At 42.4% G+C, this 72,089-nt stretch overlaps 3 protein-coding genes and 2 pseudogenes across 3 annotated transcripts; 2 read left to right on the top strand and 3 right to left on the bottom strand.

The window, feature by feature from the left end:
• Positions 1-27,516: 27,516 nt before the first annotated feature.
• Positions 27,517-29,381, top strand: LOC147450827 (uncharacterized; annotated as a pseudogene).
• Positions 29,382-29,383: 2 nt separating this feature from the next.
• LOC147450828 (uncharacterized) lies at positions 29,384-30,567 on the bottom strand (the record flags this gene model as incomplete). Its single annotated transcript, XM_086520534.1, has 1 exon — positions 29,384-30,567. A coding segment is annotated over exon 1 (1,182 nt), but the record flags the coding sequence as incomplete, so codon positions are not given.
• A 130-nt stretch (positions 30,568-30,697) lies between these two features.
• On the bottom strand, positions 30,698-33,161 carry LOC147450829 (uncharacterized; annotated as a pseudogene).
• Positions 33,162-33,175: 14 nt separating this feature from the next.
• Positions 33,176-33,756, bottom strand: LOC147450830 (uncharacterized). The gene has a single exon (XM_086520535.1). It carries the CDS (start codon positions 33,638-33,640, stop codon positions 33,176-33,178), a length of 465 nt encoding a protein of 154 aa, XP_086376661.1. The 5' UTR covers positions 33,641-33,756.
• Positions 33,757-36,172: 2,416 nt separating this feature from the next.
• Positions 36,173-36,538, top strand: LOC147450831 (pentatricopeptide repeat-containing protein At1g77170, mitochondrial-like). Its single transcript, XM_086520536.1, has one exon. It carries the CDS (start codon positions 36,173-36,175, stop codon positions 36,536-36,538), a length of 366 nt encoding a protein of 121 aa, XP_086376662.1.
• The last annotated feature ends 35,551 nt before the right edge of the window (positions 36,539-72,089 follow it).

Genomic DNA, 72,089 nt, shown 5'->3' on the forward strand with positions numbered 1-72,089 from the left:
CTACTAAAAGCCTATGTGATGAAAGTAGATCAACGTTCTCAATGAGAGAAGTAACTACCTCTTATAGAGTATGCGTACAATGACATTGTACATATTTCCATGGGAAAAGAACCTTTCGAGGTTAAAGAGGGAAGATCCAAAAGTCCCTTATTACTTAAAGTACATGGGAAGATATTTGCTAAGATGATATAGCCGAGAGTCACAAGAATATTTTCCAAAGATTAAAGAGGTTATATCTATCACAAAGGAAAGACAAAAAGGGTTGCTGCTAATAAGCATAGAAGAGCCTTAACCTTTAAGGATGATTGGGTTTGCTAAAGTTTCTCAAGGATCGTCTAAGGCATACTACAGGCCACCAAGAGTATTATGTTAAACTAGCAAAAAGATACTATGGTCCTTTTTCAATTCTTAACCCAATCAATGAGATAGCTTATCAATTAAGTTGCCCAATCATTGGCTCATGCACAATGTTTTCCATGAGAGCCTACGTAAGCCTTACAAAGGAGTGCCACCAAAAGAGGCAATGGTTGCAGACCCTCCAAAAATCAAAGATCAAGAAGAACTATTTCAATCTGAGTTCATCCTATGACATGAAGACAAGGTATTAAGAAACAGTAAGAAAATCTGACGATATCTTATTAAGTTAAAGAATTATCCATTTAAAGATGCTAAATGGATGCAAGGTACCTAGTTTAAGGATAAAATGAACCTTGTCAATGCTTACAATGATGCCTTAAAGTAAGCATATATAAATGCATTCTAAATGAATAATGTATTTGTCTTATAAGACTAGTTCTCTTTTTATTGTGCACAAATTTAAATAGTATGCATGCTTAGGATCATGTTTGTGGTGACGACGTCTCCCAAATACCAAGTAGAACTTGTCACTCTACTATGGAATAATGATATGGACTAAAGAGCACACATGCTTGCAGCAGCTAAGTCTCCCAAGAACCAAATGGATTAGTCATCCATTTTGGAATGATGTTGTAGGGTTAAAAGGGATCCTCTATCCGCTAAAAAAACATGGACTAATGACTAAGCTTTATCTTCTCTAACTCATAGTCAAGGAAGGCTATGATTTCAAGAGAGAGGTAATGTCATAAAATCTAATATTTAGCTAACTCTAATGATTTTCTCATATTAAACTGATCAATTAATGTGGGAGAATAAAAGGAAACAAGAGTTAGAATAGGGACATGTGCTTCTAGAACTATCTCAACAAGGGATCAAAAGGAGAGATGGTTGCATCTCAATAGGGGTCCAAAAGGAGATTGTCTACCAAAGAGCAATGTGTCATAAGTGCTTCTAGACTTATCTCAGCACGAGACCAAGAGGAGAGATGGTTACATCTCAATAGGGGTCCAAAAGGAGATTTTCTACCATATAAGTGCTTCTAGACTTATCTCAGCACGGGACCAAGAGGAGAGATGGATACATCACAATAGGGGTCCAAAAGGAGATTGTCTACCAAAGAGCAATGTGTAATAAGTGATTCTAGACTTATCTCTGCAGGGGACCAAGAGGGGAGATGGTTACGTATCAATAGGGGTCCAAAAGGAGATAGTCTATCAAAGAGAAACGTGCATCTAATGGAGCTTAAAAGACCTTAGCATTAAAGACCTCCAAAGGTTAGTGTTAAAAGTCCTTATACCCTAGGCAAGCTAGGGCTGTGCTTGAGGTGGGAACCCGGCCCAATCTTGAGGTGCTTGTCATGCTTGGTGACTAAGGTGCTTGTCATGCTTGATGAGTAAGGTGCTTGAGGTGCTTGTCGTGCTTGCTGACTAAGGTGCTTGAGGTGCTTGTGGTGCTAGCTAACTAAGAGGCTTGAGGTGCTTGCCATGCTTGATGAGAAAGGTGATTGAGAAGCTTCCCATGCATGGGGGGTAAGGTGCTTGAGTAAAAAAGAGACCCTACAAAGGAGGGGGGAAGCCCCAAAGTTAGGGGAATCTTTGACTTAACCTCCCACTCACATAAAGGGCACACCCTTTTTCAAGGGGTACATGGACACATGTCAAGCTCTCCCTATGCTTAGCCACATGGTGTGCTTGAATCCTATTGCCTTAGCTAAAGAGGGATCCAATGAGCTTCTAGTTCAATCAACAAATATCTAGATATTTTCAAGTTCTCTCTCTCAAAGAGGTAAGGAGGACACTTTTCCTAATGATACCCATGTTTCTTGAAATGCATTATGCATGTGATTGACTAGGCTTAGAGGGGTACAATGAGCTTCAAGCTTGAGCTATAAGGAGTGGTCGACCAAAGCAAGCAAGGTGTGCACTTGGGGGTATACACTCTCTCACACAGTAATTTTTCACACATTCTCACTTGATGAAAGTGGAAGAACTCCATCTCCTTCTCCAAGCTTGTTGAGAAGTTGAGAGCCTACACCAACACTTGGCTATGGAATGCAAATCCAATGAAGAGCCATGCTTCAATGCTTAAGATTGCAATCTTTTCCATCTTCATTACTATGCTATTATGCTATGCTAAGCAAGAAGAGTAATTATAAGTGAGGAACTATTTCTTTCTCCTATGAATGATTCTTCTTCCTCTTCCCTACCCTCATTCCCCGCTAGCTCTCTCCACCTTCAAAGTGTTTGAGGCCTTGGGTCTAAGACCCGGGATGATTAATGCTTTTACAAAGTTTATGTTATGCTTGTGATGTATGAAGCTTTCCATATTCATAGCATGAACAAGGTCACAAGGAACACAAAGATTGTAATTACCAAGTCTCTCTTTATGGGAGAATCTATAATACAAAATCCTATTGGAGGGGGTACGGGCTCCATATGAATCCGATCCTCAACTGTTTTTGAGTTTTCTAATTCTCTCTCTCTCTCTCTCTCTCTCTCTCTCTCTCTCTCTCTCAAAAGTATTGTTCATGCCAAGTTAATTAAGTATAATGGTTATGTTACTACCTCTAATTAAGTTTACCCTCCATGTCTCAAAGTAGTCTCACAAAAATGCTCTCTTTATTTCTCCTATTTCCGATATTCTCAAAGTTCATGGCCATTTCCATTACATGTGCAATCCATATAGAGTGCATATACAATATCTCACGGTGTGTCGAAGCTAGAATTTAGCAAATCAATGAAAGTGAAATTTTCATCAAAGACTTCATTAGCATTGTGTGGGAAAGTATGGAGCTCATATTTCATGAAGAAATCCACCATGAGTTATTGGTGCATTTAGCTATCAAAGAACTTCATCCCCATCACAGGGTTAGGACACTGTTGGGCTACATGAAAATTTGGTCCCAAGATTTAAACAAATACATTCCTCCCATGTGCGACATGGCAAAGATGGAGGTATGGGATAGAGAATGGCATGAACAAAAAGTAAAGACGAAAGAGAGTTGAATTCCATGATCAGTCCACTTTGCCAAAGCGAGTAAAGATTGCACAACATGCGTAGACAAACATTGGTAAGAGGTTAGATGCCACGGCACTAGTACAATTATGTGCATGGCATTGAATTATAGGTGTGTGTATCTTAATGGCATTCCCCATGAAGCTCTAGTGGGTGGCCTGAGAATCGATGCTAAATTGTTTGGTGTATGCATACTATACAATATCAAAAGTTTTTTTTTTTTTTCTAGAGCATATCATTTACGTTGGAAAATGCTACAAAGGAAAAGTAGATGCCAAATTTGAGAGCTTCTATATAGAGCAAGGTACGCAAACCTTGCATCCCTTCATTATGAGATGCATTGGGTTTACCACAAAAGCCCCACGGATCTCTCCATTCCCATACTACAATGGAGGCTCTCTCGGAGACCTAACGTGTTTGCTGCCATTTTCACAAGGTGCAATTTGACGCCATATGGAGAGGCTCTAAGATGGTGGTTGGCGATCACTACCTTCAACAAATTTAGATCCATGAGAGATAGAGCATGCACTCTTCAGTCACTTGAAGCATTTAAATTCTCGTTGTAATCCAAATGAGTGCTTCAATAATAATCAATTGCTTGATAGATTCATTAGTGGACTATGACATGAGGATATCTACAATGGCCTAGTCATTAGAGGTATCACCACTTGGGAAGCGGTCACCACCAATGCGATCCAATTGGAGGACAATTTAATGATTCAAGGATCAAGAGTGTCTGTTGAGCCTAAATCTACTAGTTCGCAAGCATCGAGGCATGATCCAATGACCATAAAGCCTATTGCTAAAGAGCAAAAGATATCTGATATGACCTTAGCAGATCTCACCAAGGACATTCGAGAAAGTCTTAGAGACAATTGTGCTCCACAAAACAATCATATGTATCCAAGAAGGGAGCAACAATGGTGGTTCAACACATACCAAGAATTTTGTATGCATTTGTAGACAACGCCTCAACCATCCACTCAACCAGCATCGTGCATTATAATTTGCACCCATCTAATGTGATGCTACATATTGTACAAATAAATCAACCTTGTTTTGCCAATATTGACTAGGCATGCTGCTTAGAACCTCGAGTAAACCAGAAGCAAATAATTTTGTATGCAATGCAGTTTTGGTCCTTAAAGCAGTTGGGGAAGCAAAGGATAGAAGGAAAGAAAAATTCTTGAAGCCACTATGGATTGCACTTGAAATATATGATCCGAGGTGTAATGATGCATTCACTGAGTCCATAGACATTTATGACCTTGGTTATCTGCTCAAGATGATGATAGATTTTTGGCATGCAATAAGAAGGGTCTTTTGCAAAGATAAAGAATTTCATCATCCAGATCAGGATGAAGTTAATGATATACACCAGAAAGTGACACATGGATGAGACCAAGGGAGTGTAAAGATCAAATAAATGCTTCTGAATTTTTGTTATATTTTAAAGAGCAATAAAAAATAGATCCTAGCCCTATTCAACAACCATTAATTGAACTGACGCAAACTTTTTAATCAGTGTAGACAATTAAAATTATAATTGTTTATTGTAAAGTGGGTGCTTATATTGTTTTACTATCTTTGATAGTCTAAACATTGTTTTTTTAATAAATGTGTCTGTTTAAGTGAATTTAAACATATCTTAGTGAATTGTCTCTACATGTACTTTATTATATAGATGGTGAAACAGTCTACCAAAAATCTTACTGGGCACCAAAAACACCTCCTTGCACACCCTAAATCTCAGCACCAACAATCTTATTGGGCATGTCCTTCCATTTCGTGGAGGTACTTATCTTTTGTGGAAACAACTAGCTCTCAATTTGAACAGTTTTAAGTGGAGAAATAGTTGCATCTGTGGGGGACATTTCCAACCTTCAGTTGCTCTCACCATCAAAGAATTCATTGTCAGGAGCGGTCACGTCTAGCCTTGGTAAACTTGGAATCTTGTAGTATCTGAACCTTTCTAACAATCTCTTGTTGGGAGATGTTGCCCTCTCATCACACATCTTGTACATTGTAGATTAGTTATCTCGAGTTATTGGGGCTTTCTAGGCTTTTTACCACCTGTCTCTTGTGTTCTATTTCCATTCTCTCTCTCTCTCTCTCTCTCTCTCTCTCTCTCTCTCTCTCTCTCTCTCTCTCTCTCTCTCTCTCTCTCTCTCTCTCTCTCTCTCTCTCTCCCCCCCCCCCCCCCCCCTAATTTTTGTTGCACGTATTTTGACAAGGTATAAAATACCTAGGCCTGAGGATCTTCCATCACCTAATCATAGGATGTCTTCCCAGAGGATTTCATTGTGAAGGATCACCTCCCTCCACCAATGTTTCCTTGCTCTGGTGTTTTCTCCACTTGGGGATGTGTTTTTTCCTTATGGACTAGCATTTTGTGGATAGTCTTCCCTTTGCATATCCCTCTGCTCCCCCCCTCCTTCCCACCCTCTATCGCACCCTCTGTTGCTCTCTTTCTGCATTAGCATTTTCAGCCCTGAAGGACCTATGTTTTTTTGTGCAATAGGGCAGCCTATTGACCAATGTTTATCCACCCTTTGTATCAACGATTCCTCATTTGATCTTGCCAACCAAAGTTCCCTCCTTGCTCCTTGGTCTTCCCACTTGGAAGCAAAATAACCACGTGACCTTTTAGGAATCTTTCCAATCATTTACTTGTTGTTTTTTAGCTTGTTTTTGTGCAACTACAACCATTATCTATAATTATTGGCATCGGATGATTCCCTCCTTGTGTGGATTTCTCAACCTTTGCTTCCCGTGGAGTTTTAGCCCCCTTTTGCTGCATTTTCATGTTTAAATTGCACCTTTACTTTTATCTCTCGGCATCCCTTTGGATTCCCCTTGCCACTTTGGTCACTTACCCTCCTCTTCACGGTTTTTTGGTGCTTCATGCAACATGGATTTTTAGATTCTCCACTTATCTTTGCTTCTCCTTCTACACTTGAGACTTTTATCTTGTTGAGTTTTTGTCTATAGGTATGGACACTTTACCAGCCGTACCCATCTTTCCTCACGAAAAAAATCTTGACGGCTTCAACTTTGTGGTCTCGAAAATGAATATCATGGTAATGCTTATGCAATTTGACCTTTGGGACTGGCTCAAAAATTGTACCAATGATGTGTGTCTCGGCCTTGCTCCTGCATCTATTGCTTCTACATGATCAATGTCATCATTTGCCACTACATCTATTAGTATACATGATGGCTCTACTTCTACTCCTACAACAACTTCTTCTATTGGTACTGCTTGTGGTGGATCATGTACTTTCTCTACGATTACACAAGCTATGGTGGATCAATGGCATCTAAACCATCACAGGGTTTACTCTTTTCTATTCATCAACTACGCGGACAACATGTTGACATCTTTATGTTCTCACACTACTGCACATGAGGTATGGGGTTTCCTCTACAACATGTACAAGGCAAAGACACCCAAAGGAGTCCTCTCGCTCTAGAGAAGACTCTAATAAACTTACATTTCTTGTCATTCCCATCTCTTCAGGACTTCATATCCTGCATGCTTTTGCTAAATGATGAACTAGCAGCTTGCGCTCGTCAAATCTCTTTTGAGGGCATGGCAACTCGATTGTTGCTCAAATTTCTCGATGCTTACAAAGCCTTGTTCTAGTTTCTTGCAACCTCTCTGCACCCTAATCCTATCACTTGGGAGGAGCTCTTACCCCTTGTGCAGCAAATTGCTTCGCGCATTTAGGAAAGATCCACCTTTGAGAAATTTTTGATCAAGTGACATTGCATTAGTTTCTACATCCAACAGGGGTTAGTGGTGCTCCTACAATAACCTTGACATGGTTCTCAACCTAATAGGTTTGACATTACTTGTACCTATAGGCTTCACAAATTCATGTGAACTTGCCCTTGGTTGTGGGTTGGCCACCCCATACACCTGTTGGACAAGGATCTCATGCACACTTAGGGTGTAATGGAAATGTCCTATGAACTTTGAGAATAGTGGAACTTAAGAGAATTAGAGTGAGCGTTTTGTGAGATTTCTTTGAGAACATAGAGGGTGAACTTAATTGATGGTAGCAACATGAACATAGCACTTAATTAACTTGGCATGAACAATAATTTTGCAAGAGAGAGAGAGTATTAGAAAACATGACAATAGTTGAGGACTGGATTTACTTGGAGTCGGCACCCCTCCAAAAGGCATTTGTAGATCCATAAGCACATTCCTATATTCTAACCCTTGTTCCCGTTTATTCTCCCACATTAAACGATCAGTTTAATATGAGAAAATCATTTGGGTTGGTTAGATATTAGATTTTATGACATTAAATTTATCTTGAAATCATAGTCGTCCTTGACTATGAGGTAGAAGAGATAAAGTCTTAGTCATTAGTCTACGTTTCTTAGCGGTTAGAGGATCCATTTTCACCCTACGACATCATTCCAGAATGGATGAATAGTACATTTGGGGCTTGGGAGATGTAGCTGCCGCAAGCAGGTCTGCTCTTTAGTCCATATCATACTCCCAAAGTAGAATGACAAATTCTACTTGGTGTTTGAGTTATGTCGTCATCACAAACATGATTCTAAGCATGCATACTATTTAAATTTGTGCACAAAAGAGGATTAGTCTTATAAGACAAGAAGATTGTTCATTTAGAAAGCATTTACACTTGCTTACTCTAGTGCAACATTGTAAGCATTGACAAGGTTTATACTATCTTTAAGTTGTATTCCTTGCATCCATCTAGCATCTTCAAATTGATAAACTTTTTACTTAATAAGATAGCATCGGATAATCTTACCATGTCGTAGTACCTTGTCTTCATGCCAAAGGATAGCTTCGGGTTGTAGCACCTCTTCTTGGTCTTTGATTTCTGGAGGGTCTTCAATAATTGGTTCTATTGGTGGCTCTCCTTTGTAGGGCTTAAGTAGGATCACATAAAAAGCATTGTGTATGAGCCAATGATTGGGAAACTTGAGTTGATAATCCATGTCATTGATTGGCTTCAAGATTTGAAAAGGACCATAGTATCTTTTTGCTAATTTAGCATAATACTTTTGATGGCCCGTAGAAATTTTGCCTCTTCGTTTACCTCAATTGAGCCTTGGAAAACCTAAGTAAGACCCAATCATTTTCTTTTTCAATGTTAAGGCCCTTCTGTGCTTCTCACCAACAATTTTTTGCCTTTGTTGAGAGATGGATATAGCCTCCTTAACCTTTTGAAAAGATTCTTGTAGGTCACGGTTATACTCATCAGCAACAAAGATCTTTCGATGTACTTTAAATAGCAAGGTACTTTTAGGTCTTTCCTCTATGATTTCAAAAGGTGCTTTTCCTGTAGTAGTATGGACAGTATTATTGTATGCATACTCTATAAGGGGTATGTACTTCTCCCATTCTGATTGTTGATCTACTTCTGTAACATAAGTCTTTAGTAGATTGAGTATCGTAAGATTGGCTATCTCACTTTGGCCATCCATTTGTGGGTGGTAGACCAAAGAGAAATTCAATCTTGTGCCTAGATTTTCAAAGAGACCTCTCCAAAAATTAGTGGTCATTCTAAGATCTCTATCTGACATGATAGATGTTGGTAATCCATGGTGTTTGAAAATCTGAGATATGAAGATGGTTGCCATTTGGTGTGCCTTAATAGTCTTTTTGACAGGAATAAAGTATGCTTGCTTGCTAAACCTGTCGACTATTGTCCATATTCCCGGATAGACTTGGATAATCCAAAGGTAAAATCAATGGATATACTCTCCCATGGTGAATTAGGGATGGGCAATGGATAGAGTAATCTAGGTTTCTTCCCTCTATCATACTTAGTCTTTTGGCATACCACACATTTTGAAACATACTCTTGTATGGCCACTTTCATGGTAGGCCAATAGAAGTACGTATCTAATCCTCGAAGAGTAGGTTGAATTCCTCTATGCCCTGCATAGGGAGGAGCATATGATTCATACATAAATTTCTCACGAAGGGAGTGGGTAACACATAGCCTATTGCCATGGAGAAGATAACCATCCTGCAAGGTGAATGGCTTCCCCAAAGAAAGGGCTGACATTACATCTTTAAATTCAAGGTCCACAGCATACTCATCTATCATAGAAGATAGATCATTGTGAGTTGCTATAGACACCGCATTGACTTTTGGTCATCGTGATGTACATCGCCCACTTGATTGTGCTTACCAGCAATGTGAGCAATATGAAAATTAAATTGTGAAAGAAAATTTGCCCACCTAATTTGTTTGTACGAAAGCTTGGTTTGTGTCATGAAGTACTTGAGACTTTGGTGGTCTCTTTGTAAAATGAATGGAGTCCCCGATAAATAGTGCTTCCATGTGTCTAGGGATATCGAACATCTAAAAGCTCTTTCTCATACATGTCGGGTATATGTCCAAGACATGTTCATCCGTATTGAGCCTTCGGCTCTCATATTCTATGGCATGGCCTTCTTGAAGCAAGACTGTTCCAAGGCAATCACCACAAGCATCACATTGGACCTCAAATGGCTTTGAGAGATCTGGAAGCATGAGGACTGGTTGAGAGGTAAGCTTCTCTTTGAGCTTGTCAAAAGCTTTTTTCTCCTTGGAAATCCATGAATACTTAACGTTCTTCTTTGTTAAGTCATGTAATGGTCCTAATATTTGAGAAAATTTTGCTATGAAGCATCTATAGTATGCACACATACCAATAAATCTTCTTAGCTCATGTAGATTCCTTGGATTAGGCCATGTTTTTATTAACTCTAACTTGGATGGATCTATACGGATACCATCTTGAGGGATAATGTGACCTAAGTATTGAATCTCTTGAAGGAAAAATTCGATGTTCTTTTGGTTGAGAAAAGCTTGTTCTCCCTCAATGCTTGAAAATCACTTGGAGATGTTGCTTGTGTTCCTCCAAGGACTTGGAGTAGATGATATCATCAAAGAACACTCGAGTGAACTTGCAAATAGGGTCTAAATATTTTCTCCATCAAAGGATTGAATGTGAATGGTGCATTGGTCAAGACAAAAGGCATCAAATGCAATCTTTAGGATATCTTCATCCACTATCCTTATTTGATGATAGCCACTTTTTAGATAAATCCTACTGAAGTAGGCAGAGCCTTGTAGCTTATCAAATAGATCTTCTACCTAGGGCACATGAAATTTGGTTTTGATAGTGATATGGTTTAGTGCTTGATAGTCCACACACTACGGTATGTACCATCTTTCTTTTGCACTAAAAGGACTGGAGAACAAAAGGGAGAGGAGCTAGGTCTCATCATCCCTTTGTCTACCAATTCTTGTACTTTCCTCATGATCTCCTCTTGTTGAGCTTGGAAAACTCGATAAGGAGGCTTGTTAGGCGACGAGCTTTCTGGTAGGAGCTCAATTTGATGGTCATCATCCCCTCGTTTTGGAGGTATGTCCATAGGGATATCATCGATGAAAACATCTTGGAATTCATTTAGAAAAGTAGACAAGTCTAACTCTTCTTGATTCCTACCATTTTCATTTGATAAACCATTAGCATCATTAGTAGATTCTTTGACAAAAATCATGTACGCAAATATCGAGCTTTTCATTGACTTATTAAAAGCTGATGAATTACAAGTGGTATAGTACGACCGGACTCATTAGCATCTATATACATGTTCTTTCCCCTGTAGGTGAAGTAGATTCTCCTTTCAAGGAACTTAATGATGGCAGCCATGCGATCAAACCATGGCGCCCCCAGGATAGCATTCTCATGTTGGAGAGGAGAGATGAAAATTTATTCTTTGTCGACATAGCTTTGGATATGAAGCCTCAACTTCCCAATCAAGGGAGTAACGGAGGCTTGATGTCCCTTGAAAGCTATGTCAACAGTTACAATATCTCCCATTTTGAAAGCTTTAATGCCCAACATGGTGGCCAACTCTGTTGATATGAAGTTGTGAGTAGAGCCAGGGTCAAACAATATGGAGGCATCATGATCCCTTACCTTTCCCCAAGCATGGGAGAGAGATGATCCTTTGCAACAATGAGCATCCTCTTTTGGAGCTTCGATGGTGGAAGCCCTAGGAGTCTCATTGCGAGCATTTTTCTTGGGGAAAGAACGATAGCCATGTCCTTGATCCCCACACTTAAAACACGTATGGTCCTTGAAAAAAGCTTCAAGCTCTTCATGAGAGAGTTTATTTTTACCTTTGTAAACTCCCTTCTCCTTAGACCTATTGTTGTTGTAGGAAGTGCTTGGGAGGAATTTTGGGCATTGGTTTTCCCCTTTGCATCATTTTTGTCTTTGTTTTCATGGGTTTGACATTCCATCTAGTCCTTTGTTGGAAATTGACGCAGGAAGCAACCATAGTTTGGTGGATTACTTCGGTGATAGAACCATGCCATTGGGAGTTGACATACTCGGCCATTTCTTCATGTAATCCCACACAAATTTTTTTTTTTTCTCGACAAAGTCTATCTTTTAGAAGACACTAGCCTTGAGATGTAAATCCAAAAACTTGTCCACATATTTTTGAATAGACTCATGTTAGAGACACTTCAAACTACTCCATTCGGTAAGTACTTTGTCCTTTGAATTGCAAGGAATTGCTTCATGATGAAAACTCATAGAGTTTTCCATGTCTTTGGGGCTTCACCGTTTCCACAAAGGATAGCCGAGTATTGACGAGCCGATTTTTGGAAGTGCATAGCTACATCGTGTAGCTTTGAGGAGTCCGTGAAGCCCTTGTCTCCAAAGGCCGCATCAAATTGCTGGCGGAACACCAATACTTTGTCGATGGCACCAAAGGTGCCATCATAGGTGAAAAAAGAGATACTCTTTTCTCCCTCTCTGAACTTCTTGAGCTTTTGTGATCTTCGCCATGCATGGTATGATTTGCGATGTCCTCCCCTCTTCTATTCTCTAGGGGAATAGCCATAGCTTTCATCGAGAGATAAGGAACATGAACAAGAAGGAGAAGAGGGTGAATTGTTTCTTGACCTTTTCTTCCTTTGTTTCCTCTATTTCCTTTTGGAGTGTGTAGACGGCTGGATAGTTCACTATGTGGGAACGTCTTCTTAGAAGATAGGCAATGAATTACTTAGTAATTACTATGGTAATTACTACAGTAAACCCGAAGTGTATAAATAGGGCCCATTACATTGTAATCGGGTTGGCAATTATTATCATTTGGGTTAGCGCCTTGACTATACTTGTACTTGAGAATCATTGGCAGTATTGTCGGTTGTACTATCTCTTTGTAAATCATATTCACTGTAATCTTGATCTCTAGTCCCAATCATGGCATATATTTCAGTTATACTTACTTCTCGTCCAGTCTTTTGAATCTGAATTTGAATCTGAACCTTATTTCCAGTAAAGAAGTCTAATTCTTATTTTAGTATCCACATTCCAGTCTAGTCTCTGATTCCTGGCCAGTCTGCTGTCCCACACTAGTAGCTGAAATCTTCCAACACTGGAATTAGCTGTCTCAAGAGATCAGCTCCAATTCCATTTTGGCGATCACGATGGCTCGAGCTGAAGCTCGTTGACTAAAATACTCTTCTCCCAGTTTGAAGTTTTCAGCAATGGTACCAAAATCCAATCGTGGCCAAAAATCTACCATTCGTGTGGACCCCATTCCTGAGGAGTCAGGAAGAGAGTCTGACCCCAAGCAAGAGAAGATGACTGACACTGAGGCTCAGGAGGAGCATAGTCAGGCTGATGAGGTGCAGGACTCACAGCACTCTAGTCATTCTCGACGTCGACGGGCACAACGGGAAGCACGAAAGGCAAAGAGTTTCAAGAGTTCTCAGTCTCGCCAGAGAGATGAGGATACCAAGGGCAGTAAGGGAAGTCACCGTACTTCTAGCAGACAAACCAGAGAAGACACTGACACTGAGACAGAGACAGAGATTGATTGGGATGCTGACACTAACAATTGCAAGAAGGCTCCCAAGCGTCATTCTGAATCCAAGAAGAGAAGTGGCAGGATCAGTAGTAAACGAAATGATTACACAGCTTCCCTGAAGATTTCCTGTCCAATATTCAAAGGGGGGAAAAAGGATGATCTAGATGTTCACATACAAGCTTTCGAGCAGTATGCTGAACTAAAAAACATTGATGAAGATGATTGGGGGGAATATTTTCCACAAATCTTGAAGGAGGCAGCGGGGAAATGGTATTACCATTACCCTGCATGCCAGCTGAGATCATATAACAAATTGCTTAAATCCCAGAAACTTCAGAAGTACCAATCAATCATAACAACAGTAAGTGGGCTCAACAAAGAGAAGTTTGGAAGGCCAAAGGTAAAGAAAATGTGGTAGATGAGTGGCAAGAGCAGAGGGAACTAGCAGCTAAAATCACGGAGGATTTAGCTAAGAATCTGCTAGAGCAGCCAGAAAGTTCAGAAGCTAGAGTCATTCAGAGGATACCAGCCCAATCGACTGATAAAGATCAGTCAGTACCGGCCATGACCGAGACCATGCTGGCTGTGGTACATGGACTAGCTGATGAAATGGGAGTGGATGGAAAGAGTGAAAGCACTGCAAAAGAAGAATGGCAGTGTGAAGATACTAGTTCTTCAAGCTCTGACAATCAGTTTGACCAAGAGAGAGAAGAAATTCATGTGAAAATTTGTTATAGAATCCAGAAGCTGACTGTAGAGCTGGAGGATATAAGAAAAACCTTGCGTGAGGTGGCCAACTTTATCAGACAGCGCAGGAAAGCTAAGGCAGAGGCCAGAACAGTGGACCTATTGGCTATCCGGGATGATGAAGTTCCACTTATTCAGGTAGACTACAAGGTCAGGAAGCAGTGGGAACCTCTCTCAAGCGTTATCCTGGATGGAGGGGCAGGAGTCAACATAATGGGAGCCCATCTTCAGCAAAGAATGGGTATCATTAATATGAAACCAACACCATTCAAAGTAAGAATGGTAGATCATAGAGTCGTACAGGCGATAGGAATGATTGAAAACATGCAGATAATAGTTGGGAGGGAGAAATTCAAAACCAGTTTCCTAGTCCTGGATGTGCAGGGAGCATATAGAATGCTACTAAGGCACCCATGGTTGAGAACAACACATGCTGTTTATGACTATGCAAACCAAACTTTGACCATAGAAGGGGCCAGTGGCAGAATCCAAATCCAGACGAACAACACCAGGAGCTGGAAAAAGGAACTGAGGCCAAAGGAGTTGTGTCACAAGTACAGAGCCAAGAAAATCGAGCGAATGCTAGCGGCTATGAACATATTCCCTGTGGCAGAAATCGACTTGAATGCAGTCTTCCTGAACAAAGAGCAGGCTGATAAACAGAAGAGACAATTCCCTGATTAGTTTATCGAAGTCAATACAGGGGAAAGAACAATTCAACTAACTGGAAGGATGGTGGAACCAGCTGATATTGGTATAGTAGAGGAACCAGTATGTTCTGAAGATTACCCACTGGATCAAAATAATGATTCAGAAATGAATGGACCATCCTGGGATTACGCTGAAGAATCAACCAGACGAAAAGGAGGTGGACCAAACTGGTTGCTTCCAGATGACCAGGAAGTAGAAGAGTGGAACCTAGGATCAGAGGATGTTAGGGTACAACTCAAGGGATTTTTGGTGCAAATGCAAACTGCCAGAGGTGTTTTGGATCAGAGAGTCAAAGCCATTAAGGAGGACCAGACAGCCACTAGCAGAGGACCTCAGACGCGAATTTCAGTTGCAGCACAAGCAACTTCTCAACACTGTTCCAGCTAGTGAGAATCACCAGAAAGATGATGCAGCAGGAGAACCAGGCTGTTCTCAATTTCTTACAATTTTTGTCTGATTCTCCAGTTCTCTTGTATGCTGTTCCAGCAAGAGAAACCAACCTTCCAAGATTCTTTCCAACGCTGTATCCTCAACATCCAGAACCAGTTGATCGTCTCACATATTTCAAAATCACTGATGAGCTTCAGGATTGGTATGAGCGATCAACGTGGAATGGAAGACTTGGCAGACGCTGTTCAATGATGCTCTCCAAATCAACGACATTCAGGCACTGAAATAGGAGATGCATAGGATTCAACTGTGTATGGGCCAGTGGAAGATTCAAGTTAGAGGACTGACCAGAATTACTAATCAGTTGCTACAGCTTACGGTCGGATCTTGCAAATTTCCTGAAAAAGACATTGCAGCAAAGCCGGGTCTGGCACCACAGTACAGGGAGATGGCTGAGATTCTTTTCGAAGCTCGAGTCAAAACTAATCAGCCTCTTCCAGAAGGATGGATCCATACTGCTTCGCATTGTCATAAGCTGGCTAGAACCAGATTGAGCAAGGGTAGGTGTACACTCTATGATCCTGACACCAAAACCTATCATTCTCTCACGCCTTATGAAAAAGAGATGACCACCGATCGGTGGGATCAGCTTGAGAACGAGGCCATTTACCGACTGATTTAGAAGGAGAATGCTAGTACTGGGACTTCTCAGGCGCCGTCCAGGTCAAAGGGTAAATGGAAGATGGTACAATGGAAGGATACTGGGTAGTTCCATCTTAGAATTCAGTGGCGACTTTTCTCCTCAACTGGTAGGTGGAGATGACAGCTCTACCTTGGCCTGATGACAGCTCCACCTTGGCCTGGTGAGAGCTCCACCTTGGGCTTTTCAGCTGCCTCTCGCAATCCTTGGCCTTTTCAACTGCCTCCTCGTAATCTTTGTATGGCCATTCTATCAGTGGTTAAGCCGGAATCCCAACATCAAAACCAAACGATGGAGTTTTTAGTCTCACATCAGAATCAGATAGGGGAATTTTTCAGAAATTTTGGAATCTTACCAAAATTCAAGAAAGAAGGGAAGGATGTAGACGGCTGGATAGTTCACTATGTGGGAACATCTTCTTAGAAGATAGGCAACGAATTACTTAGTAATTACTATGGTAATTACTATAGTAAACCCGAAGTGTATAAATAGGGCCCATTACATTGTAATCGGGTTGGCAATTATTATCATTTGGGTTAGTACCTTGGCTATACTTGTACTTGAGAATCATTGGCAGTATTGTCGGTTGTACTTTCTCTCTGTAAATCATATTCGCTTAATCTTGATCTGTAATCGCAATCATGGCATATATTCCAGTTATACTTACTTCTTGTCCACTCTTCTGAATCTGAATCTGAATCTGAACCTTATTTCCAGTATATAAGTCTGATTCTTATTTCAGTATCCACATTCCAGTCTAGTCTCTGATTCCTGTCCAGTCTGTTGTCTGAAATCTTCCCACACTAGTAGCTGAAATCTTCCAACACTGGAATTAGCTATCTCAAGAGATCAGCTCCAATTCCAGAGTGATGAGGAGAAGGACTGTGTGTTGACTATTTCCTCATGAGAGGAGTTGACAATCGTCTAGATCGCCGTCTTTGTGGAGCCACATCTTCAGAGGAACTTAGGGATTCATTCCTTTCTTGTTCTTTGGATTCCTCCTCTCGTATGGGAGAGAGTCTTATTTTGGGGGTCTCATCAAGAGGCCTCCTAAGCTCTCTCTCCTCTTGGAGAGGAAGGGAAATCCCATAAGCACGAAGTTGTTGAGTAACTTCGGCTTGCAAAGTAGGGTTTCCCATAGCTTGATGCAACCTAGTAACAAAATAATTGATAAACATGGGGTCATCATCATTAGCACCTTCATGTGCAAAATCAAAGTTATCAATGTTCATTCTACTCTCTTGGTTATTGTCAGCCATGCTAATTATACTTATGTGTTTACTTAGTGTATTCTTTGGCAACTTAAAACCTTAGTTGCTACTCGATCATCTTAGCCTTTGAAAATAAGCACTTAAGTATCTACACCCACGGCTTGAATTGGTTAATTATAAAGAGTCATGGGTGGATGTAACATAGCAAAATTGCCAAGGGAAAGCTCATTTTGTCCACTTCTTATGGCTCAATAATGGTAAATCCGTGAGTCCTCTTGTATGGGAGAGAGTCTTCTTTTGGGGTCTCATCAAGAGGCCTCCTAAGCTCTCTCTCCTCTTGGAGAGGAAGGGAAATATTATAAGCATGAAGTTGTTAAGTTTGGCCTGCAAAGTAGGGTTATAGCTTGATACAACCTAGTAACAAGATAATTGATAAACATGGAGGCGTCATCATTAGCACCTTCATATGCAAAATCAAAGTTATCAATGTTCATAATACTCTTTTGGTTATTGTCAGCCATGCTAATTATACTTATATGTTTACTTACTGTATTCTTTGGCAACTCAAAACCTTAGTTGCTACTCCTCTTAGCCTTTCAAAATAAGCACTTATGTATCTACACCCACCAATCGAATTGGTTAATTATAGAGAGTAGAGGGGTGGGTCTAACATAGCCGAATTGCCGAGGGGTAGCTCCTTTTGTACTTCTTATGGCTCAATATTGGTAAATCCGTAGGAAAGTCTAAAAAGACCCCATTATTAAGACCAAAGCTCTCAAGGTGTGCACCATATCCCACACAGTGGGCTCAACAAAACCGATAATAGATCTCAGTTCCACTTACCCTAATATAATTAACATAATCAACCATTAATAGGCTACTTAAAGACCTTTCTTCTTAAGCAAGAAAAGAGAAACCAAATGCTCTAATACCAATGTAATGGAAATGGCCTATGAACTTTGAGAATAGTGGAATTAAGAGAATTAGAATGAGCATTTTTGTGAGATTACTTTGAGAACATAGAGGGTGAACTTAATTGATGGTAGCAACATGAACATAGTACTTAATTAACTTGGCATGGACAACACTTTTTTAAGAGAGAGAGTATTAGAGAACATGACAATAATTGAGGACCGGATTTACTTGGAGCCGATCCCGCCTCCAAAAGGCCACTACAAGAGGTACTTAATATTAGCGACGCTCGCAGTGCGATGCTCAAATGTGAAAACCCATGGCATCGCTATGGGCATCGCTATGAGCGTTGCTAAGTTACAAGTAAACTAGCGACACTCATAGCGACGCCAATAGGGGTAAAAAAAATAATCGAGAGCGTCCGAAAACTCAGATCTCAGATCTGAGTTGTTGGCGCGCGCTCGAGCAAGCAAAGGTAACCCGCGCTCTCCCTCTCTCTCTCTTTCTTCTTCACACACACACATACATACACACACACACACACGTGGAGAGGAAGCAGATCCAGGTATGCTCCTTCCCTCTCCTCACTCATGTTTTCTTCCCCTCTTTCTCTCTCTCTCTCACACACACACATTGTGTTTTTGAGAGAGAGAGAGAGAGAGAGAGAGAGAGAGAGAGAGAGAGAGAGAGCACATGCATAAACAAAAAATGCACACACACATGCATAAAAAAAGAATGCATACACACACATTGAGAGAGGAAGAGAGAGAGAGAGAGAGAGAGAGAGAGAGAGAGAGAGAGAGAGAGAGAGAGAGAGAAGAAGAAGAAGAAGAGAGTCTTAACATCGTAGGAAACTATCCCAAGAGACCTAAAAGATCTAGTCGACGAGGAGTTGAACTCAAGACCTGTTATTCAAGAGGGAAATGGCATAACCAATCTATCATACTTGGGTGATAGAAAGATTATACCATTTTCCTCCTTTTATTGGCACACACACACACCCGAGAAGAAGAGAGTTTAATTTAATGTCGTAGGAAACTATCCTAAGAGACCTTAAAGATCTAGCCGACGAGGAGTTGAACTCAAGACCTGTTATTCAAGAGGGAAATGGCATAATCAATCTACCACGCTTGGGTGATAGAAAGGTTATACCATTTTCCTCTTTTTATTGGCACACACACACACACACACACACACACACACACGAGAAGAAGAGAGTTTTAACGTTGTAGGAAACTATCCCAAAGAGACATTAAATATTAGGTTAGATGTAGACTTACGTTAGATTAAATTTATGTTTATTTACATTAAATTAGATGGTTTATTTTGAGTTTAAGATTAAACTAGATCTAAATTTATGTTCGGTGGACTAGCTTTTTTTAAGATTTAGGTTAGATTTTAGTGCATGTCAATGAAGGTGCGCTCATGATGGTAAGCATTGTATGAAAAACACTTGCTCATATGAAAAACACTGAAAAAGACTCCGTTTTCCTACATGAGAAAATTTCCTGTGCTTACAGCCTCGACAGTCCATGCGGACCAGCAATTCCACCTACATGTTTGACTGCTGCTACCATACAATAAGCCATCATGATCAGCCAATGGAAGAGCAAATTGAGCCTACACAGAAATTAGTGATGCAAGATGACAATTCCAAGGGTCACACACACACACACACACACACACACACCACAACCCGTCAAATCTAGATTAAGAATTAAGTGCTTTGAGCAGGCATCAGCTACATTGCAAGAATGGCATACCTGCATGCTACAGACAAAGATCTACTGTGGAAAGATGTTAAGATGCTGTGAAATGCTACAACTAGAGAAAAGGCAAAGGGGTTTTGTCCACTACATGTACTATCATGTAGACGTGGGTGGGTAGATTTCTTGTACCCACAAATATAGGCAATGACCAATAAAGACGAGATTATAACCCGGTTGTTCTGATCTCCGTGCACCTCTAGACCGAGGTGTGCAGGGATTGGACATGACTAGAGAATGTGAGGTAGTTTCCAGTGTGAACAAAGAGAGAGAGAGAGAGAGAGAGAGAGAGAGAGAGAGAGAGAGAGAGAGAGAGAGATAAAAGACAAAGAATGCCAATAGAAGATTAAATTTGTTGTATAGGTTATAAGGTTTTTACCCTCATTACGAGTAGTGACGAGGATGTGGGGCCGTCCAACCGAAACACCTATCTCTCAACGAGGATCTTATGTCCTTGTAATCAATGCAAGCATGATGTGCGACGGACAAGACGCGTTTCTTTGCAGCACGTTCGCGAATTTAGGGAGTCGATTCATCTATTATAGATCGAGTTGTTGCTAATTATAACTCGTTGGACTCTGATGCTGGCCAACAGGCAGCAATCTTGCAACCCAATAAACATGTTCGTAGGCGCTTTGGTCAAGCAGCATATGTGAGGCCACAAGATGTAGCCTCTGACAGCTCGGGGGATGATCATGAAGACCACATTCCCAATGAGGCAATGTTTGAGCTTGAGATCAATGAAATGATCGCGACGATCATGGATTCATGAAGGCTTGGATGGAGTGACACTAGCGTCACAACGCTTTTCAAGTGATCTATTACAATTAGTTTACTTTAATAAAAAACTCTAGATTTATAATGATCTGATAGATTTTTACTCAATTGTACCGTTTTTTTGGGTTGTGTAGATTGCTCAAAGAGCACATAGTGCCAGCTGATAATGTGATGCCAGATTCCAGAGAGGAAGCAAGAAAGATTTTGCGAAACTTGGGGATGGATTACAAGTCAATCCACGCTTGTCCTAACGACTACATTGTTTTCAGAGGGGAATACATAGACATGGAGAAGTGTCTGAAATGTGATTCCAAGAGATATTGAGTAGATCTCCACAGAACAAAAATTCCACAAAAGGTTTTGCGACATTTTCCTCTGCTTCCTCGCATCAAGTATTTCTTCGAATGTAAGTCTATGGCCACCCTAGCATCATGGCATGAGGAGAATAAATCTTCTAATGGTGTGCTACGGATTCCTGCAGATTGCGCAACCTAGAAACATATAGATGAAACATGGTCGATTTTGCCAGGGAAGCTCAAAATTTGCGCTTAGGCTTGGCTATGGATGGCGTAAATCCATTTGGTCAAAGATCAACATCTTACAGTGTATGGCCCGTTATCATCGTCAACTACAACATTCCCACGTGGTTGACTACGAAGAAGGGGCACCTATGGCTAAGCTTGATTATGCCGGGGTGATATAAAGTGAAGAATATAGATGTGTATGGTCGTCCACTATTGGAAGAGCTACAACAATTGTGGATTGGCATAGAAGTGGTGGATATGAGCTGACACATAGGTCAACGAAATGCTTTGATCAGAGGCATTCTAATGTGGACCATGCATGGCTATCCCAGACTAACAGAATGCTCAGGTGATTTACACTCCTCACTCAAACACTGTAAATCTTGGTTTTTCTCAAGCTTATCTTATCATGTGTATACATGCACGGCTTCAAACAAGCGGATACAAAGCATGTGTCACATGTGGACCTAGACTGAATGCACGTCGGGCGCCCTCATTGAAGAAGCAAATCTACGAAGGTCATCAAGCGTATCTTCAAGAGAATCATGTGTTACGTGATGGATTTTTGGTAAGAGAGCCACCGAGGATGTCTGCACAAGCATGGTTAGAGAAGAAGGAGATGTGTGATGACTGATTGCCCTCAGGGATGAAGAGACTATCTCTATGGTACGAGTTACCATACTCGCCCCGACTCATGATCAATCAGTTGCTCAATCCAATGCACATATTCAAGAATGTGGGTAATCTACTATGGGACCATCTGACCGGCAAGAAAGATACTTTGGGAGCCAGGGTTGACTTTAGAAATGTGGATCGTATGGAGCAATATTGGCCGCAAATAGCGTCCGATGGATCGATAAAACTCCCTAAAGTTGATCTTTGCGGACCCCCACTGGCGTAATGATTCGCTCCAAACGTGTTTTACTAAAGAAGGAAAGATTACCGGTTTGAAGTCACACGACTGGCATAAAATGTGTCAGGTATGTTCATAGTGGAATATATCATAGTGGGAATTGTATAACAAATTTGTGTGTGGACTTTAATATCATTGTTGCACGTGTTTTGCAGTTTATTTTATCGGTGGCCATTGAGGGATGTTTGTCTCTTAACATCCGTAACACAATCTACAAACTTGCGAAGTTGGTGCAATGGATCTCACACAAGGAGATCAACGTAGACTTCATATCACTCGCCAAACTAAACACTGAGGAGGTTGTGTGCATGTTTGAGAAAAACTTTCCTACTACCATGCTAACCATTCAGGTGCATCTTCTTGTTTTTTTTTCCAAGAAAAATATCCTTCTATTAGTTACTGAAACTGCCCATAGGGCTACAACCACCTCTTCAAGAGAGGGCTACAACAACCATGGTGGAAAACTCTCCCAAAGAAAAAAAAAACAGCAAATGAACAATGGGGCTAGATCAAGAAATGGGGGGAAGGGAAAAGCCACACAAGTGGTCGGTAGTGCCATCGTAGTACACCCTGGACCATGGTGTAGAAGGGCCTAGGATGCCAGAGTCGTAGGAAAGCCTCTCTGCGCTCTTGCATGCGGTCGAAGCTGCCCTGTAGTCCCTCAAGCTATCCTCTGAGAGTGTGGATCAGCTCTAGCCAAGAATCGCGTATCATCTCTGCTGGTGGCACATGGTGAGCCTCAAAGATGCGGAAACAACGGGCCCGCCAGATGAACTAGAGTGTCAGGCCATCGATAAGCTCCTAGCACTCCTCTCTCTCACTGCACCACTCCTGTGGAGTAAGCTCTATAGCAGGCTAAAGTGTAGGTTTTCCCTCCTGCATCACTATCATCCTGTTGGTGGAGGATAGCTCAAACTGAAGTGCCGAGCCCGTGAGAGTGGACCAAGCTGCTGCTCCCCAAGTGTACTGCCGAGCCGTAGAGAGAGAAGGCATCAATCAAAGAACTCGTAGCCACACTTACTGGGCCGAGGGATAGTCCCAAAGACAGTGATGCTGACTCTCCACAAGATGGTCACAAGCTGCACATGCGGCCGAGAGACCACTATGCACTAGCAAACTACCAAATGCTGTAGCTCTGTGTGTGACCAGCCACTGAAACAAGGTGACTCGCCTCGGCTTTCTGGAGTCCCACTGAAACAAGGTGACTCGCCTCGGATTTCTGGAGTCCCACAACCTCTCTCAAAAAGCTATCAAGAACTCAACTGTGAGACCCTCCTCCTGCCAATGAGGTGCTGCAACGGGGTGGGCCTCTCTCTGTGCTACTAGTATATGACGCCCCAGACGAACGGTGTAGTGAAATAACGGGAATCTTGGATGGTCTCTAGAAGAGAAGGGGTCCCTCCATAGCCACTCACCAGGATCCCACTGCACTCGTGCCAATGGACAACTCTCCCAAGCCCACAGCCTCTAGTGTCCAGTCTCAAGAGCTGCTGGGTCAAGATCGATGACACAAGTCCTCCCACAGATGCCCACTCCTTGGATCCTGTGAAAACAGCACTTTGCCACCTGCTGGGCCTCTACTGAAACTCGCTGAAGTCGTCCCCCACCTTGTAGATCGAAGAAAAGGGATGTAACAGTCTCTAAGAAGGCCCTGACTGAGATGAGAACCTCTAGTCGTGTGAAGGCTCCCATCCACCGGGGTGCTACTGGCTTGAGAGGCGTGAGCCACTCAGCTAGAATTGACTCTGAGATTTCCTAACACATGCTCCCCTGTAGCTGAAGACCCTGCACCTCCTCGGACAAACCTGTGAACTCAAGCCAGTCACCTAAAGAGCGCGTTGGACCCGCTGCCATGGGACCCCAGAAAACATGAGGCCGACTGCCAACCAAGTGGCCTCTCTGAGTGCTGACCATGGGGTTCCAGAGGAGGGGCTGTCGTAGGTGCTCCTCCGTGCACGTAGGCTGTCTCTGCTCCAAGCCATGCCACAAGAGCTCCCAAGATCGAAGCAAGCTCACAGCGAAACGGTCCTCCAATCTCCTGCTCAAACCAACTCTGCGCATCTCTGTGAAGATTCATCTGGTCGAAGGTTGCCAGGGGCCTCTTGCTTGAGGCACCCTAGCACGAAGCCGCTGTAGCAAGAACTCCTTCCAGGGCTCCTTACCTAGAAGAAGTCCTCTGACGATGAACTTCCCAAGAAGGGCTCTGCTCTGCTGTGCTGGATCAATTATCCTAAGCCCTCTCTGTGAAGAAGGAAGAGTGATGACCTGCCAAGCCACCTTGGCTCGGGCTATCTGAGTGTCATGTCCTGACCAAAGGAATTTCTTGATCAGCCTCTCTACCTGGCTGATACAAGAACTCGAGAAGATCCAACAAGAAGTGATGTACCACATAGTTGCCAACAACACCTGGTTGGCAACTACTACTCTACCAGCCAAAGAAAGTCGTGCTAAGCTCCAGTGTAACAACTTTCTCCTGATAGACAGGAGAAAGGGAGCAATCTGCTGCTCGGGAGACAAGTCCAAACCCACCTGACAGCCCAAGTAGCAAACTGCAGTCCCTAGGGGAATCCACCTAAAACCCTCTCCTGGCATCCAATCGGGCACAGGAGCATACCAACCAAGAAATCCATTGTCTTTCTCCAGTTGATCAGTGCGCCCGACGCACAATAGAATGTCTCCAGAGCCTGCTCACACCTATGAAGGTTGGCCATCTCAGGACAAGGCTGAGTCGTCGGCAAACTTAGCGTCCAATAGCTCATCTCCCTGAATAGGGAGTGTTAAGCCCTGTAGACCAACCTATTGCAACACCAAAAACCTGCTTATCGCCTCCGCATAGAACAGAAAGAGGAAGGGAGCAAGAGGACAGCCCTATCTGACCGAGCGTGTAAGCATGAAGCGATCACCTCTACCCTGCCAAGAGTACCTGACTATGAGCTTGTCTGTACAAAGTTGACACCCCTTTGATCCAAGCATCTGAGAAGCCCATCCTGCATAGAGTGCCCTCTAGAAAGTCCTAGTCAACTCTGTTATATGCCTTCTCAAAGTCGAGAAGAAGAATCACAAGGTCCTCACCATAGAGTTGTGCCAGGGCAAACGCCTCCCAAAAAGTAAAGATGTTGTCAAGGATACTATGTTCCTTGACAAAACCTGTCTGAGTCCCATGTATAAGGCTCTCTTGAAGTGGCTGAATCCTCAAACTCATAGCCTTGGCAACAATTTTGTAGGCTGAGTTGAGGATGGTGATGGGGCGCCACTGTCGAATCTCATCCAAGGAGCCACCCTCCTTGGGAATGAGGTAGATCAAACCCTCACTCATGCTGTCAGGCATCACTCCTGTGTGCAAAATGTACTGAAAAGCACTACAGAGATCTGGGCCAAGCAGGTCCCAGTACTCCAAGAAAAAACTGGGAGTCAACCCATCCTCACCTGACAACTACCACGGGGGAGGGCCCTAAGAGTTGTGTGCATCTCCTCAAGTTGAAGTGGCAGCTCAAGCCCCTGACGCATCTCCTCAGTCACAAGACAAGGAATCTGTGCCCAAACCTGCTCCCTGCATGCATCCTGACGCACTGACTAGGACTCTGCAAACAGTAACTCACGGTAAAAGTCAGTAGCAACTGCACGCATATCCTTGGGCTCAGAAGCAACTGACTCGGCAAGCCTCCTCAACTGACTGACCTTGGCATGCGAGTGTCGAGGTCCCACTGCCTCAAAGAAAGAATTAGTCACTCTATCACCCACCTGGGTCCACTGAGATGCCTGTCGGTGAAAAGCAAACTCATGACGCCTCTCCTCTGTGCTAGCAAGCTCTTGTCGAGCCTGCTGTCACTGCTCCTCCAACCAAGGACTGCTGTCTGGATGCTGCTTCTGCATCCTCTGTAGCGAAGCAATGCCCCCTCTGAGACACTGCTCCTCCTCTCTCACGACAGCCCGGTGAGCCAGAGACTCCTGGAGAAAAAAGCGACTAATCTGGGCAAGGCCTGTGGCCACTCTATCAGCAGGAGACTCCTGCCTATCCAAGCTCTCTGTCCAAAGAGCCTCTACCCGCTCTCTGAGTGTTGAATCCAACAAGACTCTCTCTGGGATGCAAAGCATCGTGCTCCCACTCCTCTGCCTGTTTGCCACTGTGAGGATCACTGGTGCATGGTTCGAGAAGGAGGTCCCTGCCAGAATGCCCACTGTCCCTCCCAAGTCACTGAAATAGTCATTAGTGTAGAAGCAATCTATCCGCGATAGATTCACTCCTCCCACTCTGCGGTCCGACCGAGAGAAGGCAAGGCTGTTTGGGGGCCTCACAAAACTAGTGGGCTACCAAGAATCTGAAACCCTCAGAGTCATACAAAACCTCTCCCAAGCTGCCAACTCAACTCCATGTACTGTAGCATGACTACCACCAATCCTGTCAGAAAGGTCCCCCAACATGTTGAAGTCCCCTCCTATGCACCAGTGTTTTGCTTGCGGCAGAGATTCAACTATCTGAGACCAAAACTTTGTGCGAGCACTCACCACATTGGGCGCATAGATGTTCAAGAAACCCACTAGGCCACCCTGAACCTGCATAGTAATCCACTGAGCCCTATCTAGCACAATAATCCCTCTGCCCACAATGGCCTACTGCAAAGAGTCCACAATAGTCATACATACCCCACCTTGGATGCCTCCAGGTCCAAAAGCAACTGACCAGAAAGTATCATATCGTCCACGCAAGAGCTGAACACAACGTCTAATGCGGATCTCACACAAATGGTGCTCTTGAAGCATAAGGAGATCAATCTCTCCTCCCACAAGGCAGCACTGAAGCTCCTTACGCAGTCGGCCCCGCTGACACTAAAACTGGGGCCCACGTAGTCCCTGCACGTTCCATGAGACAATCCTAATGGGGAGAGAGAGAGACCAAATGATGCTGCCACAGCAGCTAGACGAGCTATCTTCGAGGCTGGCTTGGATGGGGAGTAGTCCGCATCCGAGCGTCCTCTAGATAGACGTGACTGCATCGAGTGCTTGGCCCACGCCCAAGTAGAGCAAGCCATGCGTAAAGCAACCTCCCCTGTCCAGGAGTCCTCATGAATGTATACATATCATGGCAAGCAGTGTGTATCGGCAAAGAAGTAAACCACAATGTGTCTACATCCTGTTGAATCTGGAGGTGTCACCGCAAACTTGGCCAATGGCCACAAAGTCTGGAGCATGTCTGTAACTCCTAGTTCTCCCATGTGGTGAGAGAACTCGAGAACCTGAGTGTGCAACCATCCCAACACTGAGTCAAGAGTCCACTCTGTCTGGTCTCTGCCGCAAAGGGGGAAGGAGAAGCCAACTGCTGAGTCCAAGGCCTCTTTCCCCCGAGCGGCAAGGAACAAAACATGGACCCTGAAGATGGTTGCCTCATGGTCTACTGAGGGATTGCCGAGAAAACGAGTGAAGACGTAGTCAAAAAAGTCCCATCGGCGCCGGATGTCAATGCTTGTCAGACCCCGAGGGATAGCTACAAGGGAAGATGTTCACATAGTTGATGAGGTGGAAATAGCTGGCACAGTACATTCTAGATGGATGTTCTTTTTAGAACGTTTCATGAAAACGCTCAAGGGATATGTATGTCAGAAGGAATGTCTAGAGGGTAGCATGGCAGAAGGTTGGCTGCTATCAGAGTCCCTGGAGGAGACATGAGAAGATTCTCAGTCAGAAGCCGCTGAGGTGGTGCCACACGAGCATCAAGCATCTACAAAATGAAACGGAGGACATTTGTTTAAACAGAGAGCTCTATATAGATATAGGAAGCTATGCTAAGCTTTGCGAAGATGAGAGAGAGACCTATTAAAGTCATAAATATTGTATTTGAACAATCTAGCTCCGTTTTATAATGTATATTGTATGCAGAGGATCTACAAAATGAAACGGACGACATCTGTTTAAACAAAGAGCTCTATATAGATATAGAAAGTTATGCTGAGCTTTGCGAGGAAGAGAGAGAGACCTCTTAAAGCCAAAAATATTGTATTTGAACAATCTAGCTCCGTTTTATAATGTATATTGTATTCACGTGGCTTTTTGTCCATTTTTGTCTATATGCGTCATTGTATTTAATGGTCTTTGCGTCCACTCCAGGTATGTATGCTCTAAGTATGTTCTCACAAGCAGGGACGACGAGCACTGCGCTCCAAGTGGGGATGGAGACTGAAGCTGCAATCGCAAAGCTGGTTTGCTCATATAGACGCTGCTCGTCCCACCACTAGATCTAGCTGATCGGATGAAAGAGACAGTAAGAAGCACTACTACTGCTTCTCAGCGTCTCTTTCACCCGATCAATTAGATTTAGTGGTGGAGCAAGAAACTTATATGAGCATACCTTTGCGATGCAGCTTCAGTCTCCATCACACCCGGAGCGCAGTGCTTTTACAAATTCACAGAAATTCAACGAAATCTCTCTACACAAGAATCCCTCCCCCTTTATGAGTCCCCCCTCTCTCTCTCTCTACTTGCCCATGTTTTCTTCTCTATTCATTCAATATTAAGTTTAAATGTTCATGTGTTTAATGCAGGTATGGATGATGAGCAGTTTCTTTCTTCTTTGTCACCCGAGCAGAGACAGTGGTACGTGGAGCGTCATCGCTCTGGTGCACCATCACACGTTCCTACTCCGGCCATGTCTACCTCTATCTCAGAGCATTCAGTGCGCTCTGAAGCTTCGGTGTCGATGAGATGATCTTCACACTCATCTAGGCACCATTGCTCTAGTGGTGGCGGTGGCGGTTGTTGTGGGGATGCCACCGCCGATGCCTTGACACCCCCTTGTGTTTGACGAGGCTCTTTACCCTCCCCTTCTTTGCCCGCCCCGACACCAACCACGACATCGCCATCTACACCAGGTTTCGCGCAACTGACAGCCGTTCCTAGCAGCTACATACCACTAGCTACTCCTCCAGGAGTCACTCCAGTCGACACTCCTCGCTTCGGGGCCCACACTCCAGTGGAGACACCTGACGTTTGTACCCCCATCGACACGCCACTAGAGACCCCTGCCAGGAACCCAGGTTCACACGTCACCGGCAAGAGGGCTTACCTTACTCCATTGACTTCAGCGGCGGTATCATCTTGGATGATGAAGGCAAGAAGGTGATTTCGCACATGCGCGGTCTTTGCTCTTATTGTGTTTAGACACTACATACTAAATACCTGGAGCAAAGTACCAAGTGATTTAAAGGACAATCATCAGCATGCTTCATGACGAGTTTCCCATTCCAATACGGGATGACCGCTTCAATGAAGACCTGATGAAGGTTCGAATGCACGAATACTGCAAGCACAAGCGTTCCTAAGTGCAAAAAGCAATCAAGCATGGGTGGAACAGACCAGATTGGCTGGCCAAAGAATATTGGAAGAATGCGAAGAAAGCAGCGCGCGAGAATCCCGACAAGTGGAAGCAACAAAAAGAGACAGCCAGAGCATGGGTAGAGACAGGGAGCTCGCACTACTTGGGGAGCGGCAGGTGGGCATTCTTCACCTTTGCAAAGATTTCCTTGAGATCAGAATCCGAGGGTTGCTTCATGTTTTTTGCTAGCTCTGGAGTGAGAACAGAATTCAATACATCTTTCATTGTATCCTTGAAGAAGTCTAGTGTAAAATCAAATATATCTCCGAAATGAAATGCCTTCCCTATGATCTTCATTGTGAAGTAGATCCCTATGAGTGCGGGGACTATTATGTGAGAATTCTTCTTGAACCAATTGTGTGTTAGATCTAGCACAAGCCCTTGACTTCCATCCACTACATGAATGCCCTTTAATGAGGACTCACAGCAATAGTGCAACTTCACTTTTTTTGCTATCACTAAGTAGTGTTTTTTAATCTTATTGCTCATGTCAGTGAAGTATGGGAATTGTGGACAAGAGACATTCAACTTGTGCAACATCTTTGAGCAGAGTGTTAGGACTTTCTCCTCATATAACTCCATTGCTTGTTGTGTGTGTTTTGCAATAGCTTTCAAGTCATTTATGCTAGTTGCAATCATTGCCAACTTCTCATCAATGGTGTGGAGTTGATGAATGATGTACCTAAGGATCTCTAAGAGCTTTGGATCAATTGATGTTAAACTTGGATTGTTGTGAAGTGAAAAAAAATCCTCCCATGGTTCTACATTCATGCTGTTGTAAAAAGAGGCTGCTATAGTGTTGTAATCATTTGTGATATTGCTCTCCAGTTTCTTCACATAGCATTGCAATTCTGTCGGCATAAGGAGCTCAGAGACTTCAGTCCCTATGTCCATGTCCCAAGTGTGAGTGTAGGTCAAACCTTTCTCCAATGCTTCTTTGTATATCTGCTCCAATCTCACAACTTTTGTCCCCACATCTTGTTGGGTCTTAGTTTGAACTCGTTCCTTGATGTACTTGGGGTTGAGGACGTACTCGACAAGCTCCAAAGATTGGTTGCATTCTTTAGTAACAGAACCCTTTATGTTGTTCACCATGTCTTCAGCAAGCAAGAACTTCTTGCTTTCACCGGATGTCATCACCATTATATCCACCCATTGCCTATCAGCCCAATGGTTTGTGTCACCTCCAACTCTCACAACAACACAAACTGTATCCTCTTCAAAGCATACCCAACCCCTTGCAATTTTGAAGCTTGGGTTATTGCACAACAATTTTAGGCTCACCTGAATTACATTAAACATGCCTGAAAAATATCATCAGATAGTTGTGTTAACCATAGCAATATAGAGCCACATTTTAGAATCTTTGATGTTTTAGAATATCTTAAAATTATTTGAGTATGTATACTTTGAAATTAAATCAAAACAATGGTTTCATAATCTAAGAGATAAATGAAAGTCATTACCTGATGGTAGCAATGTGCATTCTTGATCTTTGTATGCCATTCTCCTACCCCAATAGGTGTATTCGTCAGATCCCCAATGTGTTCTAGAGAACTCATTCTGCAGTAGAGCTGGCACTATGACCTGTTTTGGATGTGTGCTTGACCAAGTGCCATTCCAGTTATCGTCAAAGGGCATCAACACCCCCATTTTGTACAATGCTGCTAGCACGTATCCCAATTGACTGGGAGAACACATCTTCTCAATCATCAACACAATGTCAATCATGCTTAATTTATACTCGTTTTGTTGTCTTTGGATTTGTCGTTGATGGTGCTCTCTTTTTTTGCACCACCAGTCGTCATCTCTGGATACTTGTATGAAGATACCAACCAACTCTTGCACAAACCATTGCATGTCTAGAGTTGCGTTGTTTGCTAAAACCTCATCATTCTCATAGTCCACACCAAAGTAGAGGGACTCCCCCATGTGATGCATGCAAGCCAATGTGAACTTCATTGCACTTGTCCTTGCATCCTTGTTGTCAGAATCACTTGGAAGCACTTTCTCTGTGAGCTCGTCAATGGTGACAACCCTTTTCTTATGAGGTTTTTGCTTGCAGTTCCACCTTGCTTTGGTCTTCCTTTTATCTAATATGATTGAATTGCGAACCTGTTTACAAAAGCAAGGAACTAGTGGATGATTTTCTAGGACATCTGACAAGGCAACCCCTATAGCATCTTTAATTTTCTTCAAACTAGCCACTCGTAGTGCCACCACTTGAAAGCACATGTTGTCACCTTCATCCTTGTAGATGTCCAACAAGCCTATGTACTGCCTTGCAAGTACGTTGATGCCTTCTACACATGCCTTATTGAGGTCTCCCTTTCCGTGGTAGTTGAGAGCAATCAAAACTTTAGTCTTCCTTTTCGAAGCCAAAGTCTTGTGGGAAGAAATAAATCGTAACCAATGCTTGGCGTGATCCTCCATTTCAGAGTTGCTGCCATCAGTGAAGACTTTGCACGTACACCACAAGGAAGAGGTTGCTTTGGCTACCCTTAACAAAGTAATGGTGAAAAGCGTGGAATTCTTCTTGGCCAGCGATGTCGCAAATCATCGCCTGCTTTCCATTGTAGTCCAAGACTCCCATGGCAATGCCTTGTGTGGTGGAGTGCCTCTGCAGGGCGGCTGGAAGCGTGCATCTACGGTGTAAGTTTTTGGCAATGGTAGTCTTGCCGGCGTCACTATGGCCGCAAATGAATAGCTTTGCTGAAGTAGCTGCTTGAAAGGGTGGTTGAGTACTGGCAAGGAATAAGGCATTACGCTTGACAATGTGTGTGCACCAGCTTCGCTGCAGATTAAAAGAATCATTGTCATCAGTACGAATTTGTAGGGCCTTCAAGCGGCTCTGGTAGTTTGTCTCCAGGGCATCAAGCATCAATATTGCACCCTGACTAGATATATTACTGGTTGATACAAAGCTCTCAAGCTGGCAATGTGGACTCCCTAGAAAATTAGCAATGTGGACGTAGTTATTGGCTACATAAAAATCTTTGTAGAATTTAAAATGTCTGACTTTGCTATGCTTGAGTGCCTCCACAAGCTCCTCAGTCACCACCACCCTTGAGTCAAGATACCAAATCCTAGAGCTTGCTGCTTGGAGCACCCTTGCCAAATGATATTGATCATGGTCTTCCAAACTGTTAGAAAGAACAAGGGCTTCCACCTTGCAGGCAATGTCTTGCATTGCTTCCCATGGAAAGCCTTTTTCAGTACTGTCGTAAATACTCTCTGCATAAGTTGTCAGCATGAGCAGGCGGTTATTCTCATTCGTCAGGACACAATCTCCGAATGTTAGGGCTTGTTGGTCGCTGAACCCCCTAATCCCAAAGCCCCAGACCTTGCAATTTGAATTCACCAAGGCATTACTTAACCTCTTCAGATCCACCTTATTGTTGAATTTCACATGCAAGTTCTCCAAGTTGCAGCCGAGTGTAACAAGCACCGTGCTTAACATCTCCTCCTCCTGTTTGCCTAAGCGGCAATGAGTGCAATTCCAATGCAGTGCTCGCAAGTCGGATTGCGGCAGGGCTAGGTATAGCTCCCTAAATAACTCGCGGAGCAGGTCGTGCTCCGATTCCATTTTTATCGAGTATTCTTGTATGCGCAGTGTGTGGAGTCTGTTTTTACTCTCAGGATGAGATGATGGGAGTACAGCCAGTGCCATGTGAAGGAAGGTGCCCCATGCATTGAGCTGTGGAAGGGGTACATTTCCAGAGAAAGGGCAAAATGTGCAGTTGAGATCCAACTCCAAGCAAAGGTCCTCAAGCACAGGAGAGGACAAGAGCAAGTCTTGTGCTTGTGCCAGGGCCAAGAGGTGGCAAGCATCCAGGGCTGGCAGGATGCGTGTCACCATAATATCAGCCATGGCAGGCGTGATGCCCAGCTTTTGCATTTCTTCCTGCACATCTACTCTATAGACCTGATCATATAACTCATACTCTCATCGTCTGGATCAACATTAAGAATACATGGCCAGGAATCCTTGCGCCGACACCAACTCCTGAATGATGTGGAGGAGCTTGATAAGTGCTCCAAAGCGATGATTGGAATAACGGGCATTGTGGACCAAGATTCAGGAAGTTTGACAAATGAATCCACGACACATGCATCGACTGCATGATGATCCTGCGCCACTGCCTCCCGGATGTATTCTTCCCATTCTGCTGCACTCTGATTGCGATTTTCCAAGGGATGGAAAAAGTGGAGCAACTTCACTACCCTATAACTTGCCGCCAGCTTCCCTTTGGCTCTCTCCACGCTGCTCGGGCCCCAGATTGTGATGGTCTTCTCTGCAGTAGCCTCATCTTCAGCGGCTATGTATTGCAAGATAGCCTCCTTCATGTCGGAGGAGAACGGCGCTGTTGCTGCCATATAATCTGATATTGTTGTCCTTTCTCCTCCCAACAACTCCTACTACAAGCCGACTTATCAGTGCCCAGCACGCCACACACACACACACACACACACACACACACACAGAGAGAGAGAGAGAGAGAGAGAGAGAGAGAGAGAGAGAGGGATGATGATAATCAGAGGCTTGAGGCTACAATAATGATCATAGGCTTGAGGAGGACGGACCTCAGCACTAAAGGGCACGGGAGAAAAGAGATGGGATCCTCAGTGGGAGTCCAAAGGGGGAATCTCGAGCGGATGGATGGCGGAAAAAAATGGCACGTCTCGATTGCCGTGTCTTGACTTCGCTCCCGTGGATCCCACCGCTTGAGCTTCAAAAATTTCCCGTGCCCTTTAGTGCTGAGGACGGACCTCAGCACTAAAGGGCACGGGAGAAAAGAGATGGGATCCGCGGTGGGAGTCCAAAGGGGGAATCTCGAGGCGGATGGATGGCGGAAAAAGATGGGCGCCGATCGCAGGCTTAGAGACTCAAACCCGCGCCGTCACGAGGAGAGGTCAATGCTCTAACCACTACACCCGCGACGTGGAAGTTGACATATGGGCAAACCAAATAATGATAAATAAACTTGGACAGCCCCCCCGCTTGTCCAAGTTTACCTTTCCGTGTCCTAGTTTACCCCGGCATCCTACGGTTGTCTCGATCGCCGTGTCTTGACTTCGCTGCCCTGGATCCCACCGCTTGAGCTTCAAAAATTTCCCGTGCCCTTTAGTGCTGAGGGAGAACGGAGCCGCCATTGCCATATAATCTATTTATTACTGTTGTCCTTTTCCTCCGTCACACACACGCACGCGCGCACGCACACACACACACACAAAGAGAGAGAGAGAGAGAGAGAGAGAGAGAGAGAGAGAGAGAGAGAGAGAGAGAGATGGTGATGATCAGAGGCTTGAGGCTACGATAATGATCATAGGCTAGAGGCTCTCAACCTGCTTTCCTGTTGGCGGGGGGTGGTTCTTATAAGAACCGGGTCTCATGCACCACATGTGATAATTCTAGACAGTGTATGAGATACTTTTCTTGAGGACTATGCAGCAATAAACATTTTTTCTTATTTTGGTTTGTATTTTAGACGTCTCTTAGTCTAGAAGGTACTTGGAATCTATGAACTTGCACAATAAGTTTTGGAACCATTCTTTCAAATATCAGCTATCGTCATGGAAATCTCACACTAATTGTCATGACAATGCACTCCTTTCTTCGTTTAAAGGTTGCCCACCATACTAGCTCTTAGAAGAGCCATTTTCATCCTCCTTTTGTGATGATAATCCTAAAAAAACCTCCTAAAATTTTCAATGCTTCGTGAGCAGTGCTTGGGAAAAGTGTGCATCAGCTTAGCCTTGAGCTGGTTGCAAAATCAAAGTAGCCGGGTAAGAGGAGGGCAAGAAGGAGAAACATTCGCTTAAAATACATGGAAAATAGTGTAATTTTGCAAAAATACTAGCTAGTATTGTAAAATTTTTGGTTCAGATTTGTCTTGGAGGGATATTTGTATGTTTTAAAAATACCCTTCCAATTTGTGGAAATTCCAAAAATACCCCTCAAATTTCAGAAATTCCCAAAGTACCCCCATAATTTATCATAAATTCTCAAAATGCCCTTCAAAGTTTCAAAAATTCCCAAAATACCCCTGGTTGTGAGAGTAAAGTTCTGCAAATTTCAAATTTTTTTTGTAGCTTTTCATAAGAAGAGCCATTGTCTACCATATAGGATGCTAAAACTAAAATTTGAGATGGTTATGTAGGATTTCGAATTCCTTCATTATTTTTAGACATAAGTGCCTTTTTTTTGCGAGGTAATCTGCAAAAAATTACATGCTAAGCACTCAAAAACCGATCTCAATAGTCAAAGAAGAATAAAGATTAGAAAATCTTGAAGATCCAACAAAAATAGATACAAGGGTATTTTGGGAATTTCCACAAATTAGAGGGGTATTTTGATAATTGTCCCTTTTAAAAATGATTTTTCCTATTCGTGAGGCTTCGATTCAGCTTGTCTTGGTGCGCGCACGTGCCATGCATTTGACAACCAGAGAATGAAGAAATGATGGCAACAATATACTCACGGTCAGCTATGTTACCTCATAATGATGGAAGGGAACAAGCTCAATACATATGAAGGCACAGCTCTTTAGAAAGCCAGGAACTCGGAAGAATGGCGATGGCAATGGCCTGCGAATTTATCTCATGTCGAAGGAATTCATGATGAGATTGCTAGACAAGGTTTTCTGGGAAGCAATTTTCTTCCTGACACAGCTTTAGTGGATATGTATGCCAAATGCGGTGCTCTTGCCACAAGCACAAAAAGTGCTAGATGAGCTTCCATTACGGGATATTAGCACGTGGTCCGGCCTTAATTATGGGTTATGCTTAACAGGGCCATTGTGAACAAGCTGTGACTTGTCTCGAACAAATGCAGCAGGAGGGCCTCTTTCCGGATGCAGTCATATTTTCTAGTTTGCTAGTCCCTGGGAACGAGTCCATGATGGCCACATGTATTTTAAACTTCTGAGTAAGAAGTATGGCATCAACCCGGACCTGAAGCACTATGCTTGCATGGTCGAACTTTTTGGGTGTTCTCGGCACATTGACAAGGCAGTGGGAGTGAATCAGGAGATGCCATTTTCTGATAATCTTGAAGTCTGGTCAATCCTTTTGGGTGCTTGTCAAAAATGGGGAGATGTGAATGTGGGCAGATGGGCATTTGAGCATGCTATACTCCTTGATAGAGAGAATACCACAGCATATTTCCTGATGGCTGATCTTTATGCAGCTATTGGCATGCACGAGGATGCTAAAAGTATTCTGGCCCTGAGAATGGACAATGAACGATGGAAGATGCTCAAAGTGGTAGTTTGATGTAAGAAAACTGAAACCTTGGGATTCTCATGTCCATAGCAGCAGTGTCACAGCCAAATGTTTCAAGGCCAAAATGTTTCACCCACAAACACGTTGTTCCTCTAGTTTCAGTCTTATGAAATAAGAGTTCACCATCTAGAGGCGTTGTTCGAAAGTCAATTGTTTCAGCCTAATGACATAGCACAACGAAACATGATACTGAAATGTTCATAGATGGATTTTGGAAAGCCTTAAAAGTGGTGAAAGAATAGAAAGGATGAGAGTATCTTGCCATTGAAATGGCATGGGTTTCACCTGATGTAGCAAAACATTTAAACACGCTAAAATGCTTTTCATGGTGGGCAGCAAGCACACGAACATTCATTTAGTCCCTTGCAAGAGGTTATATATTGTGGGGATGAACGTATGCTGGCTCCATTGTGGTGGTTTTGACAGAAAAGAGCACTCTTTCACCTTCAGGCTTCATATACTTGGGTAATGGCTATCGTGTCCTGGGCCATGCAAATGGCTTGACTCACCACTGGTTTCCTATCAGCCTTGCACATTGGAGGCTTAATAGATTAATGCATACACCATTAGCTTTGGAGTGATATCTAGAGGGATGTATGCCTACTCCCTATTCATCGTTAAGAGTTTACTTGCCATCCAATAAAGGCCATTGGCAATTTCCATTCTTCCCAACAATGTGAGAATGTGTGAAACGAATTATGAAACAATGTATTGCGACATGCATTGAGAAGGGAGTGTAAGATTGATTTTATCATTCCTGGAGGGACTGTTGGGAAAACTATATGTTTGGACCTCTATGGTATGAAACACAATATGCTCAAAAGTGCATCCATGACAGAAATTGATTTTGACACATAGTCTACTTGCTATTGCCATTGGAGATACCTGTTCAAGGGCTTTGAAGTGCTGATTTTTCAGAGGCTGCTGGTTTGTTCCTCTTCTCTTTCGTAGTTGGATAGGGCACTTTTTGCTCTTTTTAGAAGAGGTTTTTCCTTACTTTTTTTTGCCAGGTTTTACTCCTTAGAGTTTTGATGTATTAGCTCTCATAGTTGATGAGCCTTAGTCTATGGCCAAGCTCTTGGCGTACAGGTCAGAATGCCTTGCTGAATGGCAAGCCTGGTGTAGGGAGCTCTCATAGTGGATGAGCCTCTATTCACTAACATCTAAATGAACATTGTGGGGTACTGTATGAACAAGAATATTATGATGGTATAGACAATATATAGCTAGTATGGCTACTGTATCATGTCGATTTTCTTAATGAGAATAAACACCTTTGTACACCATAAAATACACACCTGTGCGCTCCGTCTTACAGCTATAGTCCTCATTTATACACAAAAATGCACTTGTAAATTGTGAAAATTAAGCTTTGCATTTTGGTTGTGTTTTTTGGCATGCTCAACGGGTAGAGCCACAATATTGCTTTATCTGTGCACCAAAAAATTGTACTCCTTTCTCCCTTCTCTTTAATTCATGTTTTAGCATGCGATAAAATCCTTACATTTTCATTGAATAGCTTTGAAACCAGCGCCACGTTTTAATGTGGGAAATTGACAATTTACAGATGTGCAAGAATTCTCTCTCTCTCTCTCTCTCTCTCTCTCTTTTTGTGTGTGTGCGCCAAATAAGGTGTGGTGTGTACTCTCCTCTTTTTTGCAGAATGAAGTGTGCAAAGGCTACACAGGCCTTGTGGTTTTTTTTTCATCACTTGTTCAAAGAGCAAGTCTATGCAAAGAATGATTGGATCATAAAATGACTCTTTAGCATTGTGTCTTTTCGCGCTTTGGTTTGGGTTTCAATTTGGAGGCTAGTATCTAGGAGTACAACGAGCGAGTTGCAATGGAAATATTGTGAGCCTTAATGATTGAAGAAACCCAGTTTAGGCAATTTCCTTAGTAGTTTACATTCACAGATGAGGAAACCTACAAAAGTTGAGAGGATTTTTACATGAAAAGATTTTGGATTAAGTCTATCTTGCCTCTATAATTTTCTGATCTAGAAAACTGGCAAATTGAGAGAGAGAGAGAGAGAGAGAGAGAGAGAGAGAAAAGAGAGATTAGTTCAATATGATCATATACATGTAATGTAGGAGACGTCTGTGAATATACAAGTTATATCCAAGGTCATTTGGAACCCGGGGAAGGAGGTTGAGGTGGAGGTGGGGTAGTAGCCCAGCACCACGCCGTCCTCCCGCAATGGAGTTGTGGGGAGGATACCCATATTGTAGCCTTCATCTATCATGCACCGCCGCACGAGCAATTGCGCCCTGCAGTACCTCAGCACCATGTGGCAGCACTATATTTTGCATCTCTCTCTTTGTCTCTCTCTCTCTCAAAGTCTGTCCAAGTGCCTAGTCCCGACTCCCTCCATCCTTCCCTCTCTCGCTCTCTCGCTCTCTCTCCGTCTCTTGTACCTTTATAGAGACAACAGATACGAGAAGTTGTTGTCTCGCTCTACGAGTCGCGACCTTCCACTTCTCCCCACCAACCGATAGAAAAATTCCTAGCACGCACAATTGGCCATTTTCCAATGAATAGCAGGTATTGAGTTCAACTCTCCTCGTCGGCTAGATCTTTAAGGTGTTGTATCTTGTGGCGCTATCTCAGTCCCCATGTTGGGTTTAACATGGATAGCTCGTCTATAATTATAATATTTGCCTCTTTTAGGCTATGTCCAAATATCTCTCATCAGTCTCATGAATAGAGAGTGAATATTGTTGATTTGTGCTTGGTAACTTGAACTGGTAATGAAATGTAGATGCAACACTTCTAAGTCTTGTTGTCGTTGCTCGAAATAGAAGCGAGGGTAGCAGGAGTGTCTATTTCATTTGTCTATTGACCTCGTTTATTGCTATACTACATGTGAGGTATGCCGCCACGCAGGAGGGACATATAATTTCTAGATTGTGAGCAAAGATGTCACATTGCATGCTCCAATCTTTATAGAATGTAGTAATTTCAAACCATGACCTAGCATGACGATGGTAAGCTAGTTTCAAGTTGACTACAGTTTGCTCCCTGGCTTATTGCCGCTTGGACTGTAATCTTCTAGGTCTTGAGACTTCATACTGACATCTAGTACGGGAGAAACCAGGACATATATAGTATGGCATCAATTATTTAGACACCTAGTATTATTTAGAGCTAAAGTAGAGATGCACAAGGTGAATTCACTACTATGATACACCACATGCATTCACTACTTGCATATTCACTACTGTAATACATCACATGCATTGGCTGGCAACCATATGCCAAAGAGTCATAAGTGTAACTAACATGTACATATGTTGATCGACATCAAGTGTATAGTTCTGAAAACAAGATTTAAATAAACCGAAGCAAAGGAAGTAATGTGAAAAATTATTAAACAAGTAAATATATAAAGCATGAATAAAGTACAAAAATGAATGAAATGCTTTACTGACCTCCAATGTTGTACTCCTGCTTTTTAGTTGTCCAATCTACAAGCCGATATTTGAGTCAAGCTACAAAAAAGCAATGTGAATAGTTAAACATATTGTCTTGCGATGAAAATGTTGTTAGCTTGCAAACAAGAGGGAAGATGAATGCCCCTATAGCCTTGCATGAACTACACTGTCGGAACGAAGAATTATTGCACGACCAAAAACACATGTGGTACACACCTATAAAGATTTATGAAAAACCCTCCAAACATGGAACCCAATCAAAATCAAGAGAAACAAAGGACACCATAAAAAACTCCTCTTGTGAAGATGTCCGTAGAGTACCCATAGGCAAAAAACAGAGAAGAAACGAAGAAGTTATGGCCGCTCGAACATAGAGGTGTCATTTTTCTTGCTTAAAAATGAGCTCTTTGGAAATTTTTTTCAGGTCTATAGAGAATCGCAGCTATTAAAAAGGGGAATTTTTTTGACTCTTATCCAAATGGATTTTCTCTCTCCTCTTAGACGACATGGTTCTCTTTTTGGGCACCTTTTAATTGGTCCAATTTTGGCCTTTTTTGGATGAAAAATGACCTGTCGGCGACCCTTTGACCAAGGACTGGGGTGGGGGCAAGTGTCCGGAGACCAAAAAAAGTATCCACGCACCTCGGAAGCTAGCGTAGACTGAAAATTTTTCCATCCCCTTCTCCATGAGCCCCCATAGCCAATCCTTGAGAGAGCTCCTCTCACCTTTGATACACCATAATTGGTTCCCAAAGTGCCATATGTACCCTCCACTTTCCCCTTTCCTCTTCCCATGTGGGATTAATTCCATGCCACATGACAAATCTTCCCAAGCTTCCCAACTTCCCCAAAAATTCTCAACTTCTCTCCAAGCATGAGAGGACTTCTCGGACAATTTTCCCCGAGGCATACCTTGCTGCTTCGGTCACCTAATGACGCACCGTAACACATGGCTTGAAGCCCATCACCTCGGCTATCTCCAGAAATATAAAACTTCAGCATTTATAATCGTAGACCCCTAAGTTGGCTTAGTTGCCCTTCTTGCATGCACCTGCAATCATCTTCTAAGTTAAGACCGCCCGCTTCGGATGCTCATAACTCATGATGTACAAGTCCGATTCACAAGCTATAAAGCACGGCTAAAAAAACTTATTATAAACCATTTTGGGAGTCTCAAACAACTTAAAACATCAACAATCAAGCTTGGCAAAATCAGACCTTTGTACATGAATTTTTACGGAGCCACTTCCAAAACTAGTAGGGCTATGTACACATGTATACATGAAGCTAGTGGGAAAGATTTTAGCATGAATTAGTGAATTTATGCCCATCCAAAAAATGCCTGACATAGCTTGCCAACCCCCCCAACCTGCTTAGTCATTCATGAAAAGCAGAGGTTCTTAGGGTGAACAATTGCTGCATTTCATCCCCAGAAACCTCATCTACATCCTCAGATGTCCACATTGTCTCCCTCCATTGATCACATCTCATCTGTCACAATTGTCATCAAACACGCCTAATACTTCTTCAATCTATAAACATTAACAGGATATTTATGATGTGCACCGCTCAAATCTGCCAATTGATATGTGTCATTTTCAAATTTGTTCACAACAGTAAAAGGACCTTCCCATTTGATTTGAAACTTCCTCAGAAAGGTATTGTCGAACTTACTATTGTATCGCAACACCAAATCACCCTTTTCAATTTTCTTGTTCTCCATGCATTCATTGGCTTTTAGCCGAGCTTTCTTTGATACTTCCTCATAGTAGCTCAAAGCTAAAACTCTGTCCAATTGCAAACGTTGTAAATCCAACAACCTTTTCTGCCAGGCACTTTCTTTCTCTTCATCTCCCAATGACAATAACTTGAGTGCAAAATCTCCACTTCAATTGGCAATAAAGTTTCCTTGCCATAAACCAAGTGATAAGGAGAAAATCATGTGCTCGTTTTGATAACAGTTCTGTAGGCCCATAATGCATAGGGCAACTCTGAATCTGAAGTCTTCCCATGTATCTGGGCCATCTTTGTCAAGATCTTTACCAACTCTCCATTGACTCTCTCATTGAGACCACTGCATTGTAGACAATAAGGAAAACTGTACCTATGTTGTATATTGAGCTTCTTGCATAAGAAATCAAACAACTCTCCTCTAAATCCTGGTCCTCTATCAAAAAGTATCTCTAGAGGTACACCAAATTTGCAGCATATATGCTCATAAACAAATTTTCCCATCTCCTTACTGGTAATTTGTTTGGTAGCGTTGGCTTCTGCCCATCGTGATAAGTAATCTACTGCTGTCAAAATGTAAGCATTTATTTTTCTAGTCATAGGTAAGGGTCCACTAGCATCAAGACCCCATTTTTCAAACACATCAAAAGCTAGAATTGTATGTCGCAATTCGGGCTTTAAAATTCTCTTTCCCATCTTCTAGCAAGGCAAAGACAACTTGCACCAATGATTAACATCCCGTTGAATTCTTGGCCATACATAGCCTTCTTGTAAGATTTCATGTAACATAATCTTCATGGAAAAATGGCCTCCACAAGATCCCTCATTATTTCTTCCAAAATCTTGTAAATTTACTCTTTCCAGGGCACACGACGCAAAACCTAATCACTTCCTTTCATGTAAATCACATCATCAAGCATTTTGTATTTCCTGGCTTTTCTTATAAACGCATACTTTTTGAAGGATGGTAAACCTTCAGGTAGAATACCTGTCAATAGAAAATCCATCTCCTTTGATAAGACTTCTCTTCCATGGTATAAAGGGGCATTTGCCTTCAATACAAACACACAACTGATCATTTCTTGGGCAACATAATGAGCTTCTTCATTTTGAGTGAAACTCTTGAAGTTCAATAACCCATTTCATCACTGTTTTTGATATATTTGAATTATTAAGTAGTTGGGAAAGCAATGAATAACTTGTGAGAAAGGTGAATGACTTTTGCAGCAAGTAGTGTCTCAATCGCCTACAAGCATATACCATACTAGTCATCACCAATTCAGTTTCAGAAAAATCTCTTTCATGAGGAGTCTTTACTCTTCTAGCATAATGAACAAGCTTCATATACTGCGATTCTTTTCCTTTTTGCAACAACATGGTCCCAATGGCATCATCTCCCACTAATGGGTTAACATAAAACTCCTTTTCCCAGTCAGGAGCTTGCATAATAGGTAACATACTCAAAACCTCTTTAACTTTGGTTAAAACATCATCACAATCACGAGACCGTTCTAAGGGATCATTCTTAACTGTTTGCTGCAATGGGTACAATAGCTTGATGCCAAATGTATGAAACGCAACAGATATTTAACCTTCTATATGAAAGTAGCCAACTGTCTGGTATCTTTTGGAGATGACATCAGCAACAAAGGCTCCACTTTCTCTGGATCTGCTTCGATTTCATTTTTTGAAATCACATGTCCAAGAAGCTTTACCCTTTGCTGTGCCAAATGACATTTTTTAGGATTGAGCTGACCCCCGCATTCATCATACCTTGCAAAAGTCATTTTAAGCTTTTAAACATGCTCTTTCCTTGAATTGTATACACAAAAATCATCTATGAACCCTTTGACAAAGTTCCCAAGGAACGGGGTAAGGACCCAATCCACTTTCCTTTTAAAAGCTCCTGGCCCATTTGTCAAACCAAAAGGAAGGCAGCAAAAGCAGAAACAACCCCATGGCGTGAGAAAAGTGTCTTTTTACGGTCTTCAGGAGCAAGGATAAGCTTGAAATATCATGAATAACCATCAGAGACACTGTATCTTTCAAAACCAGCCAATGCATCTAGAAGCTGATCAATGAAAGGGAAAGGGTAAGGATCTTTCTTGGTCACTGCATTCAATGGCTTGTAATCAACACAAACTCTCCAACGCCCATCTTTCTTCGGAGTAACCACTACAAGGCTCACCCATTCAACATTATCAACTGGCACAATGAACCCTGCATCCAATAGTTTATCCACTTCTTCTTTTAAAGCATTCATCTATTCCTTACCCATCCTTCTTAATTTCTGTCGTATTGGCGTGGTCCCTTCAACTAGCTCGATCTTCATAGGATCCCCAACAAAACCCCTTATTTCCTGGTATGAAGTGATGGAAAGGTTTAGAAACCTGTCCAACATTTCTAAGCACTCCCTTCTTTCTCCTTGTGTAAAATCAGTACTCAACATATTTTGAACTAACTCTTTCTTCACTGGAAATTCCTATTTTGGTTGCATCAACTCTTCCACTTGCTCTAAACGGCTTGAAGCATTTATAATCTCTGGTAATTGCAACAATTCACTAACTTCTCTTTGTTCCTCATCTAACAACAAAAATGACACTTCAACCTCATCACTGGAACTCAAAGGAGTGCTACTTTCTCAGTCTTCAGAACTATCATCTCTGGTAGTTTCGGATTCATCATTCTCACTCACATCTTCAAGTGCCATAGGTTGTTTGGTAGTCATATGAATCACTCTCTTTTCACCCTTCTTGCCATGCACACCGATTGTGCCCTTGTCCCAATCTTGCACGGCACCAACAACTCTCAACCAAGGCTGTCCCAAAATGAGAGGAAAGGCTCCCAGACCAGCTGGCATAACATGAAAGTTTACCATGACCTTCCCGTTAAAGACTTTGACTTTAAAATTCTTGATCATTCCCAAAAATTTCACTTTGGCATGGTTTGCTAGTTGAATCTGAAACTTAGAGCTTCCGCATGTGAGGAGACCCAGACTTTTGATACATGACTGCGTGACCACACAAACTTGAGCACCTCCATCAATGTAGGCTTCTCCCATGCCCACACCTTTGTACCAAGCGTTCACCATAGGACAAATGTCGAGTAACTCTCCCATAGACAACACTCTAACTTGTCCATGCTTCGGCTCTTTCTATGGATTCACTAAGGACTTCCACTGCCTTTTAAGTTTGGGCACCATATTCATCAACTCTCCAAAAGTACAATATACTTGCCTCCCAATCAGATCTTCCTTTAAACTGTAAGTTGTTTGGCCTTCTCCCAAAGGCAAATGTGCCACTTCAAATCATCTATGAGGTTTTCTCTTCCTCTTGGCTTTCGCATCTTCACCCTCCTTCTCCTTCCCTTACTTTTTGCTAGGCCCTGGTGCGGCATAGCCTTCCCTCTCTCTTTTGCCTAATGGCAGCACATTTGCATCTTTTTTTTCTACCTACACAATACCCACATGACCACTAGAGGTTGAGGCTTGATTTTCCTGTTCGGTACCTTGATCTCCCCATATATCTCATTAGCCCTAGGAATTTGTTGAGGAAGTGGAAACATATCACCTCCCATCCTTGATGGATTTGAACAATAAGTGGTAATATACCCAATTTCACCACAATTATAACAAGTGAGGATGAACCTCCTCTGCGGTTCGAAACTGCTTTGTCCACAACCAGCATTCGCATTAGGTTGAGCTAGCTTCACATGCCTGGGCCATTCCTCTACCACGTCCACGACCACGACTGGTCACCTCCTCCAAGAGCACTAAGTCGTAATTTTTGCATCATGGTTATCATGTCTCGCATATTTCATTGTAATTGTTTGGTATTAGTAGCCCTTTGAACAGGTTGGCCTCCAGATTCTGCCCGATTCTCCTCCTTTTGGCCACCATTATTTTGTACAGGGACCGCTTTTCCATATTTATTAAGTATTTGAGCCTTCCATTCTTTCTCTCTGGCGGTAGCGACTGCCTCCTTAAAGGTGACGGGTCTTTTTAGCTTGACTTTGAGCTTCAGGCTTTCTTCTAGGTTTTCCACAAAATAGTCCTTCTTTAACATGGATGGTGGGATCTCATTTCCCAAAGCTCGAACCCATTTATCCCATAAACGGGTGAACTGCATGAACAAATCATCAACACTTTGATTAGCCCTCTGAGTATACCCCAGAATTTCATTCCAAACTTCATCAGGTACTTCAATGGATAGGTATTGTGCCATGAAAGCTTGCTTCACACGATTGTAGTGCAAAACTACCCCTAGATTTTGTGCCTGCATCAACTCCTCATAATTGTGTAACCAAACTTTTGCCTCATCCTGTAAACTATATTGCACCAGCGCGAAAAAATAGCTTGGTCTAGTATATTTCACAGTAAGAAATTGACTTCCAACTTTTCAATAAAAGTCTGTGCATTCTCATTAGGCAATCCATGAAACTGTGGGAATTCATCTGCCATGTTTGATTGCCACAAAAACACTTACATGTGACGTTGAAAGCCTTGTGTGAGTACCAAATCCACTCACACTGGGTAACCCGGCCCCCAGTTCTTGGCTTCACAAAACCTCACAACCCTCCAAAGGCTGCAATCCAATTATACTACCACCTCTTGTGTTGTCCACAATTTGCACATACATAGGCGGTTGTTCGTAAGGACCCACGTCCCTTTTACATTCACTACCTACAGAATAAACATATTTCATAAGAATGGGAGCATAAGAGCGCTTGCTCCTTAGTGGGGGCACCAAAACAATGTTAGCATGTAAACGAGAAGGAAAATGAATGCCCCTATAGTTTTGCACGAGCTACACTGTCGGAACGAAGAACTATTGCACAACCAAAAACACCTATGGTAAACACGTGTAGAGATTTATGAAAAACCCTCCAAGCATGGAACCCACTCAAAATCATGAGAAACAAATGACATCATGACAAAGCACGTCTCGTGGAGATGTCCGTAGAGTATCGAACATGGAGGTGTCCTTTTTCTTGCTAAAAAATGAGCTCTCTGGAAGTTTTTTTACAGGTCTGCAGAGAATTGCAGCTATTAAAAAGGGGGATTTTTTTCCTCTTATCCCAAGGTATTTTCTCTCTCCTCTTAGCCGACATGGTTCTCTCCTTGGGCACCTTTTAATTGGTCCAATTTTGGCCCTTTTTGGATAAAAAATGACATGTCGGTGACCCTTTGACCAAGGAATAGGGTGGAGACAAGTGTCCGAGGACCAAAAAAAGTGGCCCCGCACCTCGGCAGCTGTTGTGGACTGAAAATTTTGCCACCCCCTTCCCCATGAGCCCACGAGCCCCCATAGTCAAGCCTTGAGAGATCTCCTCTCAACTTTGATACACCATAATGGGCTCCCAAAGTCCCCTATGTACCCTCCACTTTCCCCTTTCCTCTTCCCATGTGGGATTACTTCCATGCCACATGGAAACTCTCCCCGAACATCCCAACTTCCCCAAAAATTCCCAGCTTCTTCCCAAGCATGAGAGGACTTCTCGGACAATTTTCCCCGAGGCATACCTTGCTGCTCCGGTCAAACTGAATGACACATCGTAACACATGGCTCAAAGCTCATCATCTTGGCTATCTCGAAAAATATAAAACTTTAGCATTTCTAATCTTAGACCCCCAAGTTGTCTTAGTTGTCCTTCTCACATGCACTTGCAATCACCTTCTAAGTTGGGACCGCCCGCTTCGGATGCTCATAACTCATGATGTACAAGTCTGATTCACAAGCTATAAAGCACGGTTGAAAAAAATTATTATAGACCATATTTTGGAGTCTTGAACAACCCAAAACATCAGCATTCAAGCTTGGAAAAGTCACACCTTTGTACATGAATTTTTATGGAGCCACTTCCAAAACTCTTAGGACTATGTACAATATACACGAGGCTAGTGGGCAAGCTTTTTAGCATGAATTAGTGACTTTATGATCATCCGAAAAATGTCTGACAACATTGTGAAGGATTGGGGGGATTTGCCTCTACAATACCACAAACCAACAGCAGGAAAAGAGGATGAAGAGTATAACTCTCTCAAGATAATATGGGCTGATCTTCTCTCACAAATTTTGATAACCTCACTCGCACTCAACCTCGACTAGCTTGGACTAGCTTCCCTCTACACTGCCACAACTCCCACTATACTTGGATGCAGTAAACAAAGCAAAGGGTTAAAAAAGAACAAGAAAAAAAGTGGAGAAAAAAATATGAAAATATCTGCACTTTTACTCATAAAACCAAGGGCTTCACTTCTTTTCAAACGCCCTTCCATATGCTAGTAGACACTCCATAGGCGCTCCCATATATACACATAGCTTGACCAAAAGCCATCCAAATCAAGCCCGATTTGAAAACCCACAAAGTATAGCAAAAAAACTCAAAAAAGTGATGGAAAAATTGGGAAAAACCTTGCCCTTTTGCATATGTACAAGAAAGGAATTGCAGCAGATAGTCCCTCGACTAGCTGCACCACAAAGAATCGCACACAACATTGTTGCCATACCTCAAACCAAGATGAAGAGAGGTCAATATGCCAAGATAAACACTCACTTTCATTAGCCCATTGAGGAGAGACACACTCTCAACTCACCACACCAGTCTCTCGCAAGGCAAGAGAGGCACCTCTACCTCAAAACCCCCACCCTCCTGCCGCCGCAGGCTGTAGCAACACATAGTTTCTTCTTCACAGCTGAATATGCCTCTTCACTCACGACCCCAAGATGATAAAAATTTAGTTTTTGATCATATTTTTAAATCACTAACTCACTCCTTGAAGTCTCAACACCTCTATATACAAAAACAATAAAACTATGTACCAAGTACAACTGGCCCACATGCGTAGAGACAACTGGCACACACTGCCTTTGTACAATTTGTACAAGCATGCTTTATGTAGATCCAAGGGTCACAAAAGAATTTAAAAACAATTCTCAAAGACTTTGGGGTGGTACGCATCATTCTGCCAAAACACATCACAACGTCATAGACTAAAAGTGCAAAGTATATAGTGCACGTCATACAGAGGTGCCATACAAAAGTATGGTGGCAAGCTGACACTGTGGTCTCTCCAAAAAATTATAAGAAATAGAATCCGTGCCCTACCCCGTAGAATTTATGTGTTGCACCAAGCAAATGCATGCGCATGGGAAATTGGATGCAGATAACAGACTTTGCAGTGTTCTCGATCGCGCTTGTGCAATTAGAACATGCATTGTTGTGAATATATGTCCTCCCTACCATACACAAAACACACAGATGTAACTTTATGTTTTATATCCTCTAATAAATATTACCTTCTCTCTCTCTCTCTCTCTCTCTCTCTCTCTCTCTCTCTCTCTCTCTCGTGTAAGCTGCCTAGGTGATCAATTATGTCTTCTTGCCTCCTTGCTGACTAGCTCGCATTATGTAACGTGCTTCCTAACTGCACATGATAATGGGCATCTTGAGGTTGGTGTCTCTATAGCAGAAGGCACCATATGCAGTCCGCTCATCAATAATCCAAACGTGTGTCTGAAGAACTATTATTACGTGACTCATGGGAATTAGTATGGGTGGCGTTTCACTCGATATCATTCACCTTCAGAATAGAGCCAAAATGTGGCGGGGACAATCTTCATATTTAGCAATTATGAAGCACATGCTACCTTGCATTCAGCTAGCTACTAGACATTGTTGCAAGCTATAACCAACTAAAACTTGTAAATGACTCATGTTATACTTCTCAACACATCAACTTGCAGCTCAAGGTAGTTGCATGACGCCGAGTTTGTTAGTCCGTTTGATGTATGTTATTTCCAAGGGGTTTCAATCAGGGTCTCAATCAAGTAGAAATTCTCTTCAACACCGCCCAAAGGTGAGGGTGCAATGAGTGTTTTTATGGCCATAGAGACGATATACTCAAGCTCGTCATCACCAACAAATGTAAAAGATCTACTGATGCCTTTGACAATGATCTCACTTTCAAGAGCAATGGATTTGTTTCTTGCATTGAGCATCCGCTTAGTTTCTAGTTATTTGTACTAGTTACTAAGCCTAATTTTTGGTCACACACAAATAACTAAACCTGCTTAGTACAACTATGTATGCTCGGGGGGTTCACCATTCAGTACCCGTGTATATAACGTGCACTCACAGGGTATTAAAAAAATCCCTCTTTTAACATGTTTGAATGAATAAAATAACCCCTTACTTAATGAAATTTTTTTTAAAATTGGATATAAAACCCCCTTATTTTAATGTATCTCTGTTAAATTGCCTAAAAAATTTTCATTTAAAAAACCCTCCTTTTGAACTCACGTTATACATTAATTAACATGATTACATAGTGCACCCCCCGAGTATGTATGCCATGAACAACTATGTCAATTTTGGCATAGTTGCAAAACGTGAATGGGAATGCTTTAATGTGCAACCTCCAAGAAGAGTTACTCTGACATTGCCTTAGAATCCCTAAAGCGCAGATTCATAGTGCACTCACCATGTAGGGTATGCAACAATATGCAGCTTTATGCCTACGCTTAGGTGTTATCAAATTCTATCGGGTCACCGGCCAGGGTCACCGGCCAACCGCTGCCCTGCAACCTCCAGCTGTCAGTGCTATGGGTATCGGCACCTCTCGCATGACCATGAAAATTAAACGTTCAACAACTAAATTTTTTAATATAAATTTCCTTAGTCGGCATAGTTATCCATTACGGATAACTATGCCTCATGTGACCACACCCTTATGTACTAAGCAAGTAAAATATGCAAAGAAAGATGACTCATCTCTACAAGAAAACCGAGATAAGATGCAGCATCATGAGGAATGTATTTGCAGAAGAGGGTGCCTCGAACCCAACGTATATGATATATTGAGTGTATAACTAAATAAAATGATTTGTAATTCTTGAGGTTTGAAAATGCATTTAACAATAGACAAACTCTGCACAGTCCTCTTGATGCTGAAATTTGTTTTGCACTCATACAATATATTGACATAAATATGCCTTGTGCTACGGAATGCTAAGTCGTCATTGGCGATAAGTGCACTCGGCTTGTTTGACATACTATGGCTGCTATACGGAGTTTCTACCTCAAATGTGAAGGGGAGGAGCCGAGAGCACAACGGAAGAGGAAGACGAATCACACACACACACACACACACACACACACACACACACACACACACACACACACACACACACACACCACCATAGCCACACACACAGATTGGAGGGTGTGTGTGTGTGATCCATCTTCCTCTTCCGCTGTGCTCCCGTATCCTCCCCTTCATCTAGTATTAGAGTTGTACACTTGCGTTTAGTAGCAGTTAGTGATAGGCGGACGGCCACATGGCCATTAAACCTAATAGACTGCGGCCTGCTGCACAAAATACCTTTGAGAAAATGTGAATAATTTTTCATTACCACCTGAGAGTATCTTTCGTCCAAGGGAAAATGATGGTTTGTCTTGGCTACAATACCAAACTGATGTCTGTCATCTGCAGCCATTTGGACTTCATCTGATAGCTAATGTGTACATGGACCTTTGCTCATAGGATCCACCACAGAATCGTGCTTATTGACAAGAAAGGAGCTTCGATGTAGTAATTGCTGTGCGTTAAAATCCACACCACTAGCATTCCCTACATCGTATACAGCTGCTAAAGAGAAATGTTGTAGTATAGTGTTGTTGCTAATCTCAACTGCGTCCACGTTGGTTGCTGGCTGCACGTGGTTTAGCAAGAGGAGCTCTTTACAGACAACAATATTGGTCATATTATCTGAATTTTTTTTGCTATTGTTTGAGGAAAAATTAAACGGGTGCCCAAACGGTCGGACACGAATCCGGACACTACATTTATACTGTATTAGTTTTCCGAGGCTAGTGTAGTAATACTCTTTGTAAATCCTGATTTCAGAGTAGTGGATCAATCCCCTGAGTTGTAATGCTGTAATGATATTTGTAAAGTTCCGTGTGAGCTGGCCACTGGCCATTTAGAAAGCCCTAGGTATAAAGGTCAATAACTTTAATGTAAAAGGAGGCTTATCTTTAGAGGAAGAAGGAGTTTTGAAAACGTATGCTCAAGCTATGAGTGCTCCAAACTTGTAATCGACTTTTCTAATGATTGGGTAATCCGTTTTCAAATCCAAAACTTGCATTGTGTTCCTCTCTCTTTGCTCTCTCAATTAAGTATAAGCATTGTCAGTTTTGTTGTGGTTCAGGACTATGTCTATGAGCTGTAAATGCAGATTTGAGTGCTTAAATCACTGTTTTTAGTCGTTTCAACCATAGGAGAGTGTTCTTAGACCATAGGGTGACCTTTCTGGACTGATCTGTTGCAGTTTCCAGGACCTTTTTCATGATGGATTTTGTTTTGGTACCTTATTTGATTGCCAGTAGACTTGCTAGGATAATGCCCCTAGGTGTCCTTGACCTCCTCCTAAAGTTTTGTTGCATTTCGATTCCGTTCGAGTGCCAAAATGGCGTGATGATTTAGAGCTATGAGAAAGGATATATGTAGATTTCCTTGATCTTTGGGTGTTGGTTTGCTTGTCGAGTTAGCGTGTTTGCTTGTTAAGGTTCACTTCTTGAGATTGACAATCTCATAGAGTCTCCGTGCCTCATCCGAGTCACTTTCCCTGAGTATTGACAATATGTTACTACCATAAAGCTATGCTGCAGACGTCCATCGTGACGACCCGCTAACATTGGTGCTGCTGCCGGGGATATGATAATAGTGTCTAGAAGTCGAGGACTTGCTGGATCTATTCTTGAGAAGTAAAGAGTTTTGTGAGTGACATAGCCAAAAGCATTTCATTCTCTGATTTTCTCTATGCTTCCAGAGTGTTGTTTCATATTTAGGTTCGACTTTATTTTACTGTTCAGTTTGTTTTTGTTTCATGTTGCATTTTAGTACTTGGGAGTAGGCTAAGTAGAAACTACCACCATCAAATTTGGGCTAAAAGTTTGAGGAAAAAAAGGGTGAAAACCGTATTATGGCAAAAATGACCATAACTCTGAAATTGTGAAAATTTGATGGTAGAGAGCTCAAAAGTGATCCAGATTTGAAAGTTTGTGGATCAAGGGAATCAGCAGACTCTCTAGAAGCAATCTGGAAAGTTTGGCCAGAATCTGTGGAGGAACATGGATCGCGATCCATGTACCCCCAGAGACCATTTTTGGTAACAACTGATCACTGACATTGAGCATCAGTGGGATAATGCTGTGATCAATTTTTCTTGAAAGAAAAACTCAAAAATCAAATCAAAATTGGCTTTAAGGGAAAAAACAGCAAAATAGGCATTGCAGACACAAAAGTTGGGTTTTTTCAACTTTTTGGGATTCAAATTCAAAAAGGGGTGAGATTTGGCTTCTACAGAGCATAAAGAACCAAGATAACAAAATTTATGAAAAAATGCTGCCAAACATGGATCGCGATCCTATTCCTCTGAGTAGAGTTCACGTTTGTACACTTCATGCACTCTGTCAAATAATTGAAAAGGTGGTTCATTTGTACATATGTTTTGCATGGACATTAAAGCCAAAGAGTGAGTCAAAAAGAGTGATCAAAGCATTAGAGGGAGTGCTCTCAGACATTGGTTTGCATGGAGGCAATGTCAAAATCGAAGAGGACCCTAAGATGTTTCAAAGTCGGTACAAGGTACCTAGGAAAGCATCGATAGGCGGCGTGAAGGCAAGAAGGTTTCTTGCGTTTGGCTTCAAAGATTCAGATAGAGAAGAAAGGAGAAACCTATTCAAAAAATGGAAACAGTTACATAAAGTGGTTAAAGACAATGCTAGTGGTGGGGCAATCCAGAATCACAAGGCGAACGTGTGGAAATCACTAGATAAAATTTTCCACTACGTTGAGCAGCATTCTTGGGACCAAAGTAAACTCACATCATTTCAAGCAGCCTTGCTGGATTGGAAAAAGGCTTACCTTACAGGGTGGGGTGGGCAACATATCACACATCCTATTCCTCTGAGTAGAGTTCACGTCTGTACACTTCATGCACTTTGTCAAATAATTTAAAAGGTGGTTCATTTGTAGATATGTTTTGCATGGACATTAAAGCCAAAAAGTGAGTCAAAAAGAGTGATCAAAGCATTAGAGGGAGTGCTCTCAGACATTGGTTTGCATGGAGGCAATGTCAAAATCGAAGAGGACCCTAAGATGTCTCAAAGTCGGTACAAGGTACCTAGGAAAGCATCGATAGGCGGCGTGAAGGCAAGAAGGTTTCTTGCGTTTAGCTTCAAAGATTCAGATAGAGAAGAAAGAAGAAACCTATTCAAAAAATGGAAACAGTTACATAAAGTGGTTAAAGACAATGCTGGTGGTGGGGCAATCTAAAATCACAAGGCGAACGTGTGGAAATTACTAGATAAAATTTTCCACTACGTTGAGCAGCATTCTTGGGACCAAAGTAAACTCACATCATTTCAAGCAGCCTTGCTGGATTGGAAAAAGGCTTACCTTACAGGGTGGGGTGGGCAACATATCACACATTACATGGTGGGTTAGCATTCTACGTATACAAAACAAAATTTTAAATTGTACTTTACTGACCATTTTTTTAAATTTCAATGCAGAACATACTGTTCAGCCATGGTCCATATTTTGCCAAGACATGTGGCTCACTATCAATATGGTCCACACAAGACATGGAAAAAACCCACTACATGGCAAGAACAGGTTTTTTTAAGCACACTAGACATGGGGGAGGAAAAGATAAGGCCAATAGCCTATTAGAGTTACACTAATGGACTTATAGACGACTAATTCATAGAGCAAGGTAGAAGGAACTTCTTAAAAGTTCAGAAATTACATGGTCTTTACAACACATCCGTAAAGAGAAGAAACAGATAGCTTAGGGAGCTTCAAATGCCGTGGAGCGCCATGCGAGGTGTTAGAAGCTGGACACACCCCACGGCATCTAACTACTCGGCGGATTATTATTTTTTGTAATTAGTCATTCATTGAGCAAAACCCGGTTTTTCACCTTGTAAATATTGGGACTTACAGAAGTTTCCAGATCGTATCCCAGTTTTGATAGTTAGAAGGAGTAGATGGATGATTTTGGAACTTTAGGGTTTGAGAAGTTGTAAGGTATATATATCACTTTTTGACCTTAATGAAGGACCTTTTGTCATTTTAAACAAGTTAGAGTTTGTGAGTGAGCGTACTGTGTACGTGAGAGAGAGTGTGATCTTTGTCTTGACGCTACGTGTGTTACGGTGGTCGGAATCGAGTGCGGAGAAGTGCAGCGTGTTGCCCCCGACTAGAGCTACGAGCCGATACCAACATTGCGCGCATACTGTCCGGCTTCAGGAGCTTCTTCTATGAGCTTCATCGGTTGTTTGGGTGAGCATACATTGTTTGATTTTGCATTGCAGCATATCCACACGTTCACATTGAGTAGAACCACACATTAGGCACTTCAGATTTCGGAAACAAAGACCTACAAATTTCGGCTAGACATCCTACGTGTTTCTGCACCGGGTGTTTTGGGTCGTGACTTTGGTTCACAGACCTTAGGGAGAGTGGCCTATAGGTATTCGTAGGGTCTCCTTCAAGTTCTGTGGTGTTTCGGAAGTGTTTGATACGTGTTCGGCTCTAGCAAGCGTTGTAGGAAGCATCCTCTTTTGTTCTCTTGAAGATTGTGACTTAGACAATTGGTAGGGGCCTCTGTAGGAACTAGTTAGGAGTCGGTCGAGTGTAAGTTGACACCTTGTGCTTGCTTCCACGCGCCTGCGGGTCGAGCTTCTTCCTTAGCTGACATTACTTGTTAGGTGAGTTCTCGTTGTGCTGACGTCTGTTGCGGCGTATCCGTCCAACATTGGCGCCGCTGCCGGGGACGAAAACCTTAGGTAGGTGACCGAGACTAATCCTTGAGGATTGCGGTTTTTGGCTTGCCAAGAGTCTCGCTTTACATTTAGATAGGATCATAGGGTGGAGGACCCTCTAGGTCTTAGAGGGAGTCTAGGAAGCGTGTGTCTGGCCTAGATCCTTCGACTGAGGTAGAGGAGGTACACTTAGGAAGTTTTTTAGTTAGTAGTCCAGTTCTAGAGTAGGAACAGGGAGTGGGAGAAGCGGTGTGAAGAGAGATTGAGAGTCCAGAGAGGCCAAAAGGCAACCAAAAACACCAATTATCACCATTTCTTCATGGTAGGTAGGAGTAGAGTAAGTAGAACATCATGATTCAGATCTAGAGCATTTCATGCATGTATACTTGCTTGGTAGAATCATTACAAGTTTTTAAAAGACGCAAAAGTGTGGTTGAAAGCCTAATCGAAGTCCAAAGAATACTGTGAGTGTTTGTGATAGGCCTAAAGAGCATCAGCAGCATTCCTATCCGGAAAAACTTTAATTTTAAGCCAGGAGACATCCTATGCGTAGTATGTCTACAGGCCAATCTGGGAGGAATTTTGGAATTTTGAGGTGACCAGTCTGTTCTGAAGGTAGGGTTTACCCTAATTTCAACTGCAAAGGGGAAATTTGGCCATCTCTTGACAGGATAAGGCCAGATAGACTAAAATTGCTAGACATCCTACCCAATTAGTGCAAAAGCATCAACTTGAAACCAAAACCTTAAGATGGCTACATGAGTGTGCCTTGCATGATATATTGAGTGACTGAAAGGGTCTTCACCTCATTCGGGTAAGAAAATTGGGTTCAAAGTGGACTTTCGCACTTTTGACTGAAAGAAGAAAAACAGCAGAAGTTTGAGACTTTTGACATCCAAACTGAGATCTAAGCATACCACTGGGATACTGACATCAGGGGGAAGCTGTGGAACAAATCTGGGGTCAAGCAAGCCAAAAAGACATTCTACGCGTAGGATGTCTACTGAGTGATTTAGGACTCCAAACTGAAATATGAGTATACCAAGATGATCAGCAGCTCAATAAGAGATGAAGTCTTGAGTTTAAAGCCATTTTGAAGAAAAATACATTCTACGCGTAGGATGTCTAATGCAAGAAAGTGAAGCCATAATTGGACTTTGAGCATTGTAAGGGGTTATATAGCCTAAGGCAATCCTGCTAGTCAATTTTGGTCCAGTTTGGAGTTGATTAAACTGATCAACACCATCATCAGGCCGTTGGAACAGATTTCTGACTCATTGACCAGCTTCTAGAAGCCCAAATCAAAAAGTAAAAACAATTGTAAGCTCAACACAACAAGGGGAAAATATAGTGCAGAAATCCAGGCTAAATGCAGCAAGAGACATCCTACGCGTAGGATGTCTATTGGGGCATTCTGGAGAGAAAATTTGACTTGGCCTAGACAGTGAGGTTCTATTTGGCTTAAGGGCTCTAGAACTTCTTTCAGAGGTAAAATTGGACCGTGATTGCCCATTTGACAAAGCAAATACTGAATTCAAGCTTTTTCACGTAAATTGGCCAACATCAAGGAAGGGTACTGTTTCAGATTAGCAACCTAATCAGGAAAATCAACAGTGTATAGAATATAGTAGTGGTTGAGATTAACTCTCCAGTTATACCAATCATTACTAAGATCACCTCCAGCAGATAAATGCGTTGATCCAATTGCCGAAATTAAAACTCTTGTGTACATGTATATTCAGCAACAAAGCAAGACGTTATGCAGAAACTGATCCATTGCCAGGTTAGTGGTTGAACTTGTGATAAGTTGCATTGATAAGTTTGATGAATTTAAGATTAGGAAGATACATTGTTAGAGACCAGAAAGTGGCAGGTGACCAAGTTAGCGTAGTGTCCACTGAAGAGAGTGTAACTCAGGCAAGGTTAGATCCGCTAGCACCGATTATTGAGGAAGGTAGTGATACTGACACGTCGTCAGACAAATCTTTCTTCATGATGGGGAGCCAACAGCCAGGAAGTTTCGCCTATGAGGGACCTATGCGAGGAGGACGTACCTCCCAAAATCATTCGAATGATTCCATGCTTACTGTGATCTTCTTGGAGGGAACAAAATCAAGAGGAGCCCTAGTCTATTCTGACTGTCGAGGTCGCAAGTGCATTTGTATTGAAGAGAGGCCACGACAAAGATTGGAGATAATCCACGTGTATGATGATGGAGATAGATTCCAAGATGAAAAGGGAAACAACTATTTATTAGTTAGCAACCCTGAAGATTACAACAGATATGGAGACAACGTGGCTAAAGGGAAAATGATTTCAGAAACTCAAGAGCCTCCACCAAACATTGATCGGCATGGAGATATTTTCATGTATGATAAGAAAACAATCAGGGTTCCAACTTATAACGAGAATGTGGGAATCTACAAACACGAGAGCGAGGGTATTGTCTCTTACTTTTGCAGTAAAGAACCATACGTAGACGAACTAAGCAAAGACAAAGTTCTTTACTTATTCTCTTATGAAACTGCTACGGGGAAGGGCATAGTTTTTGTTGATAGATATGGGCGAAAATACCAACGTATTCTCCCAGAGGAAGTAGAAAGAGCAACAGGTCTAGGAGCATCAGCATATGCCCCTGAGGAAATGCTGAGAGCCGTCCACACCCCAAGCAAGTCAACGAATCCATTCTCAGATGAGTATGACGCTACATCACATTCCCCCATACCGCGAGCATTCAACAACCAAGACCAACCAGTAAACTAGCCATCATTGCAGGCATGGCTTAGACAAAGTGCGACAATGGAACCAGACAGAAACCGAGAGGGTTATCCAGCGGCTCGAGGGCTCAGGGATTTGCAAGAACCACCACACTATTCAAGGTATCAAGAAGAGAGTAAGCCAAAGACACAAGGGTCGACCGAACTTGGAGGACCACCCATGGAAAGAGTTCGAAGAGAAGGACCACCTCCGGCGAGAACCTTTAGAAATTATGGCTTAGGAGCACCGTTGGGCGAGGAACCAGCCTATTACAGAAGGCCTGAGGAGGGGTATGGACTTGGAAGGGGTGATCCCATGATGAGGTTTGTAGACCATCGCAGAATTAGACCTTCTGAAGTGCAAAAATGGGTAAACAGGAAATACACAGGAAACAGAGACCCAAGAGATCATGTAGCATCCTTTGTACGTGTGATTAGAGATGAAGAGGTGTTAGAATTTCCTACCCAATTCGCAGGGTTTGGACTAACCCTAGAGGATGATGCTGCAACTTGGTTTGACTCTGTAGAGCGTAGAGACTTTGAGTCGATGGAGGAAGTGTTTGACGAGTTTATTGAGGAATTCTCTCAAAGGGGAATAGCTCATAATATCGTCTCACAAATCCATAAATTCAAAAAAAAAGATGGAGAATCTGTACGGAAGGCAGCCCTAAGACTAAAGAGATATGTTAAGTTCTGTCCTGTTGAAGAACTGCCAACTCAGTCCAGACTTATGCTGATATTCATCCAAGGACTAAGGAATGCAGATCTCCAAAAAGACTTACATATGAAGAGGAGCACTACGTTGAATGAGTTGACCAAGGAAGCTTTGTACCTTGTGGACAATTGTGCGGTCTACAAAGAAGGGGAGTTCAAGGACCTTGATGACAATTCATCTTCACAGCAAAGTGGGAGCAAGTCCTCCAAGACAACACTTAAAGGAGAAATAGCGGTAAACCAAGAACAGCTTGTAGATGAAGTGCTAAAAAAGATCAACTTGTACGCCAAACCCCAGGCTAAACCTCCCAAGTGGTGTGCTATTGAACAAAAATGGACAAACCATGGGACTGAGGAATGTTACTATAACAAGGGATATGTGAGGGAGAGACCTTATGCTCCCCAAGCTCCTGTAGCTTCCCCTCAAGTTCCACCTATGCCTAGATATCAAGCAGGCAACTTGCTAGGACCTGTAGGTGTAGAGAGACCACAACCGGTGTTGGGGCAACAACCACCCCTACCGATTACGACCAGTTGGTGTAAGATACACCCCAACGGTAACTGAACCAGAAGAAAAGGCTTTGGTGCCTATGCATGCATACTATGAGGATCCCAATGGATATGCGGCGAACCCTATCTATTATCCACCGGAGGAACCCTTGACACCAGATCCATGGAGCATGATAGGGAATCAAGGACCTCCAACAGCTATACACGCCGCAGGAGAAGGAAGATATAACTTAGATGAACGAACATTGTTGTTCATAGCCAATGGAGCCATGGGCGGACAGAGACAGACTTACCACCAACGGGGAACTCAAGGAGCACCTCAACAACCCAAGGGCCCCTGTTACAAGTGTGGCGGAGACCATTGGATGAGAGACTGTCCCCATGATGAAATCATTAGAGTCAATATGTATTGCCCAGAATGTGGAATTACTCATTTGATTCCCCATTTCCCTAAAAACCCGAGTAAAGGAGCAAAAACCACCTTGAACCTGTTGGAAACAGTACCTTCCAGTGGAGTATCAGAAAGTGAAACAGTCATACCTGTTCAGGCGGTGACACAGGCCTAAGCCCAAAGAAGAACGAATGAACCCATAATAGAAGAACCAAAGACGGATGCCCAAAGTTCAGAAACGAAAAATCCGAGAAGCACTTGGAAGGCAAGAAAGGTGCGTAGGAAAGCCAGGAAAGAACGAGAGCAAACCGCCCTATCCGATGAGTTGAAACATACAAAGAACAGGTTGGAGCGGTTAGAAGATCTAGCCAGCCTAAGCTCACACACCACAGCAGCCATAGCACCAAAGGAAATAGCTGAGCCCAAAAGTGCAGGGTCAGGAGGATCTGTGCTAGCAAACAAAGTAAACGAGCAGCTGGATGCGCTTCTAAGAGCTTATGAAGCTCGGCTTAAAAACAACCAGACCCAGGAGCAAAGATGGATGACATATCCATATGCGGAAATAGAAAAACAAAGGTTGGATATGTGTAAAAAGATGATCGAGACGGCTCAATCATTGATGGAAGACCCGTTGGGAAAAATGGCAAATTGCCATGATGTGCCAGTTCCAACCCCTATCCAACCAACAATAGAGAAACATGATGAAACAAAGGAAAGACTCACTAATGAATATGAGTCCAGAGGAGAGCCTATCATAGTGCCCAATACCACCGAAGGGGCAAGTGACGGGGTCCGTCCTAGAATATCGGCAGAGATGGGAAAGGACGGTAATGGTCTAGATGATCTGTGGAAGCAAATCAGAGAGGCCAACGAGGCTAATAGAATGAATGACCACATGAATAGCACGAGAAAAGGAAAGAATGTGATCCTACCTCCTATTGAAGAATTTGAGGCAAGATCACAAATAAACTTTGAGGGGGACACAGCCAACCAGTCTCTTTGAGAACTTTACCCTCTTACCTAGGAGAATATGAAGCTAAGTCGGAAGTGAGGGCAATTCCATCTCAAAGATTTTCTTCTAACAAGGTGATGGACTCACAAGGATTGATTGAGCTGTTAGCCACCCCGGTGGCATGCACAATCAGGTTAGCAGAACTCCTAAAGCTAAGGCCAAGCATGTGGAACACAGTAGGAAAATGCCTGGAAAAATTTGGAGTAAAAGACCCCACCTTGAAACTACAAGAAGGAATCAGGGAGTTGGACAGGCCTAATCTAAACACTAGGCCGATACCATTGAATAAGGTTGGAGAATATTTTGAGGGAGAAGACGGAAACACAACGCTACCTGTAGAATTCCAAGGAGTGGTTTCCAAAGCTATTCTTGACAGTGGAGCGGGAGTTGCTATCGCCACGAAGGAAGTCGGGAAAAAATGGGGAAAACCAGCTCTGAGGGCTACCCGAATGAAGCTGTAGTTGGCAGATGGTTTCATGGAGAAGCCTCTCGGACTCTTGGAAAAGGTAATTGTCACTTCGTGCGGGATCGAGTATGAGCATACATTTGCAATAGTCGATTTCGACAAAAAGAACAATTATGAGATAATCTTGGGACGACCATTCATGCAACAACTGAATATGGTCCAAGATTGGGGTTATGACCACATATACCTCAGACATGGCGAGACGACAACTAAAATACACTTGAAAGACCATAGTTACAAGGATGTAAACCAAACACCTGTGGAAGAGTTTGATTCGGCTACAATAGCAGGATCAGAACTACTAGCATGGTTGGGGCAACCAAAAGAGCTATGGATGTGCGGAGCTTCACATTGTGGAAGCTTAAGAAAAGAGGATTGCATCTTAGAAAGAGCAATTGAAGACAAAGAGTATATTCCGGAGCCATTCTCTGAAGATGCCTTTGAGCCTCTAGAATGGGAACACATACTGGCAACGTTAGATGTATGTACCATTACCGACAGTCCAACAACAAAATTTTGCGATAAGGATGGTTACGATGTGCTACCCTATTACATGGTAAGCGTGATGCCAGAAAAAGAGACGGTATCACCTCCGGAACAAGAAGAGTTTTACAACTCTTCTGAGCAAGTGGAAGTAAATGATGAGGCAGATAATGAGTGTTCGGACACCTCCAGTGAGCGTGGGAATGAAGCAGAGAATATCAAGTTTTATTATTTTGCTAATCAACACCCTAGACGCCAAGAACTCTATAGGAAGAAAAGAGCTGAAAATAAAGTGAGACAGAACCTGATGCCCAAGATAAAAGGAAAAACTCACTATTTGATGCTTGTAAAAGCAGAGGATTGTGTGAAAGATCAAATATCAGGAAAATTCTCAGAAAATCGAAAAAAACGAACGCGAGAACAAGCGAATCGGGAAAGAAAAGATCGGGCTCAAACAAAATCACAAAAATCTGAAAAAACACAAAAAGAACCAAAAAAATACCAAGAGTGGACCAAACTAGAGCGTAAACAGAAATACCAAGAACTGAAACGGTCTTTGAGGGAGATCTGGACCACTGAAGAGGATAGTGATGGTAAAGGGGAGTCAGAAAAGGGCAACATGAACGTACCACCTCACTATGGGAAATTTACTATCCAGGAAAGAAAAATCATCTTGACACCACCAATCAGGGAGAGAACCAACCAAGAATCTTACAACGGGCCTGAAAACGCAAAAAGAATAGACCTCGCAGAACCAGGTGAAAAGCCTCATCCGGTCTATATAGCTAATGATTAAGAGCCTGGGGAGGAAGCTCAAACCGAACACAAGAACGCATTGCAAAAAGACGGCTTCTGCGACAACAACAACAAAGTAAACCACCATTGAGAATCAATGCCATTCGACTCATGAACTTGGAAGAAGACACAGTCGAGCCAATAATTACAGTCAAGGTGGGCAATGATCAAGTTGAATCACCAGCCTTGCTCGATTCGGGTGCTCAAGCAAATTTGATCTCTTACGGATTATACCAACAGCTCCAAGTCGCAGATCAACTTCATCCTACTCCCCAAGTGCTGGAAAGTAGCACATCACATCCATTGAAAACATTAGGGTGGATTATATTGCATATACAGTTACATCAATATACTTACCCACACAAATTCTATGTGGTGACAGATGAAAGCACACAACAACCAATGCTGCTAGGGAAACCTTGGCAAAAAGCATACAATGTCCAAATAGACTGGAAGGCACAGGCGGTCAAAATCCAGCACGAAAACGAACAGCAGTTGGTAGCTTTTGCTCAAAAGGAACATCCGGATCAAATGCAAGCCATGCAATCACTAGAAACAAATACCAAAGAACAAATACCCTCAACGATCAACACGAAACCTGAGACCAACTACCAGCTAACAGCCAACCATGCTCATCACAGACAGCTGAAATCACCGACTACACTGCAAAAATCTAGACTACCACAACAAGGTAAACAAGTATGGATGCAGAAGGATAGAAACGCCATGAGGGGGAAAACACAATGTGACAACCGAATTCTAACAAAGCAGATGGTGCAACCAAAAACCAAGGTAACTAATCAGATATGGATTCCAAAGAAAATGCTTAGCCAAAACACTCATGTCACTCACATTTGGATACCAAAGCAAAGACAAAGCAAATACCTACGGTACAAGCAACGATGGAAAGTAGACATCTACAGGTCAACCGGGAAAACAAATATAAGTGGGTGCCGATGACAAACCAACAAAGGGCAAAGTTGGCCACACCACACTACCAATGGAAAGACAAGGCCATACGGCCCATAGCTATCACATCCTCCGAAATAGCTACGACTCCATCAACAGTGTCGGCAACGTAGTTGCCTCTGACCAAAAAGACCATTAAACAAAGAGCAGTAGAGTTACAGCTGCTACTTGCCAAGAAAACAGGAAACCTCGACGACGAATGCCAATAAGCATCTTGATTATTCCCTTCTCTTACACAGCATTAATTTTTCCATGCATTGACCGAGTATGCATAAAATAGGGCCACATTAATCGGCCACGCATTAGCACGAATTTTTCAACCTATGCACGACACATACTCCGAGGCGAAACCTTGTCGTCCGGGAGGACTCCGACTAGGAGGTGGGGAGGCATTCTCAATGCGGAACCAATAACAGAAATAGCAAATAAGGGCACAATTTTCGACTATTTTCAGGGTTGACGTTTGATTGCAAAATTTTCTGGAGTAACCCAAGTATATATGCCCTTATACAGCATGAAGCTACAGGAATATGGGGCCAAACGCCAAATTAAGCCCCTAGGTGTGTGTATATATGTAGAAATAGCCATTTTTCAGGAAAAATATTAGTAAAACGGAGAAATCTGGCCACAAAAATTGCATGAGAGTGTATATAATGTGTTGCGGTGATGTTTGTGATCTATTATGAATTATGGGGATTTTCTGGGTTTGATTTGCTATTTTCCTTTTAATTTTGCTAATTTTCGGCAGAAAAACTTCAAAAATACAAAAAGCAGGTGAAAAACAGTCATAATGAAAAACGAAAAATATGGGGATGACCAGTGACTAAAGAACAACCTACGGTACAGTGGGGGTGCAATTATGAGACTGAAGCGGAAAGTGTGTTTTGGCCAGGTTTTGGCCGAAATGACAAATTTTTGGTAAACAGAGCAAATGGAGTCCAAATCAAGAATTTTTTGAGCCTAAACCGCATCTTGCAGAAAGATAGGAACACATGTCAAATTTCATGAAAAATGGTTCGGGGACCTCCATTATAAGAATTTCTCACCCCATTTTTAGCTCATTCTCACTATTGACCTTGTGGAGAGAGCTTCTGCCACCTAGAGCGGATCGACCTTCCAGCAACTTCTACGACGCGCACGTCTACCCGACCAGCTCCAGACATGAGAGGTAGGCTCACCACCTTGAGCTTTTCGCGCATGTTTGTCATTTTGTCGCGAAAACTGGCGTAGAGGTCACACACAAAGCGAGCGGTAGAGACCTACAAGTAGAAATGGCGGCCTAACGGCTAACCCGAAAGCAACAAGACTTCTTCAGCAGCTTACCCTAGTCTAGGAGACCCTTCCTGGATAGCCAATGGCAGTGGGAAAACATCGGGAAAAACCCTAATTCCCAGAAACCCGCAAGAGGCCACCAAATGGGAAATCGGCGAAACGGCGATCAAATGCTACCAAAATTTACGGGTAGGAGCATATCGACATGCTCGACAAGTCCATATGACCCGCATGACCAAAAAGTGACCCGAAGCGGCACTAAACCTCAGAAACGACATCAGACAGACAAAGCGTGAAAATGCACTTGTGGCCAAACCGCAAATCCGTTTGCCACCAAACTTCACGAGCGGCTTTCCTAGACCATCAACAACCAAGTCCTATGGTGGTGGACCACCAAAAATCATCAAAGGTATGTAAACGCCTCCACGGGTGCTTCTAGAGCGACAAATTGCCAAATGAAGCTCCGGTGAAGCCAAAGTCGACAAAAATCATACGGCAAGGATCCCCAAAGGATTTGGAAGCTATGAAGACCAACATCGAGGAATTTCATCGCCAAAAAGCACTCCAAAAGTCAGAAAACGGCTTAGAGGCTTTGAAGTCCACACAGGGAGTTTTTACTTACCCAATTGACTTTTTTGTTGAAATTAGGCTTAAAAGGGACTTAGGGGAGCAAAGGGCAAGCACTGGGAGCACTAACAAGATAAAAATCACCAGGAGACATCCTACGCGAAGGATGTCTCAAGGGCAATTCTTGGCACAAAACCCAACAATTCTTGCCATGCACATGTTCTGAATGACATTCAAAAGCCCTACACCAAATTTCATCACCTTTGGAAGAGATTGGACCTCATATGCACGAAAAAACGCAAAGATAGGGCATAAAGGCACTAAAGGGCCATTAACCTACCAAATCTCATGAAATTTGCACAACACATTCACATACACATCAGCTAACTTTCTGTGTGGTCTGGGAGCAAAAATGAAGAAAAAGACATCCTACGCGTAGGATGTCTAATGGACCTTTTGGGCATGAAGGAGAAGTTTTGTCATTTCAGAAGTAATAACCTCATCAACAAGAGCCCATATGTCAAGCTTGAAGCCCTTCTAATCACTTTTGACCCCCAAGATACATTTTTTGAGCCCAAAAACACCTCATAGAGCCCTACAGGCATCAAATATTATCCAAATACAAATCCAAGAACATGGCTATGTTCCATAGGTCAAGGAAAACCCACTGATCAAGTTTCATGTAGTTTTGAAGAAAAAGACATCCTACACGTAGGATGTCTAGATGGTTTTTTTTTGGTCAAATTTGCACTGTGAGCACATTCACAGCTTCACAAGTTCCTTTTGAGCTATGATTTCAATTTTCAAGTCATTTGGATAAGTAAAACTCAGTTTAGCAGCTGATATGAAAAAAAAAAAAACGCTAAACTTTGGATTGCTGAGTACAACAGGGTCTATGGCAGCCTCGAAGTCACCGGCAAAGAAGAAGAGAATGACAATCAAAGACTATCTGGACGAGGTGGAACCATTCGTCATTCCACAGGGAACAAACTAACCTAGAACGGACATGTGGTCTATCTAGAGAGCATGTATGCATAGGAATTGTCATAAAATCTAATATCTAACCAACCCAAATGATTTTCTCATATTAAATTGATCACTTAATGTGGGAGAATAAACGGGAACAAGTGTTAAGATATAGATATGTGCTTATAGATCTATCTCAACACGGGGCCAATAGTAAAGGGGCCCAAATGGGAGATGGTCTATAAGGAGAAAGGCTAACCAATGGAGCATAAGACCTTAGGGTTAGCTTCATTGAAGACCTCCAATAATGTGTGTAAAAGTCCTTTGACCTTAGGTAAGCTAGGGCTGAGCTTGAGGTGGGAACCCGGCCCAAGCTCGAGGTGCTTGACCTGCTTGAGTTGCTTGTCGTGCTTGAGGTGTTTGTCCTACTTGAGGTGCTTGATTAAGGTGCTTGAGGTGCTTGACTTACTCCATGCTTGAGGTGCTTGACTTGCCGCTTGATTAACACTAGGTTGGTAACCTAACAGGACATAAAAGTGTCCTTTCAGGGTTTTGAAAACAAATAGAGCTGCCAATGCTGCCAAGGGAGCTCAATGAATTTGTCCAGAGCAAAATGGCCTGCTACTTGGAGAAAATTGTCCTCCATAACTATTTTGAGGCAATCCCAGCAGGGGTGGACGTCAAAAGAGTATGGGAGTTTGTGACCAGCATTAGAGAAGATGGAGTGGCCAAGGTGACGGATTTGCACGACAGACCCAACACAGAGATCATTATTACGGAAAGGGTTGTCGCCCATGCACTAGATCTCTCCAATCAGGGAGACAGTGTGAGAAAGAGAAGGGATGAAGTAAAGGTGTACAAAGAGAAAAAGGCTAATTACACTTTTGAAGACATCGCCAACCCAAAGGTGGCGATCATGAGCCAATTGTACAACCAATACTTCCACATGTGCACGAAGAGGCTGCAGAAGTACAGGATGCCGCCAGGTGCAATTGCCACAACCTTTACTTGGGCAATGACGAAGGGCACCCCAAAGATAATCAATTATGCGGCATACATACAAGACAGCTTGGTAAAGATGGGAAACAAAAAGCCAACCTACATAGTGCCAGGAGAGATGATAACCATGGTAGTTTATGCAGCACTACATGCCAAGGGAAGGTGGCCTGACCCCCCATCTTAGAATGACTGGCTAAGGATAAAGGAAGACAAAGAAGACGAGCCACAACGAGAACCAAGGGTGGCTACAAGGTTGAAGAGACGACTGGAGCCAGTGGAAGAAGAGAAACCTGAGCAGAAGAAAGGCAAAAAAGAATCTGCTCAAGTGCCAGCCAAAGAGATTTGATCACAAAAAGCGGCTAGACTCGAGAGGCTAATGGAGAGTTTCCAAGCAGAAAGAGCCCTCAAGGGCGATCTAAACGAATTATGGAAGCCATCCCTTGAGTCGATGTCCGGATCCTCAAGAAGAGTGCAGAGGGACCGCTTCGAAGACTATATCAAGAATTTTGAGATTCTTGATGCTGCAGCGGAAAACATTCCACACATCCCTTTCACCGAGGAAGAAGTGGAGCAAATACGGAAAACGTTGCTAGATGAACAAGAAAACAAGGAAAGAGAAAGAAAGACGAAAGAAGATAGGGATTTCAAGGGCAAACCTACAGCTTTACCAGGTAGCCCTAAACCTAGCCTACCGCCATCACCACCTCCTAGTAGCCCTCCTCCAGAAGATTAGAAGGCCGGAGACAAAAAGGCCGGAGACAAGCAAGAAGAACACCAGGATGAAGAGCAAGAGCACAGGACAGAACCTGAACACAAAGAAGAAGCCAAGCCTGCATATGAACCAAAAAAGCTCGAGGAAGCATACTATGCATTTTTGGACCTGCTAGCTGCAGGCTATTCAAAGGAAGAAGCCGCCACAGTCGCATTCGACTTGGCAAGGACACGAAGTGAAGAACAGATGCCAGGCATCCGGCTAGTTGAACTTAAGGAGATTGCTACCGACACGGTAGACCTGCACCCGCCCTCGAATGATTGGGATGTGGTGATGACAATGCTAGCTGGAATAAGGGCACAATCTGTGGCATGAGACGAAGAGTTGATAACTCTAAGAGCCACTGAAGTAAAGACCAAAATGGAAAGAGATCTACTGCAGGCAAAAAGCCAAGGACACAAAGAAAGAGAAGCTGACCTCCAGGCCAGCCTAGCCACTGCTCTACAAAACTGCCAAGCAAAGAAAGAAGCAAATGAGGCAGCGACAAAGAAATTGCAAGCAGCTGAAGAAGAGTGCCTGCAACTCAGCAAGTCCTTGCGAGATGCAGAAAAAGAAAGGGATAATCTGACACTCCAGCTAGCAGAAGAAACAAAAGAAGTAGAGGCCTTGAGGAATGTTAAGGAGAAGGCGGAAATAGAACAAGAAGCAAGCCTGGATGAAGTCCTTGAGCTCAAGGACCAATTAAAAGTCAAAGATCAAACCATCCAGAGGCTGAGAGCATCACCTGCGCGAGTTAGAGTTACAAGCTCAACTCAAATTATTTCGGAAAGTCAAATGTATGAAGAGCAAATGAAAGAACTCCAAAAGCAATTGACTCTCGAGAAGAAGCAGAGGGTGATCATGGCTGAAGGTTCTATTGCAATGCAAACCAGATTGGAGGACAATCAAAAGGCCCTACAAGAAGAATTGACGAGCATCAAGATAAAGCTCGAGGAGGCAGAAAAAGTAAATGCTGAACTCAATGACCTCCTCATGACTATGGGCGGCGAAGCAGAAGCGGAGAAGCAGACACTCCTCACGCAAATAGAGGATTTGAAAAGCCGACAACAAGCAGAACCAAAGAGCTCAGGGCTAGCTGCCAATGAGGGGATCGACCTCGACAATGTGTCGGATCGTGTGTGTTGAGAGAAGAAGAGAACACAGAAGTAGAACCCCAAAGTGTGTAGAATACACACATGAGATGATGTATATATAGAGGGGACCTGGGTGCCATATATAGAGAAGCCATATATTGAGTAGCTTCACATATAAGCTCAACACCCCCGCTCAAATAAGGGTCCCTAACTGTGGATGAAAAAACCCTTGGGGGATCAAGGGAAAAACCCACAGCTCTATATACACCCACCGTTATATTATAAAAATCATTAAATATACAAATGTTTACGAGGAGCTACATCACTCCTTTTACAATGAATGTTTTATGAGGAGTTACATTACTCCTATCCTATCAAATACAATAATGAATACAAAGGTTCAATAAAGAGGTGTAAAAGCTATCGATTAGCTTGTAATCAAAAGTGTCTCCGTGAATTTGCTGTGTAGCTTGTCATCAATATCGCATCACCAAACATGTCTTCATGTTGTCATCAATATGGCATCACCAAACATATCTTCATAAATCTTTTATTGTCACCAAGTTTGTCTTCATAAAATCAATTCTTTGATCAATCCTACATAGATCATAGACTCCAAAAAAAACATGTCATGAAAATTATTAGCATCGTTAATGAAATAATTACGTTCACAATGCCATAAGAGATGGTTCGCGACACCACTCTTTTGACGACATATATACGCATGACAACATATGGTACATAAAGTATAAACGTAAAAGTACAAAATGTGTGATTACGTGATACAAATGATATGTGTATATACTACATAAAACAACATTTATCAATGTAGTGATCAATGAATACCATCAAAGTATTAACAGAATATCATCATTATGTCAATAAAAATGAATAAATGATCATGGTATCAACGAAAAGCATCATGATATCACCGAGAATAATCATTGTATCAACGAAACAACATCATGGCATCACCGAGAATAACCATGGTATCAACGAAATATCATCATGGCATCACCGAGAATAACCATGGTATCAACGAAACAACATCATGGTATCACTGAGAATAACCATGGTATCAACAAAACATCATCATGGTATCAATAAAAATCACCATGGAATCAACGAAATATCATGATGGAATCACCGAGAATAACCATGGTATCAACAAAATATCATCATGGCACCACCGAGAATAACCATGGTATCAATGACATATCATCATGGTATCAACGAAAATCACCATGACCAAAGTATTAACAAAACATCATCATAGTACCATCAAAATCACTATGGTATCAATGAGAAATTATCAATAAAACGACGTAAACTATATCTCTAAAAGAATAATTATACGAGAATCAATGAACGAGTATATCATATAACAAAAGATCATGTACCAACAGTAGCTCGATAGAATTTGGACGATCATCAACGGCTCGACTGAATCGGAACGATGTGTAACTGGCTTCTGCAGCAAAGTTACGTCAGTAACAAATATATGATTGATGAAGAAAAATATAATTGAGAAGTTTTCAATTATGAGAAAAATCAAAAGCAAAAAGTAAAATTTTGATTTTCAAACATATTCGCAGTCCGAGACGATAACCCAAAATTGGTGCAGAATTTAGAGAAACTTTCTTCTACAAAGTTATAGACCACATCGATTCCAATCCCCATCGCGGGTAGTTTCTTCTGCAAAGTTGTAGAACACATCGATTCCGGTCTCTCACGCGGGTAGTTTCTGCAAAATCGTTTTCAATAAGCAGAAAAATAAAAAACAAAAAATGGAAATTGCTTTTTAGGTATGTACGCAGTCCGCGAACGATAACTCAAAATCGGTGCAGAATTTGAAAACACTTTCTTCTGCAAAGTTGTAGACCACATCGATTCCGCTCTCTCTCAAGTATAGTTTCTGCAAAATCGTTTTCAATTAGCAGAAAAATCAAAAATAAAAAGGAAAAATTGCTTTTCAGATATGTACGCAGTCCGCGAACGATAACTCAAAATCAATGCAGAATTTGAAAACACTTCCTTCTGCAAAGTTGTAGACCACATTGCAAAATCGTTTCCAATTAGTAGAAAAATCAAAAACGAAACGCGAAAGCTGTTTTTCAGATATGTACGTAGTCCGTGAACAATAACTCAAAATCAGTGCAGAATTTGAAAAAACTTCCTTCTGCAAAGTTGTAGACCACATCGATTCTGGTCTCTATAGCGAGTAGTTTCTGCAAAATCATTTTCAATTAGCAGAAAAATGAAAAACAAAACGCAAAAGCTGTTTTTCAGGTATGTACGCAGTCCGTGAACGATAACTCAAAATCGGTGCAGAATTTGAAGAAATTTCCTTCTGCAAAGTTGTGGACCACATTGATTCCGATCTCCTACGTGGGTAGTTTCTGCAAAATCGTTTCCAATTAGCAGAAAAATCAAAAACAGAAAGCGGAAGTTGCTTTTTAGGTATGTACGCAGTCCGCGAACGATAACTCAAAATCGGTGCAGAATTTGAAAAAACTTCCTTTTGCAAAGTTGTAGACCACATCGATTCCAGTCTCTCTTATAGGTAGTTTCTGCAAAATCGTTTCCAATTACCAGAAAAATAAAAAACAAAACGCGAAAGCTATTTTTCAGGTATGTATGCAGTCCGTGAACGATAACTCAAAATCGGTGCAGAATTTGAAGAAACTTCCTTTTGCAAAGTTTTGATCAAGAGAAAAATCGAAAACAAAAACGTACTGCTCTGATACCATGTTGAGAGAAGGAGAGAACACAGAAGTAGAACCCCAAAGTGTGTAGAATA

This window comes from Adiantum capillus-veneris, chromosome 9, assembly GCF_014529385.1.
Source record: "Adiantum capillus-veneris isolate H3 chromosome 9, ASM1452938v2, whole genome shotgun sequence".
NCBI lineage: Eukaryota > Viridiplantae > Streptophyta > Polypodiopsida > Polypodiales > Pteridaceae > Adiantum > Adiantum capillus-veneris.

What these genes read in the sequence shown, in the direction of transcription:
- LOC147450830 (XM_086520535.1), bottom strand. Translation starts at nt 33,640, where the DNA reads ATGGCAGCAACAGCGCCGTTCTCCTCCGACATGAAGGAGGCTATCTTG.
- LOC147450831 (XM_086520536.1), top strand. Translation starts at nt 36,173, where the DNA reads ATGTATTTTAAACTTCTGAGTAAGAAGTATGGCATCAACCCGGACCTG.